Here is a 72,089-nt window from a genome sequence, read left to right as displayed (position 1 = left end):
GAAGAAATTATTCTATCTTTAGTAATTTGGGGTAATTTCTGGGATTTTAATTGTTCTCATATCTTTTTTCCAGAGTGAGTGCAAAGTAGCAAAATTCCGTGATTATGAAGAAAAACTCATTGTTTCTGCCTGGTATAATAAGGTGAGCCGAAGTTCAGCAAATGGTTGGATGAGAACGGTGTTTAAGCAAACTTTTTTTGACCAAGTACAACATAAGAAAATATATTTTATTTTATACCATAAACCAAGACATAGCATGTTTATGTATATGACTGAAACAAAAGTTACCCTGTGTATTGCACTCAGATATTTTGTCATATTCTCCTTTAATGTTGATTCTAATCCACTAACTTGACATTGTGACTCATCAGCCTTTAGCTGATACATATGAAGCACAGGTGTAATAATTCATAAACCTTTTTAAAATTGCCTTATTTGAGCTGAAACATTCAATTTTTCCCCATAAAAGGTTTCTGAAGAAATATGGAGATCTGTGTAATGCAAAATTAAATGCTTCTAGTTACTCAGTATTTATTTTAACATCCTCTAAAGCCTCAGTGTGTCCTTTACTGTATTTATTACTTTGTTTTTTTTATCCAGGGGTTACTCTTCATAATTGTCTCTTTGTCCTACCAAGGAGAAAATAGCATAGTTTGAAATGTGTTTTATTTTGTCATTGGTAGTATCAGTAGGATATTTTCAAGAGTAGCATTTCACGATGTATATGGTTCTTTTGCATTATTCTAGTCAGCCAGAATAGGCTATTATCTACTTTTATCCTTTCTTATTTATACAAAGGCATATCACTTTATAAACTTCCCATGTGTGAATGCTGTGCTCCACCAGAAAGCACTAGTTATTCTTCCTGAAACATGGCTAATGCTTTCATGACACCATGCTATTCATCTGAGCTCTTTCCTTTCTTCTGTTAGGTAAAATATGGCTTAAAGGGCCCTGAAGGAAATTACGTGTGAGGTATTCTCAGAACTTTCTCTCATGAGTCAGTCATCCTAGTTGAGATCAGTGACTGTGTATTATTTATTTGTTCTTCCTTGACCTCTTGATACATAAATCAGTGAAGATATTGTAGCCAAGTAGTCCATGGTTGATTCATTTTTTTCAACCTATATTTGTTGAGCATCTAATAGCCATGTACTGTACTATTACTAGTGATGCTAAGTTCAGTAAAATTGTGTTATGTGGTCTAGTGGGAGAGTAATGACTTCCCTTATAAGAAACTCAACAGCCAAAATATGGCAATTTATCAGGTATCAATATTGAGATAGACTATAGTAAATTTAAACTATACTGGTGGTTCTCAAACATTAACATGCCTCAGAAGACTTGTTAAAACACAAATTTCTAGATGCACTGGCAGAACTTCTGTTTCGGTAGGTCTGGGTAAGGCTCCTAAATTTGTATTTTTAACAAATTCCCAGGGATGCTAATCTTGTTAATCCAGGGATCACCCTTCAAGAACCTTTGACCTAAGCCCTTCTATTGTGACATGTCTGCTCATAGGTGGCAGAGTGATGGCCCAAACACAAAAATTTGTTATAATTAAGTCTACTTCCAGGCCATTATTTTAAGTTACTGTTTTAAATAATTTTAAATTTAGTGGATTAAATAGAGAGACTGGATTTTGTGCCTTCTTACTAGCATTACCATTTCATAGATTAATCAGCTTCTGAACCCTTATTTTCTATAAAAATGAGGAAAGCCTTAGCTTTATAGGTTGGTTTTAAGGATTAAGTGTCTTTATCTGAGAAGCGCCTGGCAAACTCTGTTTAGTCATGTTAAATAAAAAATACATGTATTTTTTTTTCAGAGTCTAGCATTCCAGAAGCTGGGGATGGAATCTAGACTTGTGAGCGGCGGTGGTGCCTGCAATGACACTGGTGCATGCACTCCTGCGCGGTCTTTCTTAGCACAGCAACGGCACATCACCAACACCAGAAGAAATCTCTCTGTTAAAATCCCTGCTACAACATCTGATTAAACTGAAAAAAAAAAAAAAAAAAAAAAAAAACACATAAAATAGAAGTGTCCTTAAAATATTTTGTACCTTTCAACTAACTACTAGATTGAAAAAGAAGTTTATGATGCGGGATATCAGGTATTTTAAAATCAACATGCATCAAATTAATTTTGCCAGTTGACTTCTAAAACAAAGTATAGAATTAGCCATCTCTCTGAGGGAGCACATTTGAATAATTGGAGATGCAATTATACACACATTTCAAACAAACATTTGTCTTTTGAGAGTATTATAATTTCAAATTGGCCTTGTATATTTTAGTTAAATGTTTTCAGTTGTACTAGTAACTTAATTTTCAATAGCTATTCAGTAATACTTAAAACATTATCTGGATTTGTTTAATTTTTTTTGTTTTTTGTTGATTTATATAAAAACAGTCTTGAGGCAGGCACATGGAGAACTATGCAAGGGTGATTTCTTTGACTTAATATATATAAGGCTTTACTTCTGTCTCCTAATTCTTCCATTAAATGTGTACCTCTACCTTGTCATGTCATGGAAGACACAACATTTGGAAGATTTGACAATTGGAATGACTTTGGAATAATAAAATTGATTAATTGGAAATTTTACATATTCTGAAAATCTAATCTCATAGTTCTAATTTGTACCTATGGCAAATAAGGGCTTCTGGATATCATGTTTAAAATGTTAAGCATAAGAAATAAACTGACATTTGTAATAGGTGACTTTCTGATGGAAAGCAAGCAATATATATATATATATACTTTTTGTGAAATGTCTATACTTTTTAAGGTAATTAATGAAGATTTCAGTTATTGCTTTTAAGCATAAAATTATATTTAGCTTCTGCTGAAAAACTGTATCATATAATAATTTTGCTTCATTGAAAAGGGGGATGTTGCAGTGATGAAACAAGTTGGGATCAGTTTGATTTTGTTTACTTATTAAGGAGTTTATCTTGGGCTCAGTTTGTGGTATTCAGTTCGTTTCTGCCCAAAGCTCTTATTTTCAAAGATGTTACTTTTGAACTTTTGGGGTCATTTTTAAAAGTTAGCACTTTTGAATTTTAGTTGTGTTAAATATGTGCTGTCCTATATCATAGCCAGGAGCCATATATGACAATTTAAATTTAATTAATTATAAACTCAGTTTCTTGGTTGCAGCAGCCACATTTCAGATGCTCAATAGCCACATGTGGTTAGTGGGTACCATATTGGACAGGGCAGCTATAGAATATTTCCATCATTGCAGAAAGTTCTATTGGATAGCACCATAATAAATCTTTTTATAGTAACTTGGAAATACTATTTGATATTAGATGTTAGACCACAAAAAGAAGAAAAATGTTAGGACTATTTCAGATACAAAAAGGAACTGAATTGTGACATAATTAGCATCTTACATTCCATACAGTTGAATACCTTATGCTGTGACAACCATAGTTAATCATTTCAGTGCTGTTCAACATACATACCTATCAGCAGTGTGTCTAGACCTGGGGTCAGCAAACTTTCTGTGAGTGGACAAAGAGTAAATATTTTAGTAAATGTCTTAGGCTTTGTGGGCTACATGATCTTTGTTGCGAGTACTCAACTCTGCCGTTATAGAATTAAAGCAGCCATACGCAATATATAAACAAAATGGGCATAGTTGTGTTTCAGTAAAACTTTATTTACAAAGACAGGTGGTAGGCCAGATTTGGCTTGCATGCTGTAGAGCTGTGGTCTAAATTTTATTCATAGACTTTCTTTGCAAATACAGTGTGAGTATTGTTCCATTTACAGTATTATTATTTTTTAGATATCTGGTTTTTAGATTCTTGCCTGGTAACTTTTTACTGAAAATACAAGAATTTCATACTGCATTTGCATCTCTGAGATTAGGGAGCACCTGTCAGGATATTTTGTTCTATCAGGGTTACTTCTGTTGACTACCTCTTAGATTTTGATACAGTTATATTGTTGAATTTCATTTTCATATATTCTTGTAGTGTCCGCTTGCCTGTGACTTCTGGTAAAATAAAATAAGCCTTTGAAAATATTTTAGCATGGTATTTAACATTTTCTAAATATTATGACATTTTGACATATTTTAGTCAGTGAAGACATCTGCCCCTTTGGTGTTTCTACTTTCTTATGTTGAGATTTTACAAGCCCTTCAAGCTCCGTTTTAAAGGAATTTATTGTAAAACATTAACTTTAATAAATTAGTGTTTTCACAGATCAGATCATTATACTTGGAATTTCTAAATCATGCAATTTCTGAATAAGGACATAAGGCTAGATTCATTTTTCTTAATAGAGAAAAAGGAAATTTCTGATTTATCGCTTTTCTAGTTGGTAAGTAGAATTCAAAACGTTTGATATGTAAGTATTTATATAAGACTAATGTAATTCAAAGTTCTGTATTATTGTGATTAATCATACAGAAATTCAGGAACTGATCAGAAGTGAGATTCTTTTCCACATCTGGTTAATGTAGTGAGTTGACACCCTGTGGGTGGTAAAGCATTATAAACATTTCATCTGGAACCATGATTTGTACACATCTGTGTTGTAAGGGAGGCTTGAGTACATACACCAATAAAGAGATATTCAGCATTTGTCTGTTTAATAAGGAATTAAATGTCTTAGTGATTATAAAGTAAAACCACAGACCAATTTGGAAATGATCTTGAATGTTAAGCACTTGCTCTAAGATTAAAATTCCTTTTCTTTTTAAGGTTAAGGGTGTGTACATATGGCAGTGATGTCTATGTTGAGATTAACTTACGTACTGAGAAAAATTTGAAGTTTATTTTTTCAATGAATAAGGCTGTCAAATGATTTAGTATAGATTAATGATGTCTTTTTTAGAAATATTAAAGTGAGTATTCCTCATTATGTCATCATTTCTGATAATTAGAGTGCTAATTTGAATGTTAGATAATGTTTCCACATCTATACCTATTTCTTTCTAGGGGCACACCTGACCCTGGGGCTTGGGGGTGGCTTTTAGGCCACAGTAGTGTCTGCGTTAGGTTTTCTAAATGTGTATTTAATGAGAAATATTCCTATGTAAAAACGTGTGTATATGAATGTATGCATACATTCTTATTGTGCACCTGTACATTGTAAAGAAGTAGTTTGGAAATTTGTAAAACACAAACCATAAAAGAAAATAGTGTGGAGTTATTAAATGATGTAGCACAAATGTAATGTTTAGTTTATAAAAGGTCCTTTCTATTTTCTATGGCAAAGACTTTGACACTTGAAAAATAGAACCAATATTTGATTTATTTTTGTAAGTATTTAGGATATTATTTTAAATAAATGATTGCCCATTATCAATATAATAGTGAAATGATTTAAGTAAATAAACTTTATGCTTCTGTGTCTGTTGATTTTGATGGGTTTTTAGTGGGCATAAATGCATGTTTATTTGCTGCATTAAATAGAGGACTGAAAATATTTAGGTTTGTAAAGAAAAAGTAATTGCATTCTTCTAATTTTGTTTTTCCTTTTAATTTTTTGGGGAATGAAAAGATATATTAAATGATTTGGGAATATGTCTTTTTATGTCTCCATCTTCACCTCTGGAACCTAGATATCTTGCATTAACACAGAATCAAAACATTTCTGGGGCCGGGCATGGTGGCTATGCCTGTAATTCCAGCACTTTGGGAGGCCGAGGCAGGCAGGTCACTTGAGGTCAGGAGTTCGAGACCAGCCTGGCCAACATGGCAAAACCCTGTCTCTACTAAAAATACAAAAACTAGCCAGGTGCAGTGGTGGGCACCTGTAGTCCCAGCTACTTGGGAGGCTGAGGCATGAGAATCGCCTGAACCTGGGAGGAAGAAGTTGCGGTGAGCTGTGATCGTGCCACTGCACTCCAGCCTGGGTGATAGAGTAAGACTCTGTCTCAAAAAAGAAACAAGACATTCCTGGGTAATATAATTTTAGAGACTGCTATTTATCCCTGAATATCCATTCTACCCCTCTTACTTTAGTGATGGAATCCCATATTTAGCTTGTTATATTATTATCCAGGAAAAAAAGAGAAAACCAAAACTGTGCTTCCCAGACTAGGTGGGATACAGCTTTGTTCTAGATATCTAGCTTGAATGTACACAATTCACATTCGTCTGAAGTTCCAGGGGATATGGAATTTTCAAGCTTCTCTCATTGTCTTTGGCTTTTGACAGCTTGTCTATCAGAAGATGATCAGTTGTGGATCTAGGTGTGGACTTCTTCAAATTTATTCTATTTGCAGTTTATTGAGTTTGTATCTGTAGACTAATGCTTTTCATTAAACTTGGGAAATTTTTGGCTATTTCTTGAAACATACTTTCTTCCTCTTTCTATCCTTTTCTCTGGTACTCTCATTATGCACCCGTTTATACTTGGTGTCCCACATGTCTCCAAGGCTCTGCCCATTTTTCTTCATTCTCTTTTGATTCTGTTCCTCAGAATAGATCTCACTGATTTATCTTCAAGTGTATTGATTCTTCCTCTGCCAGCTCAAATGTGCTGCTGAGTTCCTCTAGTGAATTTTTTGTTTCAGTTGTTGTACTTTTCAAATCTAGAATTCTAGTTAGTTGCTGTTTTTTATTTCTAACTCCTTATTGTGATATTCTGTTTGGTGGAAAATCATTTTCATATTTAACTTAATTCTTTATCCAATAATTCTTTAGGCTCATAGAACATACTTAAAGCTTTTGTTTAGTAAATCCAATGCCTGGGCTTCTTCAGGGACTGTTTCCAGTAACTTCTTTTTATCCTGTCTATGAGCCATTGTTTTCTGTTTCTTCACATGATTCATAATTTTTTATTGGAAATTTGGCATTATAAATAATATGTGGAAACTCTGGAAATCAGACCCCGCCCCACGGTTTATTATTGTTACTGTTGTTGCCTTTTGTTTAGAGACTTGAACTAATTCTGTAAAAATTCCATTCTTCGTCATGTGCAGCCACTGAATTCTGTGCTTTTTAAGCAAAGTGTTCAGCTAATTTTGGACAGCGATTTCCTTAAATGTTTTGAAATAAGTCTCTCAGCCTTTCCCAAAGAGCTCTACATGTGTTTTGGGTTATACCTTTAACACTCCAGCAGGTAGTTTACAATTCTATCATAACGTTAGTTTCTTGCTTACACAGACCCTCACAGCCAGAGATGAGAGATTAGAGTCTTTCCAGGTCTTTGCCTGGGCATGCATGTAGCCCTCACATGTGCATGGCCTTCTAGATTTCTAGGCATATGTTAGAGTGTTAAAAGCCCCGGTGGGCATCTCTATTCCCAGTTTATCCTTTTAATCCTCTCAACTCCAACTTGTATTGCTACCTTGGATTACTGTAATGTTGCACAATTGTCACTTTTTTTTTTTTAACAAATGTCCCGTAGTGTGGTTTGCACAGAATCAGTGTTTAGTAAGGTAAAATAAAGACAAGTTCTGAGAATGGGGCTTTTCAAGGAACTGCCAGAGAGGTCATATGATGACAACTTTCTGGGAATGGGGCCTTTGGGGTGCTCTAAACCCATTCTGCTCCCTCCAGTGGCTGCTTGATCACTGGTGTTCACAGCTACCGTAATTGTGAGACTGTTGCTTTTAAGGATACTTGAGAGCTGGGGAGAGGAGAACAGGCATAGGACAAGTTAAAACAGAGCTCCCTGTTTTTACTGAGAGCAGCTCTTCTTTTTTTAAACAAATGCTCAGGTTGTTGTGAGACTTTGTTTAATTTTCAGCATTCTGGAAATGTTGATTTTGATTATTTTTGCTCATGTTCTCAGTGCTTTTATGGAATGGATTTTCGGAGCTCCTTAAATTACCATTTCAGAAGATCTGTCCACAAGTCAGATTTTTGAAAGTAGGAGTGACCTTAGTAACCAGTATTTAAAGCCCACCTTTTCCAGAATGTGAAATTAAGAAATATAGAGGTACACGGCTTGCTGCATAGCTACAGAAAATTTATGGCACACTGCAGCATTGATGTCAACTTGGTTGCTTGCTCTCCCCTACCCCTCACCCCCACTATATGTCCAACAAACATTTCCTGAGCATCTGCTATGCATGAAACAGGTACTGAATGTGTGTAAACAAGACACAGTCACCTCTGAAAAGCTCATTTTAATTGGGAGATTATATGGAAATAGGAAATAAAACCTTTTAAATTAAATTCTCAGGGAATGGAGGAAGGAGCAACTAACCAAGAGTCAAGAAAAATGTCATTGGAGAGCTAACGTTTAGGCTGGGCTTTACAGGATGAATAGCAGTCTGCCAGGTATAATTAAACATTTCTTGCAGAAAAACTAGCTTCTATAAAGACATGAAGATGATGAAGGATCTGGCCTATTTAGGGAAGTAATAGTTCAGTACTTTGGCAGGAGAAGTACTAAGAGACGTAATTCAAAAGGTGAATAGATTTCAGATCACAAAAATTAACCGTATGTCCACCTAAGGAGCATGCTCTTACATATGGCTATGCAGGCCCTACATCAGGGGTGTCCAATCTTTTGGCTTCCCCAGGCCATGTTGGAAGAGAAAAATTGTCTTTGGCCACGCATAAAATAACACTAACACTAACGATAGCCGATGAGCTAAAAAAAAAAAAAAAAAGAAAGAAAAATCTCATGTTTCAAGAAAGTTGTTGAATTTGTGATGGGCCGCATTCAAAGCCATCCTGGGCCGCTTGTGGACAAACTTACTCTACATGGTCCACCTCCAGAGGGCACCATTCACCTAGACTACAAGTGAATGGCAGCCTGGGGTTTTACAACGTAGCAGCCATACTGTAGAATCTGTAATTTATCCTGTAGTCAGCAGGGAGAATATCTTATTTTGTGGACACAGTGAGGAAAAGATCAAATTGCCTGGGGAAAAAAAAGGTCTAGAAATAAGTTCTCCAAATTGTATAACAGCATAACTGGATGCCTCTCTGAAATAACCATACAGCATTACTACTGTAATTGATTATCATGTTACTTTGATCTCATGTTTTCACAAGAAATACAATGCAGGTGTATCTGACAGCATAGGGTTAGTTATGCTGCAGTAGTAATTCTGAAATTTTAGTTTATAATAAAATAGTTTTATTTCTCACATCATATGTTCATCTTGAATAAGCTGTGACTCTGCTTTGTGTCTTTGTCACACTGGACATAGGGTGACAGACCCTTATCTAGAACACTGGTAGTCTCATGGCAGAGAAGAAACATGTTGCACTACTAGCCAGCTTTCAAGCACTTAGAAGTGGCTCGTGGAACTTTTGCTCTTATTCTATTGATCAAAGCCAATCACACAGCCATTCCTGAATTCATGTAGGTGGTTATACATAATCATCCCAAAGGGAGGAGCACCACAAGGAGAGGCACCCCAGAGGGGGACGGTGGACTTTTGACCAGTCATATACTCCACCTCAGCAGGTGTTATTCTATTTTTCAGATTAGGAAATGATTTCAGGAAAGTAAAGTAACCTGTTTAATTCACAAGTAAAAGGTAATAAATGGTAAAAACCAGGAATGGAATTCAGGCCAGCTTAGCTACAAAGATCCGACCTCCAGTTCATCTGATTCCCAGTGCTACCCCGCTGAGTCTTTTAATGTTGTTTTGTGTGCATCAGAGCCCTGTGATGTCTTTGGACTTCAGATGTATTTTGGCAAAGAGAAGCCTCTGTTCTGACCCTAATTGTTATAACCAGCATCATCAGTGACAGAGCCAGTCTCTGAAAGTGACCCTTTGCATTTGACCCCTTCTTCTTGCTTAGCTTAATCCCTTGTCTGTTTCAAAAGAAGAAAAGGTTCTTAGCTTTCCAGAGCAGAACAAATAGTTCGTGGTGAATACACAAAAACTGTGTGACCCAGAAAGTACAAAATCTTCATCCAGGGCATCAGCCTGTTGTTGAGAAACAAGCATTGGGAAATGGGCTAGGTGGCACCACTCCAGAAAGCCATCTGGGACTGAAAGAGTGAGGTAAGACAGGAGCCTGTGCTCCTCCACTGCATTCCTGAAGGATTATAATAGAAGTTAGCATGAGGGCTGTGAAATAAGGTCATGGGGTGAGATGACAAGGACAGAGGGGTAGTGGCGGAGATCTGACTTCTGGTGATAGGTCCCACCTAGCACCAACCCACAATGAATCCACTGATTTTGTTCATTGATTCACTATTAAACATTACCATGTTGCAGGCACTGTTCTTAATACTGTGGACTCAGAATTGAACAAGATAGATACTGCTCTTGCCCTCAGGGAGTGTAGTGTATTAGTTAACTACCGCTGTGTGAAAATGCACCTCAAACCTGAGTGGCTTAAAACAGTAACCATTTATTTAACTCACAAATCACAGGTTGGAAATTTAGGCTGGCTCAGGCAGTTCTTGTCTGGGCTCACTCATGCAAGTGCATTCAACTTCCAGATTTGCTTGGATCCAACTCATCTCAGGTCCTTATGCACAGCTCTGGAGGCTGGCCAGCTATCAGCTAGGGCAATGTGATGGCAATGATGAAGCCACATCTTTCTTATCCTGCAGCAGAGTAAAGTGGACTTGTTTAAATGGTGGCAGGAGAGTCCTAGAAGAGCATGCAGAAGCACACACAGTCTCTTCAGCCCTGGGGTCAGCCAGGAAAGTAATTTCACCACCAGGCCAGCCCCAAGTAAAGGAGACTGTAAGTAGATGCTAGCTCGTGAGGAGAGAAGTTGTAAAGTCACATTTCAAGGGGTGTAGACACAAGGAAGGGAGTTATTGTAGCCTCTTTTTACAGATAAATATAACTCTCAGCCAGACTTAAGTTCCATGAAAAATACAAGAGTGGAGAGACTTCTGTTTCATGCTGTGACAGTAACTGGACTGGACTAGCCCTTCTACCACAAGAAAGACCAGAGAATTGGACAAGGTAAATAAACTTCTCCAGATATTGGAAAGCTGAAAATGCAGGACTGCTTCCCAACAGAGACGACCAAATGAAGTGAGCTCTACAATATCTGGCTTCCTCCCTGGAGGGATTTACTAGACTCCATTCCAAGAAGCAGGGAAACAATCAGAACACCGTAGTCTTGGTAAGATGAGAAAATAGATTGGAGCTTAGGGTGACTGACATGGCTAGAATTTGTAGAATAGAGAATGGTGGAAGCAACAGCAAGAAAGAGCTCCAGAAATCTTGAAAGAGATCAGCTGAATACCAACCTCTGCGTGTGTAGAGCAAGATTCCATGAGGTTGGACAAAGGACATCTACTAGAGAGAAAACACCTACCAGAGAGCTATAAGCTTAACGATTGCCATAGCTTTTTAAAAATTATTTTGTATTATTTTACTTTAAGGTCTGGGATACTTGTGCAGAACATGCAGGTTTGTTACATAGGTACACATGTGCCATGGTGGTTTGCTGCACCTATCAACCAGTCATCTAGGTTTTAAGCCCTGCATGCATTAGGTATTTGTCCTAATGTTCTCCCTCCCCTTGCCCTGCAAGCCCCGACAAGCCTCAGTGTGTGATGTTCCTCTCCCTGTGTCCATGTGTTCTCATTGTTCAACTCCCACTTATGAGCGAGAACATGCAGTGTTTGGTTTTCTGTTCCTGTGTTAGTTTGCTGAAAATGATGGTTTCCAGCTTCATCCATGTCCCTGCAAAGGACATGAACTCATTCTATTTTATGGCTGCATAGTATTCCATGGTGTACATGTGCCACATTTTCTTTATCCAGTCTATCATTGATGGGCATTTGGGTTGGTTCCAAGTCTTTGCTATTGTAAATAGTGCTGCAGTAAACATGCATGTGCATGTGTCTTTATAGTAGAATGATTTATAATCCTTTGGGTATTTACCTAGGAATGGGATTGCTGGGTCAAATGGTATTTCTGGCTCTAGATCCTTGAGGAATCTCCACTCTGTCTTCCACAATGGTGGAATTTACACTCCCACCAACAGTGTAAAAGTGTTCCTATTTCTCCACATCCTCACCAGCATCTGTTGTTTCCTGACTTTTTAATGATTGTCATTCTAACTGGTGTGAGATAGTATCTCATTGTGGTTTTGATTTGCATTCCCCTAATGATCAGAGATGATGAGCGTTTTTTCATATGTTTGTTGGCCACATAAATGTCTTCTTTTGAGAAGTGTCTGTTCATATTCTTTGCCCACTTTTTGATGGTTTTTTTTTTTTTTATTTTACACGTTGTACAAAAATTAACTCAAGATGGATTAAAGACTTAAATGTAAAACCTGAAACCATAAAAACCCTAGAAGAAAACCTAGGCAGTACCATTCAGGACATAGGCATGGGCAAAGACTTCATGACTAAAACAACAAAAGGAATTGCAACAAAAGCTAAAATTGACAAATAGGATCTAATTAAACTAAAGAGCTTCTGCACAGCAAAAGAAACTATCATCAGAATGAAAAGGCAACCTACAGAATGGGAGAAAATTTTTGCAATCTATCCATCTGACAAAGGTCTAATATCCAGAATCTACAAGGAACTTAAACAAATTTACAAGATTACCCTAGCTTTTACAGGGTTGGAATTAGCTATATTCATTGAGAGTGGATATACCTCACTGAATATCTCAGGCAGTCAGTAGAGACTCCAAAAGTATCACTCTTTAGGAGCCCTGGAATGAAGGCTACATTAGACCTACTCTAACAAAGCTTTAAAATGAGCTTCCAAAGGATTAAGGTGTCCTACAAGTAAATTAACTGCCTATTAAAATAAAACTTAATACTCTGTAAAGGAAGGCAATGAAAACACTCAACAATGAAAAACTTACATAATAATTACTAGACATAAAGATGTGGGAATATGTGACCTGTAACAAGGAGAAAAACTCAGTTAAGAGGCACAGACACAAACAAAAGACAAGGACTTTTAAATGAATAGTATAAGTATATTCAAAGATCTAAAGAAAAATAACAGAGAAATAGAAACTCTTTTTAAAAAGATGCATTGATACTTCTAGAAAAATAAAATATATGAAATAAAAAAATTAATGGGTGGGCTTAAGGACAAACAACACTGCAGAGGAAACTAAGAGTGAACTTAGTTGAACTTAAAGACAGAAACTTGAACAGAAACTATCCAAACTAAATCACAGAGAGAAGAAACGCTGAAAAATATTAACAGAACCTCAGTGGCCAGTAATTCAACATCAAGGGGGCCTCATATGTATGACTGAAATCCCAGAAATATGGGAGCAGGGAGTGGGTTAAGAAAAAGTATTTAAGGAAATAATGGCCACAATTTATCCAAATTTTCTAAAAACAATAAACTCATAAATACAAGAAGTTTAATTAAGATAAACACCAAGTAAACAATACCAAGATACATTATTACCAAATTGCTGACAAGGAATGATGAAGAAAAAAATCTTAAAAACAGCTGTAAGACAAAAGACTCCTAATAAATAGGGGAACAAGGATGTAAGTGATTGTGGCCCTTTCATCAGAAGCAACATAAGCCAGGAAACAAATGACATCTTCAAAGTGCTATAAGAAAAAAAAAACCCTGTTAATTTATAGTTCTATATATGGTGAAATTTTTATTCAAAAATGAATGCAAAATTAAGACATTCTGTGATGGAAGAAAAAGAGAGGAGGAGGGAGAAAATCTGGGGAGAATTCAAGGCACAATATATGGTGGTGGTTTTCAAGAATAAGTGAGATGGAGAGGAGTCAGCCTGGAGGACTTCGTCAACATACATCCCTCCCCCAAAGATGGTTATGCAGTGATGGCAGTGGAGAAAGACGTTGTGAAGCCATGTGTATTTCAGAAATGTTTCCTTTGGTTTTCATAACCCAGTGGGGACCACTAATGTCAGTTGATTTTTATGTTTACAATCCCCCATTTCTCACTTTCATCAGCACTGGAATGAGCTCTGAAATGGGATGGTTCTGTATCTCCCTTTGTTAACCACTATCTGATTCATTGTATATGCTCAGTAAGTGTTTGTTGAATTGACTTAAAAAGAATATTAATGTGAGGCTTGGTACCAAAAACGCAGCTCCATTTTCTCTTTCCAAGTAGAAGAAGAAATTCATAAGGTTTGGTTTTTCCACACTTAGGGAGATACCACCAGCATGTGGGGGTATTGAGGAAAGCAATGCAATTTTACCAAGTGAGAAAACATTATTAGCTGTGTTATAGGATGCTATCATACATTCAAACCTAATCAGAATAAAAGGAAGGAGCGTCTTCCACTGCAGATGTACTTGGAACTGTACTTTCAGATAGTTAATGGCAGAAACACCCATGTATATGTGTGATAGAGTAAAAATAAAAACATGGCAAGGAATCCTTCATAGTGAGTGTCACAGCCCAGCAAAGCAGGATCCAGTGTTTGCCACATTTATAGACCTGTCCTCTTCTTGCTGTTCACAGCACTGACCCTGAGCCACAGCAAGATCCTGAGGTGTCCTGTGAGTCATGTATCCACTCCTTCATTCAACACAGAAAGAGAAATAACACTCATTGGGGTCTCACTGTGGGCTGGATATTATATTTGTAACAGGATATCAAAATGGGGTTCTTCATCTCTCAGTTTCACATGGAGTCCCAGTTACTGCAAATAGCCCATGCCAAGTGCTATTAAACCCACAGCTGTAAAGTAGGGCACTTGAAATCCTGTGTGAGACTTGCCACAGGGGCCTCAGATAACTGTTTTTGTCACCCTTATAGCCCATTGCCTACATTGAGGACTAATGGAAGAGGTAGAGAGACTTCTGTAGTAAGGAGTGACAAAGACTCAGCTCCTCTAAACCCTCTGGGCATTGACCTTGGCATCTGTCCATGTTGGGCCTAATGGCCCAGTTGCAGCAAGTCAGTTTAGAGGCAACCCCTGACCCCTTGATATCTGATCCAAATATTCATCCCCCACCCTTGGTACCTGATCACTCGGGTTTGCCTTCAGCAAGAATCCTGTCCAGTGGATTTAGCCAGAATCTGTCCTTACCGCCCCTATTTCCTCTTAGATTTTCCATCCCCAACCCAGCTTCTTGGCTATAAATACCCACTTGTCATCCATACCGTATTTGGAATTGAGCCTTGTTCTATACTGAAATCTCCTTTCCCCTATTGCAATAGTTCCTGACTAAAATTTGTTTTTACTGCTTTAAATGCAGTTCAGCTCTGGTTTTCATTGACAGGCAGATCCTCCTGACCTCCCACTCATCTCCCACGAAGCAGGAGAGGCACATGGTTTACCCTCACCAGGTGAGAGGCTTCAAGCCAAAAGGGAGTTACCTGTGCTCTGTATTTCTCTGGGGAGGCAAGAATCAGTGGCAAACAGATGCCTGAAAATTCCTCTAGGCAAGAGGTTGGGTGAGGCTCCAGTGGTAGCTAAGGAGTGGGGGCTCTGTTGGAGAAGACTGCACTGCTTCTCACACTGAGACAAGGGTGTGGGACTCCACGTGGGCCCCGTGGCGCAGCCAGTGTGGGGCTGTCTTGGATCCCAACAAGAGGAGTCCTGGAGGGATAACGTGTCCTGAAGAGGAGCTGCACTGGCAGATGCCCCAGAGTGGGAGAACAATGTTAAGCCAAGGAAAAAACACTGTCTACATCAAAGGCGCTGCATATGAAGGGCCCTGGTGGGATGGGGTGGGTGGTGTGTGAGGTAGGAATGCCCATGAAGGAGGGAGCACTGGACCAGAGAGAAGGGCTGGCAAACCCCTGCCCACCCAGCCTGGAAACCGTCCAGTTCTAAAACTGAGTTGAAGGAAGCTAAATCAGTGACTGCATGGAGTTATATGTTGCGGGAAGTCAGGGACCCCGAATGGAGGGACCGGCTGAAGCCATGGCAGAAGAACATAAATTGTGAAGATTTCATGGACACTTTATTACTTCCCCAATCAATACCCTTGTGATTTCTTATGCCATCTTTAATCTCTTAATTCCATCATCTTCGTAAGATGAGGAGGATGTATGTCACCTCAGGACCCTGTGATGATGCATTAACTGCACAAATTGTTTATAGAGCATGTGTGTTTGAACAATATGAAATCTGGGCACCTTGAAAAAAGAACAAGATAACAGCAATATTCAGGAAACGAGAGAGATAACCTTAAACTCTGACTGCCAGTGAGCCAGGTGGAACAGAGCCATATTTCTCTTCTTTCAAAAGCCAATGGAAGAAATATTGCTGAATTCTTTTTCTCAGCAAGGAACATCCCTGAGAAAGAGAATACGCCTCTGAGGGTAGGCCTTTAAAATGGCTGCTTCGGGGGGCAGCCATCTTTTATGGTCTGGTCAGGCTGTAGGGATGAAATAAGCCCCAGTCTCCCATAGCACTCCTAGGCTTATTAGGACGAGGAAATTCCTGCCTAATAAATTTTTGGTCAGACAGTTGTCTGCTCTCAAACCCTGTCTCCTGATAAGATGTTATCAATGACAATGCATGCCTGAAACTTCATTAGCAATTTTAATTTCACCCCGGTCCTGTGGTCCTGTGATTTCACTCTGCCTCCATCTGCCTTGTGATATTCTATTACCTTGTGAAGCACGTGATCTCTGTGACCCACATGCTATTCATACACTCCCTCCCCTTTTGAAATTACTAATAAAAACTTGCTGGTTTTGCAGCTTGTGGGGCATCATGAAACCTGCCGACATGTGATGTCTCCCCCGGACACCCAGCTTTAAAATTTATCTCTTTTGTTATCTATCCCTTTATTTCTCAGACCGGCCAACACTTAAGGAAAATAGAAAAGAACCTACGTGAAATATCGGGGGTGAATTTCACCCGATATCTGGCTGAATTTCCCCCGATAGTTATATAAATTGTGTATTTATTGGACTGCAAATTGTAAGGACCAAAATGACACAGGAAGGAGTGTGAGGACAGGAATGTTTGTCATATCAGAAATGTAATGAGCCTTGCCTGAAATTTAATTCAGAGGCAAAACAGACATAGTTTACAGATTGTGGTGGCAGGGTGGGGTGGAAATAAAGCCACTTTTGTCTTGCACTCTAATGAGCCTTATTCCCCTTCATTCTGTTACACAGACAGAATTTCATGTTTTCATATTTATCCTTATTACCACATAGTGAGGTACTGTTTTAGAGGAAGAAATTGGAGGCTTGAAGGTTTAAATGTCTTGCTCAAAGTCACAGTAAGGGGCTGTGGAGTGACAAATCAAGATAACCCTGGACACTCATACAGAACACCCTCTTTCCTTTTGGTGGCTTAGAAAAAACTTGGCTCAGCAGGCTTGACTGAGCTCAAGGGGTGTACAGCTTGACACTAGGGGTGTCCAAAGTTTCCGCATTCTAACAAAGTTGCTTCTTCACCCAGGAAGCTGTCCTTGCTACTTAGTCACCTAGTCAGCCCTGCCTCCTGTCTATAAATACGTAGGGCACTGTATTAGTCCATTTTCATGCTGCTGATAAAGACATTCCTAGGAATGTGCAATTTACAAAAAGAAAGAGGTTTAATGGACTCACAGTTCCAAGTGGCTGGGGAGGTCTCACAATCGTGGCAGAAGGTGAAAGGCACATCTCACATGGCAGCAGACAAGAGAAGAGAGCTTGTGCAGGGTAACTCCCCTTTATAAAATAATCAGATCTTGTGAGAACTCACTATCACAAGAATAGCACGGGAAAGACCCACCCCCATAATTCAATTATCTCACATTCAGTCCCTCCCACAACACGTAGAAATTATGGGAGCTACAATTCAAGATGAGATTTGGGTGGGGACACAGCCAAACCATATCATTCTGCCCTAGTCCCTCCAAAATCTCACATCCTCATATTTCAAAACCAATCATGCCTTCCCAACAGTCCTTCAAAGTCTTAACTCATTTCAGCATTAACTCAAAAGTCCACGGTCAAAAGTCTCATCTAAGACAAGGCAAGTCCCTTCTGCCTATGAGCCTGTAAAATGAAAAGCAAGTTAGTTACTTCCTAGATACAATGCAGCTACAGGCATTGAGGAAATACCAATGTTCCAAATGGGAGAAATTGGCCAAAACAAAGTGGCCATAGGCCCCATGCCAGTCCAAAATCCAACAGAGCAGTCAAATCTTAAAGCTCCAAAATGATCTCCCTTGAATACATGTCTCACATCCAGGTCATACTAATGAAAGAGGTGGGTTCCCATGGTCTTGGGCAGCTCCACCCCTGTGGCTTTGCAGGGGATAGCCTCCCTCTTGGCTGCTTTCACAGGTTGGCATTGAGTGTCTGCAGTTTTTCCAGGCACATGGTGCAAGCTATCAGTGGATCTACCATTCTGGGGTCTGGAGGACAGTGGCCCTCTTCTCACAGCTCCACTAGCCAGTGCCCCAGTGGAGACTCTTTGTGGGGACTTCAACCCCACATTTCTCTTCCACACTGCCCTAGCAGAGGTTCTCCATGAGCATTCCATTTCTGCAGCAAACTTCTGCCTGGGCATCCAGGTATTTCCATACATCCTCTGAAATCTAGGCAGAGGTTTCCAAACCTCAGTTCTTGATTTCTATGCACCCACAGGCTCAACTCCATGTGGAAGCTGCCAAGATTTGGGGCCTGCACCCTCTGAAGCCATGGCCTGAGCTGCACCTTGACCCCTTTCAATCATGGCTGGAGCAGCTGGAATTCAGGGCACCAAGTTCCTAGGCTGCACACAGCAGAGGGACCCTGGGCCCAGCCCACGAAACTGTCTTTTCTTCCTAGGCCTCCAGGCCTGTGATGGGAGGGACTGCTGTGAAGACCTCTGACAGTCCCAAGAGACATTTTCCCAGTTGTCAGCTCCTTGTTACTTATGCAAATTTCTGCAGTCAATTGAATTTCTCCTCAGAAAATGGGATTTTCATTTCTGTCACGTTGTCAGACTGGAAATTTTCCAAACTTTTATGCTCTGCTTCCCTTATAAAACTGAATGCCTGTAACAGCACTCAAGTCACATCTTGAATGCTTTGCTGCTTAGAAATTTCTTCCGTCAGATATCCTAAATCATCCCTCTCAAGTTCAAAGTTCCACAAATCTCTATGGCAGGGGAAAAATGCTGCCAGTCTCATTGCTAAAACATAACAAGAGTCACCTTTGTTCCAGTTCCAAACAAGTTCCTCATCTCCATCTGAGACCACCTCAGACTGGATTTCATTGTCCATATCATTATCAGCATTTTGGTCAAAGCCATTCAACAAGTCTCCAGAAGGTTTCAAACTGTCCCACATTTTCCTGTCTTCTGAGCCCTCCAAACTGTTTCCACATCTGCCTGTTACCTAGTTCAAAATTTACTTCCACATTTTCGGGTATTTTTTTCAGCAGCACCCCACTCTACTGGTACCAATTTACTGTATTAGTCCATTTTCATACTGCTGACAAAGACATTCCTGAGAATGGGCAATTTACAAAAGAAGAGGTTTAATGGACCTACACAGTTCTAAAGGGCTGGGGAAGCCTCACAATCGTAGTGGAAGGTGAAGGGCACATCTCACATGGCAGCAGGCAAGAGAAGAGAATTTGTGCAGGGGAACTCCCCTTTATAAACCCATCAGATCTCTTGAGACTTATTCACTATCATTAGAGTAGCATGAGAAAGACGTGCCCCCATGATTCAATTACCTCCCACCAGGTCCCTCCCACAACACACAGGATTTGTGGGAGCTAAAATTCAAGATGAGGTTTGGATGGGGACACAGCCAAACCATATTAGGCACTGTGAGGTCAGTCCTCCTCCTGGACCTCTCCTGGGTGCATGCAGCCCCACTATGCCTGACCCAAGCACACTTCCCTAACAACTCAGGGTATCCTGTGTGTCCTGTTCCTCCTCTGCTATAAGTCCCTCAACCTCCAACCTGGTTTTAAATTTACATTGCAGCATGTATGTGTCTGCATCTCTTTGTAGGAGAGTGGTGGAGAGAAGATCCACAGCCTGGGTACCTCTTGGTAAATCCATTCTTCATCCACGATACCACAGATCATGTTATATTGCTTGCACACCATGTGTCATCAGACCCCCTGATACAACAGAAGGGGGTCAGGGGCCCTGGAGCTCCCAAAATAGATGGGGGAAAAGGAGAATTACAAAAGTGCATATAGAACAGAATCTTTGTGTGGGACAGGAAGTGCTTGGGCAAAACGGGGGCTCATATTTTAGAGCCTCTCCATGGGCTTTGAGAAAAAAGAGATATTTTATATGGCCAGAAAATTCAGTTACTCACAGTCATCTATTCCACAAGGTTTCTGGTTAATGGTGCTCACATCCTATTTGGCCCTGGGTTCCATTGCATTTATCAGGTCAGGATGAGTTCCCAGTGTTTTTACACTTATTCCCCCAAGTAACAGGTGTGTACTGCCCATCTAGAATCACAGAAAATGCACAGCAGAGTATAAATGGAACTCAGAGATGACTTCAACAAAGTCCTTCATTTTACAAATGAGGAAACTGAGACACATCATGTATTTTGGCCAGTGTCCATTTGAGTCTCTTACTTGGGTGATCTGATTGGGGAAAAATGGAAGTCCTGGATGTTTGAGAAGTTCAAGTTCAGGGCCTGATTTGATTGGTTTTATTCTCAGAATACCACTTGGCCTGTTTTCTAGAGATGCAAATTTCTGGTGGGTTACCAAAAAAAAAAAATGGACATAGGTGGGGTTCTCACTTCTTTCTTTTACTAGGGAAGAAACAAAACTTCCTCCCACACATTAAAAACCCAACCATGCCTTCCAGACATACTCTTTTCTTGGCTCCCCAGCTAGCTTAGTAGCAGTCAAACATTCCTCCCATCCTTTTCTGTTTCCCTTTCTCACAGGGTCAATTTAATTGACTTTTCTCTGAATCCCAAACAGCAGGAAGAAAGAGCCCCGTGACTTCATGGCCCATTTTGTTTTAAGCTATTTAAATTATTTAGGTCTAACTACTTTCTATGGTTTGGGTGTTTGTCCTCTCCAAAACTTATTTTGAAACTTGGTCCCCAATGTTACAGTGTTGGAACGTGGGGCCTAATGAAAGGTGATTGGGTTGTGAGAGCACAGCCCTCGTGAATGGATGGATGTCGTTGTTATGGGAGTGGGTTCACTATTGTGAGAGTGGGCTGATATAAAGTGAGCCTGGCACCTCCCGCTGTCTTTTGCATGCACCTGCTTGTCCTTATGCTTTTCTGCCATGTGATGACACAGTATGGAAGCCCTCACCAGAAGCTGCCACCATGCCCTTGGACATGCCAGCCTGTAGAAATGTGACACAAACAAACTCCTTTTCTTTATAAATATCCAGTCTCAGGTATTCTGTTATAGCAACAGAAAACAGACTAAGGCACCACCTTAGGAAAAAGGATCTTTTTATAAGGCTTAGCCCAGGTTCCCAGGGAGTTTATTTGTTTGCACTGGTATTGGGGTCAAAACTTCGTGTACTATCAGTGTTACCTGGCCTTCTATTTCATAATCCTTATCTTCCTTCAGCAGCCACACCTAGAAAGAGTGAGCAAGATTTTGGCATTTCTGTTTTCCTGCTATAAAATACCAAGGTCGGCTGGGCACAGTGGCTCATGCCTGTAATGCCAGCACTTTGGGAGGCCGAGGCGGGTGGATCACCTGAGTCTGGAGTTCTAGACCAGCCTGGCCAAAATGGTGAAACCCCATCTCTACTAAAAATATAAAAATTAGCGAGGCATGGTGGCATGCGCCTATAATCCCAGCTACTAGGGAAACTGAGGCAGGTGAATCACTGGAACCCAGGAAGAGGATCACACCACTGAACTCCAGCCTGGGCAACGGAGCAAGACACCATCTCAAAACAACAACAACAACAACAACAAAACAAAAACAAAAACAAAAACAAAACAAAAAAACAGGGCCCAGGGAGTTTAGGCTGGTAATAGCCACAAAAAGCTTACAGTCTAGTTGCAAGAAAAGATCACACCCACCATCGTTAAAGCCAGTGTGAAACAACATGGGAATAAGTGTCTGATGGAGGATTAAAGGCAAGAAGGTATTGTTAAGGATGAAAAATATTTCCACATTTGTTCCTGAAACCTGTTTCCCAGGTTGGTTAATTGTGGTCATATTCCACTTGGCCTTGGGTGTGTGCTTATGGTAAACCACAGAAACTGTTTGAATGACACTTGCTTTCCCTGTCTCTAAATGGGGAATAAAACCTGCCCTGCTGACTTCTCAGATGATCAGTCTGAGACAGAAACAAGATAAAGCATGCACAGTGCTACCAAACTGGGGAGCCTTCATAGCTCACTTCTGTGGCTGCTCCTAGGGCCCACTTTTAACTCTTATCAACTATTTTGCACCACTTTGACTTGAGCTTCTCAACAGGCCAGAAGCAAATACATACCTCACAAAGGAAGCAGGAAGGAGGCACACTACAGATAGAACTTTTATGATGTGCTTTATGGTTTACAAACCACTTAAACTCACCATTTCTTTTGATTCTTACAAAAGCTTTCTTTATGGAAGGAATCATTATCCTCTTTTCATCTCCTACATAAAAAGGTAAATTATTTAGCACATAAATGATTTTCCCAAGGCTAATTTGGACGAGACAGTAGAGCTGGGATTTGGATCTAGTTTTCTCTGAGTCAAATTCCTCTGATCTTTCTTGAAAGTCACTTTCGTTTTGTCCCAACACATCTGAGCAGGCACCAGTGGCTTCAGAACACATGCCATGTCTTCTTACTTTCCTTGCCCCTTTCTTTCTTAACAACATTACACCCGAGGAACAGCGCAGAGGCAGTGACTGACTGGGGAAATGGTGATGCCCATTCTAAACTTCAGGCTCAGCTTCTCATTGTTTGGGGGCCTGAAGGTAAATTTTTGCATAAGGGAAGTGAAGAAAATAAACAGCTCAGTCCTGGCCAACTGTTCTCCGAGGCATGCCCGCTTTCCTGTAAGACAAAATCAAAAGACAGGTTATCTTCTCAGGTGGCATTTGTGCCTAGCAGAGATTGTTATCCTCAATCATATCCCCAAAAAACTGGAGCAGAGGAAGGGCCTGTAGGCCCCAGGGTGTTATGGCCAGCAGCTTATTTAAGTCTGACAACCACTTGGGTTCATCAATGCATAGAAAGCAGAAGTCCAGGAACACGAAGTCAAATGCCATCAGGGGTCCGGCAGGTGAGCTTCCAGAATGAAGTTGCAGGGTGTAGGACCATAGAAGCAGAAAGCGTGGGCTGAGCTAGAAAGGGGATGTTTAGCCTGAGAGCTTTAAAAAAATCATTTAACAAACATGACAAAAAAAGACAACAAAAACAACCAAATATGTTAACTTTTTTAATCCTTAAAAAAATTGTTGAAAATATAAGGAATTAAATGTCAGAGCAGAGTTCCTAAGGTATAAGTCATCTTTTCCCTGTGCCACTTTTCCTCCTTAATCATGGGGGACCTACTGGCATGGGTGGCCCTCTATATTGTGACTGCTTTGGCCTTCCTCCTTCAATGGTTCTTGTTATGCACAGTGGACCTTTCCCTTTGCAGGCATTTGTTCTAATGTGTGGCCCGAGGCTGGGTCCTGGTCTCCACAGCTGACACCTAGCACTGCCCTGACCTCGTCCCACTCCCTGTTATGTGTGGGTGAACTGGAGGCAGAAGGACAGAGATTCAATTCAGCTTCTCCCACCTCGTAGCCACATGATTGGGGCGAATTAAACAACCTCTCTAGGCATCAGTGAAAATGTACGTGTGCATATTAGTGAAAATGAATATGTGTTTAAGATGAGAACTTGATATATTGTGTGAGCTACATGCTGAATCCAAATAGGCTAAATAATTTAATAATTTATACCTCAAAACAAAGCATTTTAAAATGTCACCTAGGTAATAATAAGCATAGCTGTACAATTGCTTATTATTAACTTGATCTGGTTAATTCTCAAAAACCAGGAGAATACAATTTAAAAGATGACCTTTAAAGAAAACCTTTTGGGTGGTAGCATTTCTCAAACAGCTTTCTGTATATTACAATTCTTTACTGTGATACTTTCCATAACATGCCTTTTATTCTGAAATAATTTCAAATGTACAAAAAACTTGCAGAGATAAGACAAAGAACTTGGCTCTCCTAAGTTGTTTGGGAGTAAACTGCCTACATTACCCATGAAATCTTCAGTATGTATTTTCTAAAAAGAAGGACATTCTCCAACATAATCAAAATGCAACCATCCAAGCCAGGAAATTAACACTGCTGCATGACCAACATCTTCTCCTGAGGTCCCGTTCAGGGTTACCAGTTGTCCCAATGTCCTTCATTAGAAAAGGGTCCAGTACAGCCAGTACGGGATCATGGATTGCATTTAGCTGTCATGTCACCTTAGTTCTTCAGTCTGGAATAAGTCCTCACTCTTTATACAACTTTCATGGCTTTGGCCTTTTTAAAGATTACAGACCAGTTGTTTTGTAAATGCCTCTCATGCTTCCTCATGATTGGATTCAGGCTGTGGAGTTTTCCATTTTGGGTAGGAATATCACCAAAGTGATATTGTATTCTTCTCATTTTATCCTATCAAGTGCTATACAATTTCTTGATTAAGGTGGTGTCTACCAAGTTCTCTTGTAAAATTATTCTTTTTCTCTGTAACTAATAAGTACTTTGAGACTATGTCAACAAACCATTCTCATTAAACTGTGATCCACTCTTTTCCATTGCTATTTGTTGACCATATTATTAATTGCTGATGGCTACCAAATCGCGATTTTTAAAATTCTGTCATTCCTTCCATATTTATTAGTTAACACTCTGCTAAGGGAAATGCTTGCTCCCTTCCCCATTTATTTATTCACTCATTTATTCATATCAGTTAGATGCATGGGATTCCTGTTTTTATTCAAAGGGTTATAATCTGTTACTATCATTACTTGTTCTGATGCTCAAAATATTCCAGATTTGACCATTAGATGCTCATTCAAGCTGATATTTCCTCACTTTTGGCACAACAATCTATTCCAGGTTTATAATACTTTCCCTTCCCCAGCCCTGGAATCAGCCATTTTTTCCCAAAAGTCCTGGTTTCTTTTAGTGGATAATAATACGTAGAAATCAAGATCTGGGCATTAGGCATGCTCATTGCTCTCCAGATGTTGTTGCCCCTAGCTCATGTCAGTGGGCAGAGCTAGGGAATATATGTATGTATATAATGTGGGTATATGTCCAAAAGGGTGTGTGTGTATATATATATATATATATTAGATATATATATATTATATATATCTAATATATATATATACAAAATATATATATACCCATATTTACATCTACATTTCTACATTTATTGATTCACCTATTGAAAATCTGAGTTCATTGTAGATTACATCGGATTCCAATCCAACACCACAAAGTTCGATTTTCTCCCTTTCTTTATTTGCAACTTCCTCTCATTATCCTTAATATATTTACTTATTGGATCAGTAACCCTTGTATATAACTTACCTCTCATCACTGCCACAGCCACCCTGTGCAGACTCCACCTTATACCATTTGTGCTCTGAGATCAGCTCTTGGCTTCCACCACCCCCTCCCCTATGTGAATGTCCTCCTCACCCCACTTGGGCTACATCACCCCACACAAGTCACTACCACCGTCTCTATTGTGTGCATTTTTAGTAGCCTACTTTCTCCCTTAGTACCTATTCACAGCAATAATTTAAAAAAGCATGAAAAAGAAAATTACAAAGATCCATCCTGTTTGATGGATCAAACAGGAAGAATTTAAATGAGGAAAAGTAAATATAAATTTGCAATAAAACTTTGAAACCTGTCCTGATTATGCATACTTTAGAAGCTGTTACATCTTCTAAAGTGAGGACTTCGGAAGAGTCCTCTATACCAAGAGTAAAGGTACAGCAAGGAAAAGCAACTGCACGCCAAAAAATGGGCATGTGATGAAAAAAACAGACAGTTGTGTTGATGTTTTGTCAACCCTTTGGATTCTTCAGATTTCTATCTCTTGATCCATTTACATAGTCCTCATCCCATCATATCTTCTTTGGGACATCCCAGATAAATTGCTTGCCTTCTATAAATTTCATTCTTCTCAGTCAGAAAGAGAGATGGTAAGAACACAGCAGCCTCAATTTTCCCCTCTCCTTGGATCCACATCATTTGCAATGCGATGTCATAGCTCTTCCCATCAAAAATTGTAGTAGTATCCCCTCCCCTTAAACTGGGGCTGGCCTTATGATTGGCATTGGAAAACATAATGCAATGGAAGTGATGGTGTGTCAGTTCCCAGTCTGGACCTTAAGAGGTCTGTGTGCTTCCATTCTCCCTCTTTTGACCTTATCACCACCATGTGACTAAGCCAGGGCAGCTTGCTGGAGGATGAGGGATAACGTGAGAAGGGCCCCACTGTCCCAGCTGAAGATATCCTAGATCAGCCATCAGCCGGTTGACCACTGGCCAAGATCAGAGAGATCCAGGGGGCCGAGCCAAGATTGGCAGAGCCACATATCTGACTTATATACTTGTGAGCAATAATTCATGCTTACTGTTTTAAGCTGCAGAGTTTTGGACGGTTTGTTATGTAGCAATATGCTAATTGATGCCTATGTTATGAAATTAGTGAATCTTAGAGAGGCCTTTAAATGGGGAAGTAAGCTACATTCTAGTCGTACTAGAGAGAAAACTAGACTAGAAGTATAAAATCTTGAGTTTTAGATCCAGTTCTGCAAATTCCTTGAGCAGATCTTGGATAAGAAAGAACTCTCTCTTATTTTTAGTTATCTTAAATTAAAAGGAGATACCTATCCATTTCCTGCCTAACTATTAATAACTGGGCTGTTGTAACGATTAAATTAGACAATTTTCTTGCAAATGAAGTCTCTAAGAGGGTGCAATACAACTCTCAATAGCAAAGCAGCAGTGAGTCACCGTGTATAGTTTTTAAAAAGACTACTGCTAATTCAGATAAGATAATTTTTTTTTAAACAGGAGACATGAAGGAACTATGAGAAACAGGCTTCTGTGATGTGAAGAAAAGGTATCCAGGCATCACTTAGCCCAGAGGATTCTTTTTCCTTTTAAAGCCATGGACTTCTAATAAGATTCCTCTCATCACAGTTGCAGCTGGCATTAGATGAAGCATTTTTGTGGAATGCAGAGGTCACATTTCTAGCATTTCCACATGGATGTTGTGCAAGAGCCAAAGAACAGGAATAATTAATTATAATAACTGGAACATAACAGCTGAAACTTGGTGCTATAATACAAAATTTGAAACTATTGTAGACAGGAAGACTGGAAGATAGTCCTACATCTTATATCAGCTTTCATATTCAAAGTGAATTGTCCAGCGTGAGTGGAGGTGACAGAATTAGATGAAGAAAGACAAAGACAGCATCGATCATCAGAATCAGCCCAGAGACACCTAAGGCAGCACAGCACAGGGCGAGAGCATGGGCTTTGGAGTCACACCAACATGGGTCATTCCGTTTCTGCCCTTTCTGAGCCTCAGTGTCATTCTCAGCAAAATGATCTTGTCTTGGAACATCAATATATATTTTAAATTAACAATAAGCAAACTATCGTGCATTCCACAGTGTGGGTCTGTGTAGTATTCAGTTATTTTCAGTAGATAGTGTTAGCAAGAACACCCACTTTAGTTTTTGATTAATCTGGTTGACATTGATCCTACCTCTGCCAGATGAGTTTTATGACTTTAGTTTCTATACTTGGTTAAGTCTCAGTTTCCTCATCACTAAAGTGGTTATAGTAATATAAACTTTATATGATTACACTAGAACATATGCACCATGGGAGCAGTTTTGTTTTGTTTTGGTTTCTGTTTCACTCATTCATTGTCATATCACCAGGGCTGAATGCTTGACACATAATAGATGCTCAATAAATATTGATGGAATTAAAGAATTGTGAAATTATTTGAAAGAATCTATGCAACATATCTAACTCAAAACCTGGAACATACTAAGAAGTTTTGTTATTGATTTTTCAATGTCGTAAGTTAAAAATATATTTTTGGACCTGGCTATCTTAAAAACAGGAGAAAAAAGACAGTTTTCACTGCCTCTTCTTTCTTAATTTTCAAGTTACATATTATATAAATGTATTAATTAGATTTTAAAAAATGAATTAAAATTTACAAAGACCAAAGAACCTTTTCAAGGGAGTACTCAGAGAGTAGAATCCAATCAAGTTAAGCCACTGACTGATGTCCATGTGGCAAATAAGTTTCTCCTTCCCCTTGTCCCTCTCTATCTCCTTATTATAGATCAGCTCTGTTTCTGTGTGAGTGGGCAGCCCTTAAAAAGAACTGAGGACATTTTAACATTTAGTAAGGATGGCAGCACCCGACCAGGTGCGGTGGCTCACACCTGTAATCCCAGCACTTTGGCTTTGGGAGGCCGAGGCGGGTGGATCACCTGAGGTCAGGAGTTCGAGACCAGCCTGGCCAACATGGTGAAACCTCGTCTCTACTAAAAATACAAAAAATTAGCCTGGCGTGGTGGTGCATGCCTGTAATCCCAGCTACTAGGGAGGCTGAGGCAGGAGAATCGCTTGAACCTGGGAGGCGGAGGTTGCAGTGAGCTGAGATCACGGCATTGCATTCCAGCCTTGTGCAATAAGAGTGAAACTTCGTATCAAAAAAAGAAAAAAAATGGCAGCACCTAATCCTCTTTGTGAGCTGGTGGTGGAGTCTGGGTCTCTGTCACCAGTTTTCCAGAGGACAGAACACAGGAAAGCCGAAATCTCTAGCAGAGACAATGGAGGGCTTAGGAAGTAAGGGCAGGCTGAAGCAATGCCCAGCCCTGGAAATCCCAGGGCTGCCCCCTATAGCAAGATGGAGTGAGTCGCACTTGCCAGGCTGTCTGGAGACATTCCAATGAAAACAAGGGAAAACAGGAGAGAGCAGGGGAGGGCTGGGAGAGGGGCCCTGAACTCCCACACACCTGTTTACTACAACTTACCTATTGAGAAAGGCATAAAGGCTTCTCTTTTCTTAAACTGTCCATTCTCCAGAAAATGGTCCGGATTGAACGTGTCAGGGGTGGCCCATTCTGTGGGGTCCCTGTGCAGCGCTGTCAAATTGGTCAGGATCATGGTCCCCTAGAGAAGGCGGCAGAGACTCAGGCAAGGCTTGACCCATGAAAAAGCACACCTATGCAGAGGGGTGGTCGTCCTCAGGCGTCCATGCCGGGGGCCTGAACATACTGCCCCACCCTCCCCAATTGTGGTACACAGTCTCCTGTGTCCCCCAACCCAGGACCCTCCTCTTTGTCTGGGACAGCTTACAAATTAGATTGGATTTCCCTGCTGGGAATTTTAACAAGGATGTCTGGCTACTCTTGACTGCAGGATCGAGCTTCCTTACAGGGACAGGTCAGTTTCGGTAGGTCTTGGAAGGAGGGGACATGAATGCACTGATGAGAGAATAATCCAACAGTCAGTCTGCACTGTACCAAAACCAGCCCAGCTGCTCAGTGAAGCTATAGTGATGGCAGCTCTACAAAGGTAAAAGACATGTCATTCATCTTGTTTTCGCCATTCTCTTTCCTCCGATGTCTAGTACATGGCACCCCACTCCCCACGGTAGGTTTAGTAATAGAATCAGGTAGACCCATGCAAGGAGCCCCTGTCCATCCAGGTACATACTAAGAAACACAGGAGTTCCCAGAGGGCACTTTTCCTTTACTCTGTCTTTATCCAACCCATCAGCGAGACTGGTCAATTTTACTTTCACCTCCATTCCATGTCCACCATGCCCACTTAGTCCAGACTTCTTCCTGGCTTGCCTGGACCCCTGTTATAGTTTCCTAACTATGCCCCAAATCCTGTCACTCCTTTCAATCTGCTTCACACTCTGGAAGAGAGTGAGCTTCTAGCATGATTTAGTCATGTCACTCCCCACCTCTACAGCCCCCATTGCTCATACCTAGGACTTGACACACTTCAATAGTTACCCATTGCTCTCAGGGCAAAGACTCATCACCTGGTCCTGGTCTGGGCCACTCTCCCCCTCTGCCTGCACTCCCACTACAGGGCTCTTCTTTCAGTTTCTCAAACATGCTGTGTTCCTACTTATTCCAACACCCTTTTTAAATGCTATTCCTCTTGCCAAGAATGTTCTTTCTCCCCACTTTGTCATCAAGCTAACTAATCCTCAGCTCAAACGTCACTTCCTTTTGGAAGCCTTCCCTGACCACTCCTGCTAGTCTGTGTTTTTATAGACCACAGTGAGTTTTTTCCTTTGGGCAGTTATCATGTTTCTAAATATGTACTTGCACGATTAATTTTCTCAGGGTTGTTTTGCCAGACCTGAGCATTTCAGGTATGTAGTGTTTGTTGAATTCATTCAAATATTAACATATTAATATAATATTACTTCAAGGAATTAATGTCAATGATTTTCAATATTAGTAATAACTTTTTTTTTTATACAGAATCTCACTCGGTCACTGAGGCTGGAGTGCAGTGTGTCAGCTCACTGCAACCTCTGTCTCCTGGTTTCAAGCAAGTCTCTTGCCTCAGACTCCCAAGTAGCTGGGATTAGAGGTGCCCACCACCATGCCTGGCTAGTTTTCATATTTTTAGAAGAGACAGTTTTCACCATGTTGGCCAGACTGATCTCGAACTCCTGACCTCAGGTGATCTACCTGCCTCAGCCTCCCAAAGTGCTGAGATTACAAGTGTGAGCCACCATGCCCGGCCAATAACTGCTATTTTAAGCACTTTCTGTACTAAGTACTAGGTTAAATGCCCTGCATGCATGATCTCATTTTACCTCCATGTGGATCTTGTAAAGTAGGTTTAAATGCATTTTTCAGCTCTATCTATTCTTCAGATGAAGAAATTGAAGCTTTGAGAGGTAAAATAATGGGCCCAGAGTCAAACAGTGGGAGGAGGCAGAGCCACGATTTGAATTAGGCCTATTTGACATCAAACTCATAGCTCGTAGACTGTGTAACACACGGTTATTTCAATTTGTCAGTTCCCAAGATGATTTTTAAAGCTGACAAAAATCAGCAGCAGAAGTCAAGCTGGTTTCCTTGAGTTAAATAAATTGCTAGAAAAATGCAAACAGCATCTGGGGAATTTAGACCTCAGCCTTTATCCACTAGATGGTTAATCAGTAAGGAAATAGTAAATGTAACAGCTGCTTTTCCTGGCTCTGCAGGGACAGTAAGCAAGTAGTGCCCAATGGGTAAGCTCTTCTGATTCTACTTCTTGAGATTTTCCCCAGGTATGACACACTCAGAGGTACTTAGACAGACTGGAATCGATCCACAGAGGCTGACCAAAGTGGTTAGAAAGCAAGGAAAGGAACTGAAAATGTGCAATGTGGGGAGAGGGCACTAGAGGGCACAGGATAGTTGTCTGCAGAGATCCTAAGAGTGGCGAGTGGAGTGACATCTGTTTGTCGCAGAAACAGAAAATGAAATACTGCATGTTCTTACTTATAACAGGAGGTAAACATTGGATAGACATCGACATAAAGATAGGAACAATAGACACTGGGGATTACTGGAAGAGAGAGGGGGGCAAGGGTTGAAAAACTACCAATTGGATACTATGCCAGTCACCTGGGTAATGGTTCAATCATACTCCAAACTTCAGCATCGTGCAATGTACCCTTGTAACGAGCCTACACATGTACTCCCTGAATCTAAAACAAAAGTTGAAAGAAAAAGAAAGAGTCCCACTTGTGAGCACAGGGAATTTAACTTACACCAGTTGAAAAAATAGTAGGGAGATGCTTTTAAAGTCAAAGTAAAGCAACTCCTGTGAAGGGAGCATGGTATCTCACAAAGAAACAGAACAGATCTGCTTCTAGATCCCAACTCTTCATAGTTGATAGATCTCATGCAAACCCATTTTTTCTGAGCCTTGATTTCGCAATCCATAACATGGAAATAACAAGCTTCTTCTGAGTAAACTTACTGTGAGAATTGAATAAGACATTTTGAAAGAGACCACATTGTCCACAACCCATAATCATTGCTTAATACATGTTCGCTCCTTTCTTTCCCTTCCCAGTAATGAATATTGCACACGCTTAGATTGGCTTCCTTATAAGATAATAAATTATACATCTGTTGGAAGCGGTAGCTCACACCTGTAATCCCAGCACTTTGGGAGGCTGAGGTGCGTGGATCACGAGGTCAAGAGATCGAGACCATCCTGGCCAACCAACATGGTGAAACCCCGTCTCTACTAAAAATACAAAAATTAGCTGGGCACAGTGGCGCATGCTTGTAGACCCAGCTACTTGGAAGAAACAGAGCGAGACTCCATCTCAAATAAATAAGTAAATACATTAATTAATAAATTATACATCACGGGACTATAAGAAATAACTGGAAAAATACCTGCGGGGATATTATGTTAAAAACACCAGCATTAATGTGATGTTGTCCTAGGTGGTCTTAAATGTCCTTTCACATTTTAGCATTCTAGAACCCCAGGATCATGAAGCAGAATTTCCCAAAGTTTGGCAGATCCCTAGTCTGGTGAGATGTTCTACCAAAACAGAGAAAAGTGTTCTGTGATAAAGTCTGACCTAGAACTGCTGCCTGCTGCGTGCCCACAGACTCACGATGCACATTAGCATAGTAAAAACACTGAGAGGCCCCACAGGAAAGAAAAGTTAGTCTTTATCTAAACATATTTAGCGCGGGAATCCTTCCTGCTCCCCTCCCCACAATATCTATTTATCTAGTTGAAGACTACACATGGAGAAAATCTAGTATTATATCAGGTATAAGATATCTTTTTCTTCCATTTAAATGATTTCTTAGGAGAAGAATAAATGTCACTTCTCAAGTTCAGTTTCTATCCCATCTAAAAGATGGGCTTGAAGATCTGCTTAATTACCTTGGGCAGGTGGTACCCAGCCAAAGTGGTATCAACTGTCACTTCCCTGGGAACGTTCAGGGGGACGATGTTCCCCATTCTCTGCACCTCATGGATGACAGCGTTGGTGTAGGGCATGGACTCCCGGGCGGCTGTGCTTGGCTGCTGCCCCTGGCCAATCACTCTGTCAATCTCAGCTTGTACTTTTTCTGGTAAAGAGGGAAGCGTTCTATTATTTTTTAAACTTTTATGCTTTATTATAAAGAGATATGAGTGGTCTCCAAGATGTCATCTGTTGTATTTCAATTAGTGACCAGGTTGCAAGAAATAAAATCGTTCTTAACCTTTTGAAAGGCTTATTCAGAAAACTACCACCTCTGTAAATCTCCTTGAGCCTGGTTAGGCTATGGGATGGAATGACCAGGATTAACATGGCTAAACTTCATCACTTCAGACCCCAGCAGACTTGGTGTCTGGTGAAGACCTACTTTCTGGTATACAAATGGCATTTTCTCAGTGTGTCCTTACATAGTAGAAGGAGTGAGGTAGCTCTCTGGAGTCTCTTTTATAACAGTACTACTCCCATTCCTGAAGGCTAATCACCTCCCAAAGGCCCCACCTCATAATATCATCACACTGGTAATGAGGTTTCAACATATAAATTTGGGCTGGGCTATGCCCAAATATTCAACCCATAGCAGATCTACAGACTCTAATTTCTCAGGTAGACATATAAGAGTGGAAAGTGGGCCCTGAGGTAAGACCCATCAGGTTGCAAACTCTTGCTCTACAACATTGATGCTGTAAGTTACTTACACTCTTTAAACCTCAGTTTCCTTATTTGATTAGTGAGGATAAATCTACCTTCGTCTTAAGGATGTTTTGAGATTTACCTGAACTGATGTTTTGAGATTTACGTGAACTGATGTTTTGAGATTTGTGTGACCAGATAGGACTGCTCCCAGTTTCTTTCACTGGTTGAGTGCTCACCTAGCCAAAGAGAGAAACTATAGCAGTCTTATCTCTTTTCTCTTTTTCTAGGGTAATAGAGATTTTAGCTGGAGACCTGACTGCCCAGCTAAAGAATATATTTTCCTCACGCTTGTAATCCCAGCACTTTGGGAGGCCGAGGCAGGCGGATCACGAGATCAGGAGATAGAGACCATCCTGGCTAACACGGTGAAATCTCATCTCTACTAAAAATACAAAAAATTAGCCGGGTGTGGGGGTGGGCACCTGTAGTCCCAGCTACTCGGGAGGCCAAGGCAGGAGAATGGTGTGAACCCGGGAGGCAGAGCTTGCAGTGAGCCGAGATGGTGCCACTGCACACCACCCTGGGCGACAGAGCGAGAAAAAACAATGTATTTTCCAGGTCCTATTGTAACTAAGTGTGACCATATTACTAAATTCTGGCTAAGAGAATGTAAGCAGAAGTGATGTTTAATCCTTGGAACAAGTTCTTAAAGAAAGGATATGCGCTTCCTTCCCCCTTTCGCTTCCTACTGGTGCAAAGCCTGTTGGTGAGAGCCGTCTTACAGAGTGCTGACAAGGGCATCATTCTAATCACAACAGAGCAGCAAGTTGGAAGGAGTTGGGAACCCTAACGGCTTTGCAAAGCCTAGTTTGGATTTTCTTTTTACCTGAAAGTGAAATAAATTATCATTTTTGAAAAACATCTTCTTTGGGGGTAAAATACCCATAACATAAAATTTACTATGTTAGCATTTTTAAATGAACAGCTCAGTAGTATTAAATATTTCACATTGTTGGGCAATCACTCTCCAGAACTTTTTCATCTTGCAGAACTAAAGCTCTATATCCCCTCCCTCAGCCTCTGGCCACCACCGTTCTACTTTTTGTCTCTAGGAATTTCACTATTCTTGATGACTCATGTAAGTGGAATCATACAGTGCTTGTGTGTTTGTTACTAGCCTTTTTAATCGAGCATGACCCTGGATGCATATACCTAAATATACATATAAAGCATACGTTATGCAGCTACAGATGAAAAAAATAAAGTTCTATAAACAAACTTACCTTAGTACGTGGGAAGCACTCTGATCTTTTCTATTTTTATCTTAAGAAAAAAATGTTGGTCTTGATCCACTAAATTGATTTTATGCCTCATTAATAAACAGTTACCCACAATTTGAAAAACTGTATTGTTAAGAGTTCCCAGCCCCATATGTTCAAACTTTTCTGGAAGCTGGAGGAAGAAAAATGATGAGAACATCATTCTTGAGTGGACTACAGTCTGTGGGGAAGCTATATATAGATGATACATGATAAGCCTAGTAATAAAGGCACATTACATCATCTCTGGAGGGAGAAAATGCTAATAATTTCCTAGGGGAGTGCAGAAACATCTTAGAGAGGTAGTACTTGAACAGATTCTTCAAGAAGAGCTAGGAGTTTACTATGTAGGAAAACTGGGCAAGTAGAGGGAAAAGCATATATCACGACATAGAGGCATAAATATAGACTGCAAAGAAAGTGACGTGTCACTTAGTGAGGCCACTACCATGGAGGGTAGGTGGGGCCAAGGCTAGACAGGCAGAAGGGGCATATCGGAGGGTAATATATACCAGACTAAAGTGCTTGAACATTATTCAGGAGGAAATGGGAAGGCATCACTTAAAAGAAGGGAAGGACACAACTAGACTTTCACATCAGAAAGTAACTGTTTCCTGGAACTATCTCAATGTCGACTGACTTCATTGATTTCCCTCTTGCCTCTGAGCTTCTTGAGGACAGGGATTCTCTCTTACGTTTGTATTACCTGGCCCCATCACAATTCAGACAGAAAATGTGAAGAATGTGCAGTTTCCAAGTCCTCATCACTCATGACTGTTCTGCCTCTCTTTTCATCCTACAATGCTATCTTCTGGCCCCAACTTCAGGCAGCATGTACCAGGAGGCACTATTCTGTCCTGGTCCAGGCTCCCTCACTGACATGCTCACCTTGGATTTCTGGGTAGAGGGCCATATAAAGCAGAGCCCATCGCAGAGTTGTGGAAGTTGTCTCGGTTCCAGCAAAGAAGAGGTCCAGGGTGCTGCAGATGAGGTTTTCTTCATGGAAACTTGAAGTAGGATTGCCTGTGTGCTAGAAAACACAATGTTTAATGTTATTTATTGGTTTATTCAGAGGATTCCTGATTGCCGTAACACACAGGGGCTTCACCCTAGGAGGACATTTGGAAGAAAAGGTCCCCAAAAGAAACAATTTTCCCTTTGGCCTCTTCAGAAGGCAGACTCTTATTACAGCAATATCATTAGCACTGTCCTGCCCCAAGTGCTGGACATCTTTGGATGGATGAAAATCAAGACAATTATTTTCTTATGCCTGTAATTTGGGGGAAGCTTTTAGTACAGTGAAAGGAGAATGGGATGTGAATAAGACAGATTTGGCTTCCAATATTAACCACTTCAATTAGCAGCTGTGTGACCTAGGGCAAGTTACTTACCCTCTCTGTTCTAGTTTCCTGTTTTATACACTGGAAATAGGAGTGCACACCCCTTAAGAGGGCATTATGAATTATATGAATGCAAGGACGCAGAGCAAATACTCAACAAATGTTTGTACTGATAATAGAAAAGGCAAATGGAATTTCTCTTACAAACAACAATTCTCACATCTCTTCATTCTTCTTTTCCTTTCCAATTTGAACCTCACTGATTCTACCAACCATTCCTCATGATACTCTGTCATCTTTACCATCATCTTCTGGAAACTTCAATTTGTCCAATGTTGCTCTTGATGTTAATGGTCCCTTCCTTACCTGTACAACATATAGTGAGTCTCCTCCTCTGAAGAGAAAATAATACTTCTATGAATGTCATACCAATAAGGTGAAATAAGAGGGAAAGAAATCTACCATTCTTTCCACTCCAGAAGTAGGACCCAATTCCTGATGTTTAAAGATGACAGTATTGATGCAGTGATATGTGTTAACCAGAGGGGTAACTGTGTTAAAGGTCATGCATTCAATTTGGTTTCCTCCTCACCTCTGGCATATAATGTTGGAAAGTGAAAGGTACAAAACAGAAGGAAAGGCAAAGCCCAACACAGGCCTTAATAAAGTTGGCCTTTAAACTTTGGCATCCAACTCAGCTTTACTTGTGTTCCCTACGGGGGCTGAGAAAAGGGTAGGTCATTGGGTCCAGGCCCAACTAATGATAGAACAGAGCTTTGAGGATTAACTGCTATGTTCCCCCTTTGTGTATACCTCCAAATAACAGTAGAGCGTAGGGGATGGGGGATGAAAGGGCCGTATTTGGGCATTCACAGGACCTCAAACCAAATGTCATTAACCCTTGTCTTTATGCCTAATTGCATCATCAATCCTGAGTTAATGCTACCCTACATTTTCTGAAATATTGCCCCTATTTTTACTCCTATAGCAGGCTGAGTAATGACCCACAAAGATATCCATCCACATCCTAATGTCTGGAACCTAAAGATGTTACTTTATAGGGAAAAAGGAACTTTGCAGATGTGGTTAAGGATTTTGAGATGGGCAGATTATCCTGGCACATCCCAGTGGGCCCAGTGTTATCATAATAGTCTTTATTAGAAGGAAAGAAGAGGGTCAAAGTCAGAGAGAAAGAATGACAGGATGGAAGCAGATACCAGAGAGAAGAGAAGATGCTGTGCTTCTGGCTTTGAAGATGAAGGAGGGGACCACAAGCCAAGGGACATAGGCGGCTCCTAGAAGCTGGGAAAGTAATAGAAACAGATTCTGCTCCAGCACCTCCAAAGAGATCCAGCCTAGCCAAAACCTTACCTGTAACCCAGTGAAGCTGATTTCATACTTCTGACATCTAGAACTGTGAGAGAATCAATCTTTGCTATTTTAGGCACCAAGTTTGTGATCATTTTTTACAGCAGCAGTTGGAAACTAATATACCCCTATTTGTGCTCTAAGAACAAAATACAAAATGACTTTGGTTTTCTCACCTTTGACATTTCTTTAAGGTAAGCATCAATAAAGTCTCTTGTTTCTGCAGGATTCCAATCCTTTCTGTGTTTGTCAATCATATGAGAAACAAACAATTTCAGTTTTTTCCAGTTGCTGAAGAGAGTTTGGTGGGGTCCAGGCAGGAATTTCATTATCCATGGAAAGACATTGTAGAGCTAATTGAGAAAAACAAAACAATCATGCAGGTAACATGGTGCCATTTTTTCACTTTTTAGGACAACAGAAACCATCTTCTCTTTCTGTCTCTTTTATTTGCTCACACTTAAACCTTGGTTATCCTTGACCCCTCTTTTCTCTCTCACCCCTCTAGCAAAACAGTTCAGCTCTCTGTCAAAAATATATCCAGCCTTGGACCACTTCTCACCACCCCAAAAGCTTGCCACCAAAAAAAATACTTAAGAGACATCTGGGGACATCTGAGTACTGGTTGAGTGTTTGAAGGCATTAAATAACTATTGTTCATATTTTTCAGGCACAATGGTATTTTATTTTTGTTAAAATGGGTCTTTTTAGAAATATATGCTGAAATATTTATGTATCAAATAATTGAGGTCTGTAATTTGCTCCAAAATAATTCAGGGACAGTGGGAATGTGGTAGTCGGGCATAGATGCAGATACAGTGAAAATGGCCATGTGTTGATAATTGTTAGAGCTCATTGATGAGTACACAGTGATTCATGATTGTATTCTTTTATATATATTTGTAATTTTCAAAAATAAAGTCATTTTTTAAAACCAAGGAAATTTTTAAAAATTTTGATAATGGCATACTGCATAATTCAAGGGCACTCTTTCTACTGAGAACACCAAGAAAAGACGAAAAAGATACATGTGTAAACATTTAAGCACACATACATACAAATCAAGGTAGTGAGGTAGTTTCCAGGATAAGGCTTAGGGGAAGAAGAAAGCCCAGGGGATGAACTCAATACTTGGGGTCAATTTCTCTCCCCGCCCCCCGGCTCCCAGAAATGTCTTCCAAATTCCGAAAAGTGTCTGAGGAACCAAGAAACCAAGCAGAGTTTTTGACAAAGACTCAAAGGCTTAGAGGGACAAAAATTGGAGTGCAGGGCCCACCAAGGGAGAAGTGAGTTTGAACTCCAAACGGCTATACTCTACGGAATTAGAAGATTGATGATATTAAGTGCTGGTGGGCAGGCAAATAATGCAATGAGCTTGGCAATCTTTAAACATCTTTTATCTCCAGATACAGATATAAAAAAAAAATGAGTGGATGTAACCACAAGAACACTTGTACAAGAATGCTCATGGCAGCTTTATTCATAGCATCCAAAACTTGGAAACAAAAGTCCATCAGTACAGAACAGATTGACAAAAAATGGCACATTCATACAATGAAATACTAATCTGCATTAAAAAAGAACAACCAGCACAGATGAATCTCAAAGCAACTTGCTGAGGAAGAAAGCGAATACAGAAGAGAACCTCCGAGGGAGGAGGGAAATGGACGAGTTGGGGAAGGACACAGCGAGGAGAGACTCAAGGGGAACAGCGATATTGTTTTTCTTTTTAAAAAGAACAACATAGGTGGATAGGCGTGTGTCATATAACATGTTGTACTTTACATGCACGTTAGAAATGGTTTTGCATATAAATATTCCATATTATTTAAAAAACTAAAGTCAATAGATTGATTTCAAATAAGTTTGTGTTGAAATCAGTTTTGAAAGGTTATATTTTAGCTTCAAAAATCCACAAAAAACTAAAAGGAAAAACCCATCTGTGTCTGACATTGGCCCCAATTTGCTGAACCAAGATATGGAGAGACAGCTGCCTTACCTGGCATGTCTTTGAAGCCTCCAGGTATGTGACTTCATCCAGTAACTTCAGCAGCTGCTGAAACTGACTATCCTGGTACTCAAAGCGTTCTCCAAAGGTAATGGAGCAAATGATATTGGAAACTGCATTGTTGATCTTGAAGTGAGGGTCAAAAGGCTGTCCTGAAGGTGGAGGAAGGGCAAGATGGATCCTTCTGATGGATTTGTCTCCATTTCCTACTGAGGGTCTACTTTACATGGCATAAGACATACCTAGTGCAGAACCATATATGAGGCTCTGGCCACATGACCTTACACTGCATCTGACATACAACAAGTATTCAGTCAGCTCCAGGGAAGTCAAACTGTGGACCAGGGCTTAAATTCAGTAATGTGTTTAGTGCCCATCTTTGTGTATTTACTTCTAAAACTCTTTGAGGACGGAGTTGTTCACTGTTCTATCTTCCATTCCTAGCACAGTGCTGGGCATAGAACAAGCACTTACTCACTTAGTAAGTATCTGTCCAGTGAACAAATGGGCCACAGTCTCTCACATCTGTCATATGCAATGCTCACCGTTCTCCTCTTTTATTGCTTCAGTCAGGTGTTGGGCCTCCTCCTGAATGCGTTCCTCTAAGCTCTTCTTTCCTAAACCAAAGTTCCTTAGTGCTGTCAGAGTGAACCTTCTTTGCTCCTTCCATACCTGGCCACTTGACATAATCAATCCTGGGAAAAAGAAAGTCAACATTACGGTATTCTGATTCCATAATGTGAATATCCAGCAAATGATATGGGGATGTGTATCAGATGAAGGACAGGAGAAGATCATTAAGGCACTTGAAAACTGCCCAGAGAAATAATCCCAAAGCGATGGATATAATGGCTAATATTACTGATTGCTTGCAATGGCAGGCACTTTAATATGTATTTTGTTATGCATTATATAATTTAGTACTCATAGAAACTCTCTGGGATAGGTATAATTATTACCACCCCCACCCACACATTTTCTAATGAAAAAACTGAGGAACAAGAGATAAAGGATAAAATACACTTTACAGGGTCTCACAGTAAGCAACTAAACAGGTATTCAATTTCAGGTCTGCCTTATTCCAAAGCCCATGCTTTGATTATTAGTTACACAAGTAAAGTTAAGTATTTATGTTATGCTAAACACTAGGAATGCACTAATAGATAAGACAACGCCCATACTCTTAAAGAGGCTAAGAAAGGCTTTATAGGAGAGGTCCTATCTAACCTGGACATTAAAAGATGATGTGAGGAATCAAGAGATCAAGGAGGAGTGAAAGTTCCATACAGAAAGAAGAGTACAAGCAAAGAAAAAAAAATTTTGGTGTGTTTGACAGACCATCATTTGTTTTATAACACAGGTAATGCCACACTCCTTTCAATTTCTTCAATTCCAGAGCACTCCTCAACACCTTTTAATATCTGACTATGGCCTTCTTACCCACTGAATTGGTCCTCCTTGTTGTCATATCCAGGGATACCTTTTGACCTCGTCTTACTTGCAGCAGCAGCAGACACTTCTTTCTTGAAATACTGCCTTCCAGTGGTGCTCAGGATACCACTGTCGCCAGATTTTCTTTCTAATTCTCTTCCAGCAACTTCCTATATATTTTGCTGTTCATCTTCTATTAAATCTTGAAATGGTGGAGTTCTTCAGGAACTTTTTCTTCATCTAAAACCTCTTATTTTTCTCACCCTATACTCTGTTTCTGGGAAATCTTATCAACTCCTAAAATTTTAAATAACATCTATTGATAGTGACCATCTATTTCTGTCCCTGAGCTCCAGAAGCATATATGCAACACTGCCTGCTTGACTTTGCTGACTTAAAGGTATTTTGAATTCAGCATATCCATGATTGAACTCACAATTTTCTCCGTACGACTTTTCACCCATGCCCAACTAAACCAAATACCTTGTACTCTTCTAAGTGTTCCTTCTTTCCATCATCTACCCATTTGAGTGTCACCTCAAAACCTCCTTCTCCCTGCACCTATGTCATCATGTCTTAAGAGGTGTACTTCCTGGATATCTCAAATCCAGGTCTTCACCGATACTAGCTTGGTCTAACCTACTGTTATTTCCCTACTGCTATTGGACCTCCCTAGCCTGAGCTACCACTGTCTGTAACCTAAAATGCTACAAAAGTCCCTTGCTCCTTTTCTTCTATTCTCTGAATGGCAGCCTAAATAAAACCTAAAACTATACAGTGTAAATATAATTCCCTTCTCTACTTAAAGCCATTCAAGAGCTTCCATTAATGTTAGGATAACAACTAATATCCTTAACAGGAACCTGCAGGAACTATTTCTAGCCAAGCTCAGTAGCTTCATCTCCCTTTAATTATCTCCTTTTAATCCCCATGCTTGTCATGTTGGCCACCTTTCGTTTCTTCAAGTTCCCCGTCCTTTTCACTTCAGGGACTTTTCATATTCTATTCTGTCTGCCAGGTTGCTTCACCAGTTTATTAAATGAATATTTGTTTATTTTTTCTGCATCCCAGGACTGCATTAATAAGTACATCCTAAACTTGACTTCGTAACACTGTAGGTTTCTAACTATTATAGTTAACTGATATTACTTTTCTTTCTGCATAGAATATAAACTACATAGGATATGGATTTTATCTATTCTTCTCACTGTTACATCACTCATGCCTAGTACTGTGCTTCGCAAGGCAGATAATACAGTGAATGGATATAGAATTAACTGATGAAATATTTCTAAGAAATGAGAAGCACCTTGTAGGGTAAAGAAAGAGAGATCAGACTGTTACTGTGTCTATGTAGAAAGGGAAGACACAAGAAATTCCGTTTTGACCTGTACCCTGAACAATTGCTTTGCCCTGAGATGCTGTTAATTTGTAACTTTGCCCCAACCTCTTTGCCCCAATCTCTTTGACCCAACCTTGCACTCACAAAAACATATGTTGTATGGAATCAATGTTTAAGGGATCTAGGGCTGTGCAGGATGTGCCTTGTTAACAAAATGTTTACAAGCAATATGCTTGGTAAAAGTCATCGCCATTCTCTAGTCTCGATAAACCAGGGGCACAACGCACTGCGGAAAGCCGCAGGGACCTCTGCCCTGGAAGGTCGGGTATTGTCCAAGGTTTCTCCCCATGTGATAGTCTGAAATATGGCCTCCTGGGATGGGATAGACCTGACCGTCCCTCAGCCGGACACCCGTGAAGGGTCTGTGCTGAGGTGGATTAGTAAAAGAGGAAAGCCTCTTGCAGTTGAGATAGAGGAAGGCCACTGTCTCTTGCCTGCCCCTGGGAACAGAATGTTTCGGTATAAAACTCGATTGTACGTTTGTTCAATTCTGAGATAGGAGAAAAACCACCCTATGGCGGGAGGCGAGACATGTTGGCAGCAATGATGCTCTGTTATTCTTTACTCCACTGAGATGTTTGGGTGGAGAAAAGCATAAATCTGGCCTACGTGCACATCCAGGCATAGTACCTTCCCTTGAACTTATTTGTGACACAGATTCCTTTGCTCATGTTTTCTTGCTGACCTTCTCCTCACTATCACCCTACTCCCCTGCCGCATTCTTCTTGCTGAGATACTGAAAATAGTAATTAATAAATACTGAGGGAACTCAGAGACTGGTACCGGTGCAGGTCTTTGGTATGCTGAGCGCCAGTCCCCTGGGCCTACTTTTCTTTCTCTATACCTTGACTCTGTGTCTTATTTCTTTTCTCAGTCTCTCGTCCCACCTGATGAGAAATACTCACAGGTGTGGAAGGGCTGGCCCCCTTCAAACCTAAAAGTGGTGCTTTAATAGAATAGTAGATTTGAGATTTTCATTTCAATTTTTAAATGTTTCAGTATATTTAATGGTAATTTTAAGTGTTCATGCCAATCTGTTCTATCATAGACCAGAAGGCTTAAGATCCTCTGTGTGGCACAACCTTAATGAAAGAGAATAAGGAAATAGAGACAGGAAGAAGCAGCAGCAGAAGAAGGAAGATCTACATCCATTTTCCTAAGGAGAGAGGGTTGGAAGAGGAAAACAGAGAGAACATGTCCCTCTGCTATAAATGGGTAATGTGGTTACTTCATTATAAAAGCATCCAGAGTAGGTTTGCGCAGGGCATGTGGCTTCTCCCAAATCCCAGTGAGGGATGATCTTATCAAATCTTCTGAGGGAGTGACTTCAATCAGGAAATGTGAATAGCCAGCTTCCTTTAGTGGCAGGAAGTTTATTATGGGGCTGGTTTCTAGGAGTGTTGGAAAATTACAGTCATCAAGGTGCCTTTAACAGACTACAGGACTATCAACATCAAACACTCACCTTTCGTTGGCCAAGAAACTTACCATTTTTCTTAAAGATATGTTCTCGTATAGGGGTCACGGGGCGGTTCCCAAAGTTTTGGTCCATGCCGATAAGGGCTTCTTTGATTAAGGGCAAGCCAGTAATAAGAACTGCAGATATGTCACCAAGCTCCAAGCTAAAAAGGTTCCCATATTTCTTCACAAACTGAAAAATAGTTAAATAGTAACAGTTGAATACGCACATGTCCATGTGTTCGGAAATGGAGGATGTGTGTAGCTCGAGGGGCTCATATTGAGAGGATTGTGTGTGTCTGTGTGTTTGTGTGTGTGTGTGAGTGTACATTGGTCTCACGGGAATGCTTTTATTTCCTTTTCTCCTTCTCTCAACAAGGTTCAGATTCAATTCACTTCAGAATGTGAATGTTTCTTTATAAAATATCTATTTATGTATTCAACCAACATGAATTGAGTGAGCATCTATCATGTGTCCCTAGGGCAAGGCACGAGGATAAAACTGCAATAAAATAAATAAGTTCTGGCCAAGTGCTGTGGCTCATGCCTGTAATCCCAACACTTTGGGAGGCCGAGGTAGGCAAGTTGCTTGAGCCCAGGAGTTCGAGACCAGTCTGGGCAACATAGTGAGACCCTGTCTTTACAAAAAAAAAAAAAAAAATTAGCTGGGTATGGTGGTACATGCCTGTGGTCCCAGCTACTCAGGAGGCTGAGGTGGGAAGGTCACTTGAGCCTGAGAGGTTGAGCCTGCAGTGAGCCATGATCATGCCATGGCACTCCAACTTGGGTGACAGAGTGAAAGCCTGTCTCAATATATAGACATAGTAAACAAGATTTCTATCCCCAAGCATCCTAGAGTCTAGTGAATAGAGAGAATTCAGCACATCTGAATTCTCATCTGAACACTAATCATGTCTCAGTCACTTAAGAAGGCTGAGACATGATTAGTGTTGGCTGAGACATGATTAGTGTTAATTTGGTGTACCAAGCATGGACTTCTTAGTAAATCATAACTATCCATTTAACCAAATGAGAATACCCGCTTCCTAGACTGGGCATAGATAATAGAAACATATGCTAGATAATGCAAGGTGCATTTTAGGGCAGGGGCCAGGCATGGAGGAAAGCCCTCAAGCTCTGGAGTTACGTGACTATCTGGGCTATACAGTTCAATCATTTTGGGCCCTTGTGGAAGTTGCTTTATTTTTTGAGCCTCAACTTCCCAGCTATAAAAGGGAGAAAATTATTCCTCCCTCTTAGGGTTCTGTGAGGAAGAATGAGAGCAGCAATGTGAAAGGCACTTTGTTTTCTTGTTCCAGGCGCACAGCCACCCAGTGAGTCTCCAAGGAATGAAAGAGCTCTGTGTGCAAAGGGCCGTGGATGCATTCCTATGGTGGCAAAGGGGACAGGAACCCACTGGTTTGTGGGAAGAAGGCACTCATGGTCACAGGCAGCCATTGCTAAGCACCTTTCATATTTTATTTCATTAATCTCACAACCACCCTACAGTGGTAATAGTTCTTATCTTTCAAGAGGGAAAATGAGTCATAGCTGAAATAACATAGCAAAGGTGACAAAGCTATTGACTGGTTCAGGGAATTTCCCAGGCATTATGTAAGACTTGAGGACAAAGATGTGAACCCAAGATGGCTCCAGAACCTGAGTGACAGAGTTTAGTGGGAGTGACAGAGTGAAAGTAAGAATGAGTGAGAGTGAGAGAGTTGGGGTGGGAGAGAGAGAGAATGGGAGTGTGTATGTTCATGAATATGCACAAGCGTGCAAATATCCGCAAATGTAGGTTGGAGGAGAGTGTACGGTCATGAATCAAAATCCTTCCTAATGTATCTCTTCAACAAAGGGTCCCAGGTAGACCCTGCCCCTGCCTTTTTTCTGCCTGGCTTGTGTCTAGCTGCAGGCAGTGGTAACAATCTGAAGGGCTTCATTTCCTTTAGGTGTTTGTGGCCTCTTCTCCACAATCCAGATGCCTTTGCACTTACACTCCACCATGTTCCTCTTATAGTCTTGTTCCTAATGGTCCCCATCAGAGCAAATACAATGGATTCAGTCTTATCCCACCACCTTGCTCCCACATTAAAGACCAAGCCTGAACTCAGTCCTTGTATTCTTTTGGCCCAGAGTCCTCCATCAATCTTTATCTCCTACACAGTATGTCCTGCCTTGCTAGGAAAAGCAGAGCTGAGATTCAATCTCAAGTCAGTTTCCTCCTAAAGTAAGCATCTTTGCTTCTAAGAAATGGCAGTACTGGGACCATACACATCAAGCAATTTTTTTAATGTACCCTTGCTGAATTCCTGAATGAACTTCTTAGGCCTGACAAGAAGGATTTCTTGACTAATTTAGAACACTAAATAAGGATGTTTTTGGAAGAGCTGAAAAATCTCAGGTTAAGTTAAATGACTTCTAACTAGCAAAGTATACAGCCTAGAATCTCAACGTGTACTTGGGAGGGATTCAGAACTCCATTACTATTTACTGAAATAAACTTCCTAAGAATTTTATCTCCACCAACTCTCTGCCACTGCATATTTTGAATTAAACAGAACTAGATAAAAAACGTGTATGGTATTATCAACTGTTTAAACACGGGGTGGGAGCCCTGGGATGAGGATGGCGATGTCTAACAATCCTCACGTGCACCCTGTCAGTCATTTTATCCATTTCTTTAGAAAGATTAAATGACCCAGAGGGCCTCTGAGAAGACTTTGTAAGGCAGGGCACACTTTTCAATTGTATGTCATTAAATGAGCCACAAAAAAAAAAAAACCTCAACAGAATAAAACACAAGGAGATAAAAATAAGATGCTTTGAAAGGCAAAAACGGTCTTAAAATCAGAAATGAAAATAGAAAAAGAAAACTGAAACAGAATCTATAAAAGTCAAACAAACGCAATAGGAGACAGGAAATGTAATGCTAGGAATAAAAATTCCAAATGTAGCATAATTATTTAAAAAAGGGTGGAAAAAATTAATGTTTACAGTAAAGAGGAAGAAGTAAAGGATTAGTGGGAGAAGAGATTGAACTATTGAACCATGGCTACCATGAGCTATAAAGTTGACAGAGATTCCACCGAATCTAAGTTTTTAAATTTAATAACCAACAGAACAAAGACATGAAAAGAGGAAAAGAAAAGCAGGAAAAGAGTCGACTAATTCACACTCCTGCCAGCAGTAGGTCAGAGGGTCTGTTCCCCTGAGCTCTGCCTCTGTGAGTGTGTGTGAGAGCGAGAGAGAGAGAGAGATCCTAAGAGGCACAAAAATGCATGCTCTTTCTATATTTCCTGAGGTTTAACATCTTTCTCTCAGTCTGGATGCTGTATTTTTAAAGTCGTATGTTTATGTCTTTCAAACATTTCTGTATCAAGGTATTCAACTTTTTTTCTCATTGGTACGTGGAATTTCTAATAAGAAGTTGGAAATATAATTTTATTTTCATTTACATACAAATCTGGAAAGATATCCACCAAGGTCCTACAGAGGTACTGCTGAGTGTATGCGTGTGCGTGTGTGTGCACATGCACACCTGTGCACGCATGCACAGTGGTGGCAGGATAGGCACAAAGACAGGTAAGATTCTCTCTCTTCGTAAACTGTATTTTAATATGCTCTCTCGCTGTGTATGTATTGTTGCCTTTATAGTCAAAAAGCTTTTTTGTCCAATAAAGAAAAAAAATAAACAAGGAAATGGGAAGTAAAGCTTTAAAACAGTGGTTCTTTACTTTTTTAGGTTATAGAATCCTTTGAAAATATAATGTACATGATAGACCTGATCTCCAGTAAATACATACACAGCTATACACATAAACAGCTTTGTATGCAGTTTCAGGAGTTATCAGTCCTCTGGGGCCCATGAACTCCTTCTAAGAATAATGGTCTCACAGGTAGTTCTTGGGGCTGCGCTGGTTTCTGAGAACAGGCTGTGGAGATCAAATTCATGTTCAATTTAACAGGCTTTTATGAGATGCTTAAGAGTTGCCAGGTACCTTCTGGCGCTGGTATATTATACATCGAGGTAATACAAAGATCAATATGATATGATGTTTTCCTAAAGTGTCAAAGTCTCTTGAGAGAGACTGTGCAGAAAAAAATTGGAATGCATAGCAGATAACGTATGTTATTATGCTGATAGAGAGGGACATAAAGCTATCACAAGAAGAGATGATTTTCCACCACAGATATAAGAAAAATATCTTTTTAAAGAGTAGATGGTATCTGAGCCAGATCTTAAATGAAAGTCAGGATGCCACCAAAAAACAGACAAACAAAAACCAACAACCCCCAAACCACAATGATAATAAAAATCATGTAGTAAGAAATCAAAGGCATTCTAAGTTGTGGGAACATCATATACAAATGTAAAGGGGAAATGCAGAAGGTGTTTGGGAGCAAGAGAGCTACCTTGTCTTACTGAAGCATAGGGTTCATTATTTAAAGAGCACTGACCATGTGGCAGGTCAAAGCCAGGTGCTGGGGAGTGCAACAAGTCCTTCACTTCAAGAAGCTAACAATCTAATGGAACATATAGATAAATAATCACTTCTCATTATTGTCATTCTTTACAATAAAATATTTGATGGGAGGAAGTTAAGAACCACATAAGAGGACCAGGGTTGAGGAAGGCTCCTAGGAAAAGTATCTTCTCAGTTGATAAGGGAGATGGGAGACAAGGCTGATAAGGTAATCTGAGCTAGGCTGAGGAGAGTCTTAATATCAGGAGAGTCTTAATTTGGATCTTGTTTGGTTTTCAATCAGAATTCTAAGATGTTTAAGTAGGAGAGGTGATGTAAGGGAGTGCTTAAGAGTTTGGATTTTGAAGTTATATAAACTTATTTGAATACAGGTTCTGCTTCTTAGTTTCTGTGTGATTTGGGAGAAAGTTATTTAACTTTTCTCTATCTTAGTTTCCAAGTCTATAAAATGCGGGGTGTTATTAGCTGCCATGTTTAGTATTGTTGTGATAAGTAATTATCATACTAAAACTAATAATAAAATTATTATGGCTCAGACCATTTTCCCCTATTAAAAATCTTCTGTCCCTTTACTCCATTTAGCCACTTGCCAAAAATCAAAATTTCCTTTAAAATTTAGCCCAATTTCTTCCAACATTCTACAAAAGGTTATCCCCAGGGTTTCCATTCAGTGATCCAATCTCCTTATATCTGATTTGGTTACCAAGAGTGTACACTATACATTTAGTCATATACAGCCTTGTATTTTGCCTGGCATATGATAAGCACTTAATAAATGTCTGTTGAATGAATAAACATGTGAGCTCATCAATTTTCCTCTAATCATGTCATGAAAAGTCAGGCAACATAAAGTAGATAACGGGTATATGAAGGGAGACCCCCTGAAACTATTGTTATGGAATAAAAGATGAAATGCTCCTGATTATTGTAAATGCAAAATTGCATGCAGGATTGTGTAAAGACAATGCCACGTTGGGCTGCCAGAACGAGCCAACAGTGCGTGACGTGCTTCCCCCTGCAGAGAGCCTATAAATGGACATGCAGTCAGGGAGGTTTCACATCACCAAGATTCCTATCCCGGAAAAGCAGATGTTCATAGCTCTGGGAATGGAATGCAACTCTTGTGGAGAGCCTATAAATGGACGCATGAGGGGCGCCTGTTCATATGGGTAAGGTAGGGTTATAAACGCCCTTATCTTGCCACAGGGCTCTTCTAGGTCTCTTTAGAGTTAAGGCATACTCCCTTCTGAGAATTTTTTGTCTAACCGGTTGTCTAGCTTCACATCTTGTTTCTACTGATTGTTTGCAACCAGCTTTTGCTGCAACTGTTACTGCTGATTAATATCTTGCTAATCATAGGTTATGGAAAGACTGTGTTTCTGTTTTAAGGCTCTATTAGAAATTGCTGATGCACACACTATATTGTAAATTCTTATCTCTGTATACTGTACTTCTGCATACCGATGTTATGTTAAAGAATTACTTCATCCCCCTGTGACCATCTCACCTTATAATCAAACGACCCTAAATCCCTCACTAACCTACCCCTGCCCTCACTAAACTTAATAATAAATGCTGGTATATCCAGCGCATTGGCGGCATCTCAGGTCCAGAAGGCGGTGACCCCCCTGGACCCAGCTTTCACTATCTTGTGTGTGTCTTTTATTTCGCGACCTGCCGATCCACCTGGGAACAAAGAAAGAGCCCTGTTGCATTGCAGGCTGCTGGCCAGATCCCACAATAGGTATACAAATCGAATAGTCTTGGGTTCAAATCCTTATTTGTTATTATTTAGCTGAATACCTTGAGCAGTTCACTGTTTGTTCTCAGTCAGTTTGCTCCATGGTAAAATGGAAGCACCACCAGATCATACCTAACTTGTGTGCCCATCATGACGATGAAATGAAAACTAACATAAAAATCCTTATGTAAGATCTATTAGTTAGTAGTTAATGTTTCCCAATTGCAAGAATGTACATTTAATTATAACTAAATTTCATAATTTAACTCCATTTGTTTTACACCCAGAAATATAAAAATGCAAACCGATATAAAATAAAAATAAACAATGACAGTGTGATAAGAAAATCACAGGGCCAAGGATGAGATCCCAGTCTCAGTTTTGTCACTGGCTAGTTTTGTGACATTAGGCAAGTCATTTAACCCCTCTAGAAACACCTATCTTAGGAATACAACAAAGGTGCAGATCAAGCTTCTTATTCCAGATAAGGTTGAAAAAAGGCATTCCATTTTACTTCTATTAATCGTGACACCAATTAACACAGACACAAATATCTTCAAGAAAAGTCTACTCTCTCTAGCCAAAGGACCAGGAAAAGGAAAGCCCAACAGGACAGAAACCATTTAGCCTTTTTACTTCTTTGTTGTGGAGGCAAATACCATGAAAAACATTTGACCCTTCCCAACTCTGAAAGGTCCTACAGCACTAGAGTACATGGATGGTACCTTGTCTTTCACCCTACTTTGCAATAATGAGGTAGTACCCTTCTCTGCTGAGTCTATGAGCTGAATTGTGACTTCTATTCCTAAGCTGAAGTAAAGAAACTCCCTGCAAGAGTCAGAGGGCAAATGAGGCTTTTCAGCCTTCTTCTACAGTAATAAGGAGGTGCACTTCCCCTCGGAGGAGATATGGGCAGATCTCTGACTCTCTTCCCTCTGTAGTAAAGAATAAGCTACTATACCAGAGGGATCCCTGTCTTCTGTTCCATCTTCCTTTTCCCCAGCTTGCACTGATGAGAATGTGAGATGGGCTCCTGTGGGAGTGGGTAATACAAAGTGGAGTAGACCAGAATAGCACTGCAGGGGCTTTATAACCTGCATTGATATTTGAACTGCCACCCACAAAAGTGAGCATTCAGAATCTAAATAGGCTATATGCTAAAATAAAAGATCTGTATAGTATCCAGGGTAAGTCTTATAACAAATATATAAAATGTCCAGGATGTAGTCCATAATTACTCACCTTACCAAGAATCAAGAGAACATCAATTGAGTGAGTTACACCAACAGTGAGATGACACAGATGTTAGAAATATAGAATAATTAAATATTTAAAAGCAGCTGTCATGAAGCTTTTCCAATAACTATGAATAGTCTCGAAACAAACAAAAAATTAGGAAATTTTAACAAAGAAATAAAAGATAAAGAAGAACCAAGTGAAAATTTTAGAACTGAAAATACAATAGAATAAATTTTAAAACTCAGCAAAATAGCTCAATAGCGGAATGGTAATGATAGAAGAATCTGTGAATTTGAAGACAGCTCAGAAGAACATATTCAAACTAAACAACACAGAGAAACTACATTGGAAACAACAAAAACAGAGTTTCAGGAACTTGTGGCACAACAAGAGATCTAACATTTGTGCCATCAGTATCCAACAGTCCAAGAAAGAGAGGAAAAAGAATGTGTAGTGGAAAAATAGTTGAAAGAGTGGCTGAAGCTCCCCCAAACTGGCAAAAGACAAATCTATAGTTTTAGAAACTCAAACAGGACAAACCCAAAGAAAGTAGCACCAAGATCTATCATAATTAAACCTCTGAAAATTAAACAAAAACAAAAACAAAGAAAATTTCTTGAAGGAAGGCAGTGAGAAAAATTTCATTACATATGGGGGATAACAATTCAGATGACAGTAGATTTCTTAACAGAAACCACAGAGGCCAAAAAGAAGAAGCATAACCTTTTAAAATGTTGAATGAAAGAAATTGTCAACCTAGAATCCTATGTCCAGTGCAAATATACTTCAGAAATGAAGGTGAAATAAAAACATGCTTAGATGAAGGAAAGCTAAGAGAATTTCTTGCCAGCACACCTGCACTAAAAGAATAACTAAAGATAGTTCTTCAGATCTGAAAGGATATGACAAGCTTGTAACATCAGAAATGAAAAAAGATAAATGAAAAGTGTAAATAAATGAGTAAATACAATAGACTATTATTCTCTTGAGTTTTCAAATTGCATTTAACATTTAAAAGCAAAATTATAATATTATCTGATGTAGTTCTCAACATATATAGAGATAACACTTACGACAATTATGAAGTAGGGAGGGTAAAGGAACCTAAATGGTTGCAAGATATCTATATTTCACTTGAGGTAGTAAAATTTTTACACTAATAGACTGCAATCAGCTACATCTTCATATTGTAATCCTTAGGGCAATCACTTGTAAAACATAATACAAAGAGAGCTGCTAAAAAACACCTCAGATAAATAAGAATAAAATTATTTTTAATATGTTCAAGTAATTCACAGGAAGATAGGAAAAGGAAAACAGAGGCATAAAAAACAGGAAAAACAAAATAAATAATAAAATGGTAGACAAATCTTAATATGTCAATAATTACATTAAATATAAATAGTCTACATTCACCAATTAAAAGACAGAGATTGCCAGAATGGAAAAAAAAGACCCAAGTATATGCTGTCTTCAAGAAACTAATTTCAAGTATAATGATACAAGAAGGTGAAAAGTTAAAGGATAGAAATGCATATACCATGCACATACTAATCAGAAAAAAAAGTTGTGGCTATATTATATCAGATAAAGTACAGTTTAGGCAAATAAAATTATGAAGAATTAAGAGGGACATTACAGGATAAAAGGATCGATTCACTAAGAAGACATGATAATCTTAAATGTGTATGTGCAAAACAACAGAGTTTCTAAATACATGAAGGAAAAACTACTAGAACTGAATGGAGAAATAGATACTCTCAATTGTCCTTCGAAACTTCAACATTCTTCTTTCAGTAATTGATAGAATAAGTAGATAAGAAGTCAACAAGGATATAGGCGAACCAAACAATATCATTACCCAGTAAAATCAAATTGATATTGATATCAATTACTTCACCCAACAATAATTTATATCAATTATCCCACCCAACAATAGTCAAATACATATTTTTTCCAGCCTCCATGGCACATTTATCAAGATAGACTATATCTTGTGTCATTTAATCAACCTTAACATATTTAAAAGAACTGAAATTGTACAAAGTATGATGTTTGACCACAATGGAGTCAAACTGGAAATAATTAACAGAATGTTAACAACAAAATCTCCACATACTTGGAAATTAAACAATATATTAATTAAACAAGGGCACAGGTTTGGGGGCTTAGCTTTAACATTCTGTGGCTAATTCTGTCACTTAATATGACCAATTGGGTATTTCTCCCATAAAGTGATAAAACTTTGTCTATCAATATTTGAGTACAATATTCAGCCATGTGTTTAAAGTACTGCAGGCATGTGCAGGAAAAGGGGAACTAATATTTGTTATGTACCAACTATATGTCAATATTGACCATTCACTATTTTATCTAATCTTCATAATCACTTGTCACACTGTTGTCTCTCAGCAAGTTACCTGTGCTGGCTGGCAGGAAAACCAGTACTGGTTTCTTGAGATAGGGTTTGATGTCTGAGAGAACTTGAAAGAATTTGGTCACCAGAGTCGGGGAGCCCTGATAGGAGATTATTGTATAGAGGTGGAAAGAAGCTGCATCAAGAAGGGTCCCAGGTGGTTCAGTCAGGAGTCTGAACACCATTTGGCAAAAATTTAAGCAGAGGAAGAACACTTAAAAATTATTACTTAGTGAGAGTGCACTGCGAGGAAAGGAGGCTGAAGGTGGAGGGCTCAGTTAGTGTAGTGGGAATAACTCAGTTGAGAAATGATCAAGGTTGAGGTAGTATTATCACCACTTTATATATGGGAAATGAAGTTTCTCAGAAAGAAAGTGTAGCATTTTTAAGGACAATCATATAAAAGAGGGCAAGGTAATCACATTATAAATAAGGTGTTCCAGTAATGTTTAACATGACAACATGCAAATAGTAAACATTTAATAATATTCCATCCCTAGAAAGTGCAGGTGGAATCATGCCAGTTAATGGGTTAGGAAATGAAACTCAAAATGAGTTTTACCAGGTTACCAGCGTTAGCCACACCTCTTCCTGCCCTTCATGCCCCACCCCACCCACGTTGCCGGAACGTCCCTTGTGCTGCAGAACAGGGTTAGGGTCAGGACACGCCAGGCACCTTCTCCCGCTCCTACCAGCTGAACCTCCAGGTGCGACTGCTCAAAGTCCACAAGGAAGAAGTTGCCAAGGAAGGGCAGGCGCCAGGGCCCCGGCGGGTAGTTCTTTGGGCGCCGTCTTTTGAGAAAGTCAACAGCGAGCAGAAAGGCTACAGTGCCCAGTAGGAGAGTCCGAGGATGGACCACTGCCCAGAGGGCAGCCGCCAGAGAGCCCATCGCCGCGAGCATGGCTCAGACGTCCTCCTGCTCTTCTGCGGTCCAAGCAGGCGGCGGTCCCAGCAGGCGACGGTCCCCGCCCCGCCTCGCTCCCAGCCGTGCCCCGCCTCCCAGTCCCGCCCCTTCGCAGCACCCCGCGAAGATGCCAGGCGCTGGATTCCCGGGAGGACACGCACCGGTCTCAGAAAAGGCCAGGCTAGGAGCAGTTTCTTTTCTATTTAGAAAGCTCATGGGTTTACTGAGAGCGCCACAGACATTTGAGCCTCTGTTCAGTTCAATCACCGTCTCTCCCATGATTGGAACCGTGCGTGGTAAACAGTGATGACAACAGCAGTACCTAACATTTCTTGGGCTCTTACTATATGCCGGGCAGCACATCCGCCTCTTTACATAGATTATTATTTCATTTTGACAAAATTTTGAAGGAGAAGCTCTCGGTAGTCTCATCTTGCAGTTGAGGAAACAGAAAAGTTAAGTACTAAGTATGTGGTGAACAAATAAATCCACCCTTCTGAAACACATCTAAACGAGGTCCTGTATTTGAAAGTGTTTGGAAGATTAAAAGGCACTACACCAAAGCTGCTAGCACTGAGCGGCATCCACAATAAGTGCTTAATTAACATTTGTTGAAGGAATGTTTTAGTTCTGATCCTTGCTGGTTTGCTCTATAAGGCTCCTCCCCAAAGCCCCAAGACTGTGGGACCACCAGGTTCCAGCCTTTCATACCATCTGGTGAGTGCCTGATTGGGTTTCACAAATGGTGAGACTCAAAACATGAAACATAGCTCGGGAATATATGGTACACACTCATGTACTCAACATAGAGTCACATATTCTGCTTACAATATTTTATTTTATTTTATTTTATTTCTTTATTTATTTTTGAGACAGAGTCTTGCTCTGTCACCTGTGCTGGAGTTCAGTGGCACCATCTCAGCTCACTGCAACCTTCACCTCCCGGGTTCAAGCGATTCTTCTGCTTCAGCCTCCCATGTAGCTGGGACTACAGGCACATGCCACCATGCCCGGCTAATTTTTGTATTTTTGGTAGAGAAGGGGTTTTGCCGTGTTGGTCAGGCTGGTCTCAATCTCCTGACCATAGGTGAGCTGCCCACCTCGGCCACCTAAAGTGCTAGGATTACAGGTGTGAGCAAGAAATGAAATGACAATTGAAGTCTCTTGTTCTCTTTCTAAGGTCCAGAGAGAAATACTAGTCAGAGCTTAGCTTGTATCCTTCTAGTCCACATTTTCCTGTTTTACTACAGCTGTTATGCATCCATACAGTATTTCTAATATTTATATATGATATTTTTACACGAATTATTCTACAACTCAATATTATGTGTTTGAGGTTTATCCTGACTGATATATGTGGCTCTAATTCATTTAATTTAATAGATGGATAGTATTCTATTACTATACCCCAATTTATTTGCTCATTCGCATATCAATGGACATCAGGTTTGTTGTATCTCTCCTTCCTTTTTATTTTTTGCATTAAAGAATGATGCAGGGGAATGACTTCCATAATGGCAGCATGAGAAACCCCACGGAACCTCTTCCTAGTAAAAAACTGTGATTGCTAAAAATTATTTATAAAACTAAAATAATTTAAGTCCCTGAAAATTGTTCTAAAGGCATACAGTAAATAAATAAATTTTATTTAAGAAGAATCTACTAAACCGTAGTAAACACAGTAAGAGTCTGTGGCATTTGAGCCATAACTCACTCTTTCTCCTGGTCCCCAGATCAATGTGACAGAAACCCCATTCTAGACAGTTATATCCAAGAATACTTTCCTTAGCTCCCAAATGAAGGCTACAGTATCTCCCTGAGAGGGAAAAACTGCCAGCATTTCTCATAGCCAGCCCCCAAAATTTCATGTTGCAGAAGCTCTATTCTAGGCAAGACTGGCTAAGAGGTCTAGGGATAGCCTCCTCCATCCAGCCCTGACTTGTAAGGCAGAAACAATACCTACCCCAGGCCATAATTGCCCTCATCCCAGCTTTCTCATGAGATAGAGGTTCCACACCGGGAGAGGTTAGCCACAAACACCAGAGATGAATGCCTGAAACAATAGAGATTTTGGCGGTAAGCAATTAAGAGGAGGCTGGTAATTCTACGAGAACAAGAGGCTAAACCATAGGCTAACTAGAAGTTTACCAGAGTCAGTCAGCACAAGAGTTAGCCAGGAAGAACCTTCCTGGGACCAGAACAAGTCTCAGGGTCTGGCCTCAAAGACTGTTCCTGAGAAGAAGCCCAAATTTAATTGCATCAAATTGTGAAGTAATGTATACCCCAAGGCATTGTTGAAAACACTAGAGAAATCAGCTGGAAGACAGCAGAGACTGTATAATACCAACAGGGGCAGACAGTCTTAAATACAGAACAGAGAAAAAGATAGTCAAAGACAGCCCTGCTAAAACCAATGTCGTTGTATTGTGACTGTGTGCACACCCAAGTTCATGCCCTCAGGTAAGTGACATCAGAGGCTTTACACTGTGGGGAAAATATGTTTCACTAAATTAGTCAGTCCTGTCAAGTCAGCAAACAAATGAAAGTACGAACAAAAAGAATTGGGAGAGAAGAGCAGATCATTAGCCATAATTGCCATAATATATTATCTAAAATGTACAGTTTTCACCAAAACATGATAGACATGCAAAGAAGCAGGAAAGTGTGACCCAGCATAGGAAAGAAAGTAGGCAACTGAAACTGCCTGTGAGAGAGCCAGATGTCAAACGTAGCAAGCTTTTTTAATAAGTAAAGCAACTTAATTATAAATATGTCAAAAGAACTAAAGAAAATCATGGTGAAGAAAGTAAAGGAAGGTATGAGACAATGTCTCAACAGATAGAGGATATCAGTAATGAGACAGAAATTATAAAAGAAGTGGAATTTTGAATTGAAAATTGCAATAACTGAAATTTTAAAAATCACTATAGGGGATCAACAGTAGATGTAAAGTAGAAGAGGAAAGAATCAGTGAACTGGAAGATAGCTTGATAGAGATTATGCAATGTAGAAAACAGAGACATAATAAAAGAATAAACAATCTCAGAGAAATGTGGGACGTCACTAAACACACCAGCATATATGTAATCAGAATACCATAGAATACACTGGCAAGAAAAGAGCAGAAACATATTTGAAGAAATAATAGCTGTAAAATTTCCAAAATTTGATGAAAAACATTAATCTATGTATCCAAAAATTTCAGTGAGCTCCAAGTAGGATAAATGCAAAGGAATCCACACTCAAATACATCGTAGTAAAAATACTGAAAGACAAAGAGGAAATCCTGCAACAGCATGAGAAAAATAGTGCATCCAATAAGCTGGAACTCCAAAAAGATTAACAGCCGACTTGTAATTAGAGAAAATGGAGACCAAAAGGCAGTAGGATGATATATTCAAAGTGCTAAAAGAAAAGAAAAAAACTCGAAACCTGTTAGCCCACTTGAATTGTGTCCACCTGTTGGTTACTGTGAATACTGCTGCTACAAATGAGGGTGTGTAAATATCTCTGAGATTCTGCTTTCAATTCTTTTGGGTGTGTTCCCAGAGACAGAGTTGCTGGATCATATGGTAGCTCTATTTCTTAATATTTGTAGGAACTACCATGCTGTTTTTCATAGTGATTACACCATTTTGCATTCCTAGAAGCTGTGCCCAAGATTTTCAATATCTCCACCACTTCATCTGTATTTGTTATCTTCTGTTATACTATTCATCTTAATATGTGTAAAGTAGCATCTTATTGTGATTTTGATCTTAATTTCCCTAATAATTAGTGATGCTAAGTATATTTTCATGTTCTGGTTGTTCATTTGCATATCTTCTTTGGAAAAATGTGTATTCAGGTTCTTTGCCAATTTTTAGTTGGGCTGTTTAATTTTTTACTGTTTAATTATGGGAGTTATTTATGTATTCTGTATATTAATCTTATCAAATATATGATCTGTGAATGTTTTCTCCCTAAAAAAAAGTGTCAGCCAAGAATCTTATATGAAGCAGATGGTTTATTTTTTTAAAAAAAATGAAGGGAAAAATAGCTCTCTCCAGATTAAAAAAATTCAACAAATGAGAGAATTTATTGCTAGCAGACTTTAAGAAATACTTAAGAAAGTCCTTAGATTGAAAGCAAATGACCCTAGGCAGTAATTAGACACTACGTGGAAACACAAATTGCAAAGTTCATTATGCAATTATAAAAGATGGCATAAATGCATATTTCTTCTCCTTTCTCCTTTTAACTGCTATACAAAGTATTTGTAAATATGTCTGGTTTCCAGTCCAGTGTGAATGGAGCTTGGAAGTCATCACTCCTATCTTCGCAACAAGAAAAAACCTGAACAAACAGAAAGTTAACAACTCTTCTTCGATTGATCAGAAAAGTAAGATAACAGGGCAAACTCTTACTCCTAAAATTAGAGACACACAGTCCGGGTAAATGAAAACAATCACAGGTTAATGGATCAGAGCCTAGGGAGCAGAAACCACCAGTAACACAGTAGGAAAATTGAAATTTTATATTTAAGCTGTAATTGACAAATTGCTAGATGCTCAGTGTGAATAAGATTCAGAGTTTAGAAATTCTGGGGATTCTTGTCTTAAAGGGACCTCATATTATCATTAGTTTTTCCTCTGGGAGCCCAACCAAGTTCTCAGCATTGAATTAACCAATCCCCCAAATCATTGAGTTGATATTTAAAAAAGAAAGAAGAAAAAAGCTTGATATTGTGTACATGTTTGTTTTTTTTTTTTTTATTAAAGCACACACATGGAAAAATACAAGTGAAACTGAGTAGAACATATATAACATATTGGCTTAGTATTACTAGTGAGCAGAATAACAGTGAGAAATTATCAGATTATTCCCTTTATTGGTCCTTATGCCACCCACATTTCTGAATAAACCAATAACCCATTAATCAATCATTACTTGTGATTACAACTAAGAAGTGATATTTTCAGCATTAAAAACTGTTGAAAACCTGTTTATCCAAAAAAGTGAACTCTATAAATATTAACATAAAATTTAGCTAGAATACTTCTAGGTATTAAATTATATACCAAAAATTTAAAGGATATTTGAGATAAAAAAGTAAGGCATATTTCCCAAGCAACAATGATAATTTCTTATTTTGCAAATTTCTTATTTCGCAAATTTCTTATCTCAGAAATCAGGATAATTTGAGATTTAAAAATTTCTATTAGTGATCTTACATCTTCTTCCACAACATAGATACATTGTTTGACAACTAGAAGCCGTAAATGTTTTTTGAATGCTTTGAGGATTTAGTTTAAACATTAATTGATGTGGCGTATTATTTTTACTAAGTAGTAACTTGATCATCATAACTTTTATGTTTGCTTAGGATTTATTTTTTATTATATAAAAGTTGAAGGTATTTCTGTCATAACTGTAAGCAAACTTAACCTAAGTGTGTGAAGAATATTCCGAGGTACTCTGTATATTTTTAATGTCCTGAAAATCTGAAGGCTAATCTATACAGGTATGTTTTAGGATATTCCATAGGAAAAAAATCATTACTTTTACTATCAACCTTTTAGATTTCATGAAAATTTTATTGAGGAGTAATAATACATGCTATAAGCATTGACAAAACTCTGAAAGTTTTTTTCTATAAGATATAAAATACTCAATATCTAAATTGAGTCAGCCATAGGAGATTCAATTTAGAGTGTTTTGTGTTTTATATTCATCTAATAATGTTCAAATTGCAACTATAACATTTTAATATTTGTCAACATGCTTTTATAAAAGTAAATTCTAAGCTTCTAAGCTTCAAAAGAGTGAAGAAGAAGTAAAAAGCAAAAATTGAGGGAGTTTTTTACTAGTAGACATGCCTTACAAGAACTAGTAAAAGAAGTTCTTTAGAAAGAAGGAAACATATTTAGGCCAGAAACTGAGATATACATACAGAAAGGAAGAATACCAGAGAAGAGAGAAATGAAATAAGATAAATATTTTATTTTCTTCTTCTTCTTTTTTTTTTTTTTTTGACAGAGTTTTGCTCTGTTGCCCAGGCTGAAGTGCAGTGGTGCAATTATGGCTCACTGCAGCCTCTGCCTTCCAGGTTCAAGCAATTCTTGTGCCTCAGCTCCCTGAGTAGCTGGGATTACAAGCACATGCCATCATGCTTGGCTAATTTTTGTATTTTTAGTAAAGACAGGGTTTCACCATGTTGGCCCAGCTGGTCTCGAACTCCTGACCTCTAGTGATCTGCTCTCTTCATCCTCCCAAAGTATTTTTCTTATTCTTAATTGATTTAACAGATAAGTTTGCTCCAAGTAAAAGTAACAGCCATGTATTCAGTGATTATAGCTTATTGATAAGTGAAATGAATGATGCAATGTTACAAAGAATGCATGGAATAAATTAGAAAAATTCTGTTATAAGGTACTTGCACTACCCAGAAAGCAGTATAGTATTATTTGAAATGATTTCAATCAGTTGGAAATGTCTAGTACCAACTCTAAGGCAACCTTAAACAAGTTTAATAAAAGGAATACAATTGATATGCTAAGAAAGGAAAGAAAGTAGAATCATATAAAATGCTCAATTAAAATGACACAAGCCTAAAAATGAGTGTAAGAAAAGAAACAAAAAGAAGAGCAATGAGTAGAAAACAGGTAAGAATAGGGTGGATATTAACCCAACTACATCAATAATCATTTTAAGTGTCAATAATCTAAATACACCAATTAAGAGATATAGTCTATCAGAGTGGATTAAAAAATATCCCTTTCAGGTTGTTTGTTGTTACTGTATAGAAACACAGCTGATTTTTGCATGTTGATTTTGTATCTTAAAACTTTGCTGAATTTGCTTATTAGTTCTAACAGTTTTTTGGGGGGTGGAGTGTGGAATCTTCAGGGTTTTCTACATATAAGATGATGTCATCTGTGAACAGAGATAATTTACTTCAGCGTTAAAAAGAATAGACTTAACTAAGGAGATAAAAGATTTGTGCACTGAAAACTGCAAGACATTGCTAAAAGAAATTAAAACAGACACAAATAAATGGAAAGACATCCCATGTTCATAGATCGAAAGACTTAATATTGTTAAAATATCCATATTACCCAAATTAATTTTCAGATTTAATGTCATCGATATCAAAATCCTCTTGACATTTCCTTTTCTTGCAGGAGAAATTAAAAAATATTCTAAAATTTATATGTAACTACAAAAGACCCTGAAAAAGTGAAACAATCTTGAGAAACAAAAATAAAGCTGCAGGCATGAAACTTTCCTAATTCCAAAACATTACAAAGCTACAGTAACCAAATAAATCTGATACTGGCATAAAGACGACCTAGAGACCAAAGAAACAGAATAGACAGCCCAGAAACAAATCCATGCATATATGAGCAAATGGTCTTCAACAAGGATATCAATACTACATAATGGGGAAAGGACAATCTCTTCAACATGGTGCGGCAAAACTGTATAACCACGTGTAAAAGAATGAAATTGAACCCTTATTATATAACATAGACAAAAATAAACACAAAATGGATTAAAAACCTGAACATATGACCTGAAACCATAGAGCTCGTAGAAGAAAACGTAGGGGAAAGACTTCATAACATTGGTCTTGGCAATGATTTGGATATAACATCAAAAGCAGAGGCAACAAAAGCAAAAATATACAAGTGAGAATACATCAAACTAAAGCTTCTTCACAACAAGCAAACAATCAGTGGAGTGAAAATATTTGCAAATCATGTATCTGATAGGGGGTTGATATAAAAAATATATAAGAAATTCCTACAAATTGATAGCAAAAAATCCCCAAATAATCTGATTTTAAATGGGCAAATGACTCGAATAGATATTTTACTAAGGAAGACACACAAGTGGGTGAACAGGTATATGAAAGGATGCTCAATATCACTAATCGTCACGGAAATGCAAATCACACTCATGATGAGGTATCACTTCATACATGTTAAGATAACTATTATCAAAATGTCAAAAGATAATATGAGTTGGCTAGGATGTGGAGAAAATAGAATCCTTGTGCACTGTTGGTGGGAATGCAAACTGGTACAACCATTATGAAATATGGAGGTTCTTTTAAAAATTAAAAATACGATTACCATATGACCCAGCAATCCCACATCTGGTTATATATCCAAAGGAAATGAAATGACTGTGTTGAAGAGATAACTGCTTGCTATATTCATTATCCCATTATTTATAACAGCCAAGATATGGAAACAACCTAAGTGCCTCCTGATAGATGAAGGGATAAAGAAAATGTGCTATTATATATATATACACAGCAGAATATTATTCAGTCTTAAAAAAGGAGGACATCCTGCCACTTCCAACAACATGGACGAATGTGGAGGACATCATGCTAAATGAAATAAGCCAGCTACAGAAAGGCAAATACTGTATGATTTCAATTTTATGTGGAATCCAAAAAAGTCAAACTCATTGAAACAGAGTGAAAGGGAGGTTTACTAGGGATTGCAGGTGGGGAAAGTTGAGATGTTGGTTAAAGGGTACACACCTGCAGTTATAAGACATATAAGTTTGGAGACCTAATGTACGGAATGGTGACTATAGTTAACAGTGCATTTTATACTTGAAATTTGGTAAGAGAGTAGATCTTAAGTATTCTCACCACACACATGCACGTGCATGTAACTATATGAGGTGACGAATATGATAAGCAGCTTGATATCGGTAATCACTTCATAATGTATACCTATATCAAAGCATCACATTGTTCACCTTGAATATATACAGATTTTATTTACCAATTATATTTCAATAAAGCAGAAAAACATAAGAGATCACCCAAAAGAAAAGAAAAGAGAAATACTTAGGTATATATCTAGCAAAATGTGTAAAAATATATATGAAGTAAACTACAAAACTCTGATGAAAGAAATCATAGGAGGTGTAAATAAGTGAAGAGATATTCCACGTACATGGGTAGAAAGACTCAGTATCATCAGGATGTCAGTCTGATATCATCTTTTCAGCATGGAAAAATTTTACTTCTTCTGCGTGATAGAGTTTTGCTCTTGTCACCCAGGCTGAAGTGCAATGGCACAATCTTGGCTCACTGCAACCTCCTTCTCCCAGGTTCAAGTGATTCTCCTGCCTCAGCCTCCTGAGTAGCTGGGATTACTGGTGCCTGCCACCATGCCTGGCTAATTTTTTTGTATTTTTAGTACAAAAAAATGTTTGGCCAGGCTGGTCTTGAACTCCTGACCTCAGGTGATCCACCCGCCTCAACCTCCCAAAGTGCTGGATTACAGGCATGAGCCACTGCGTCCGGCCCAGAATATACTCTCTTACACTTGAGATGTGAATATTAATCCTCCACTTACCTATTTGCCAAATGTCATAATGGCACTTTTTACAGTAACTATTTCACTAAATTCTTAGAACACACTTCAGATGTAGGTGCTATTGTCTTAATTTTTAGGAAACTGAAGTTTGTGTATTTGAAATCATTTGTTCAAGTTTAAAATGCCAGTGAGTGGCAAAGCAAAAAATCATACCCATCTCTGCTTGAGAGCAGAATTTGTGTTGTTTTCCTAAACTTTAAAATCAGGAGTGAATTCCTTTACCCTGCATCACACATGAACACCTCTGCTTAGTGTCCCAAAACTCCATAATCATGCCACCCTTCCTCTCCAGTCTAGCCCTCTGATTGAATCATCAATTATTTTGAAACATGCACTTTAGCCCCAGTGACTCCACCCTTTCACCTGAATAAATATTTTTACCTTTAAACACATGCACCTTGGACTTCCTTGGGGTGCTGTCTCTAGTCCTTCTATTAATCTAAATCCCGTTCATCTTCAATTTAGGTCCTACTTCCTCCAGGACATTAGGTATTTTTGTACCTTGCTCTATGTTGATTATTTACTTTTGTTTTTTTCCCCTGCTGTCTCTGCCTAGAATAAATATTGAAATTCTGCACAAATATCAAGGGCCAGGTCAAAGGCTCACTGTCCCAGGACATGGGATCAGATATTCCCTGATGGAGGGATAGCCGGAACCAGTTTTCAAAGGAATTGTTAACTGGCCGGTGAGGTGTCAAGCAGATTACATACTAACTTTAGGAATAAATCTTCAGTTATTATGATCACATATCATAAATACAAATTGATTTCTACTCAGAGTAACTCAGGTTACTTATTGGTTTATAAAAAGCAATGAGAGTACTGAATATTAGCTCAGGCAAAGGGTAAGCTGCTGTAGCAATGATCCCAAATGCATGTGATTCAAACAGGATTAAAATTTATCTCCAACAGAACATTCCGGAGATTGGCAGCTGGTCCAGCCACCAGACAGGTGGTTCTGTTCCACGAACCCTCCAGAGCTCCAGTTTCTTTCCATCTTGTTACCTCTCCATTTCCTATGATGGAGTCTTTATCCCCAAATGCATATCTGGTTCAACAGCACAACAGCCATATTCTAGTCTATTGGAAGAAAAACGTTAAAATGGCAAGCATCTATTTTTTGAAAGCCATGATCTGAAAATTGTCTTCATCACTTACACTCATATCCCATTGTCCAGAATCTGGTAATAATGGCTATGGCTAGTTGGCAAGGGAGACTGGCAAATGTAGTTTCTAGCTAGCAGCCATGTGTCTATTAAAACCCAAGGCATTCTATTACTAAAAGAAAAAAAAAAGGAAAATCGATATTTAAGGAAGTAATTAGCGTTAGCCATAGGCTGTGTGCCAAGCTCATTGGGAACTAACTTAAACACAGTTAGGAATCTTCTTCTTTGTGTTAAATCTGCTTAGTGTTCTGTAATTTTCTTGTTCTATATGACCTTGGATATTGATCTCTTTCTCTAGGTTTGGGGAGCTCTTTGTTATTATCCCTTTGAATAAACTTTCTACCCCTATCTCTTTCTCTATCTCATCTTTCAGGCCAATAACTCTTAGATTTGCCCTTTTCATGCTATTTTCTAGATTCCTAGGCATGCTTTATTGTGTTTTATTCTTCATTCTTTTGTTTCTTCTGATGTGTATTGTCAAATACCCCATCTTTGAGGTCACTAATTCTTTCTTCTGCTTGATCAAATCTGCTATTAAAAGACTGTGAAGTATTCTTCAGTATGTGAATTACATTTTTCAGCTCCAGAATTTCTGCTTGATTCTTTTTAACTATCTCAGTCTTTTTGTTACATTTATCTGATGCAATTCTGAATTCCTTCTCTGTGTTATCTTGAATTTCTTTGAGTTTCCTCAAAAGAACTATTTTGAATTCTCTGTGTAAAATGTCACATATGTTCGTTTCTCTAGGATTGGTCCCTGGTGCCTATTTAGTTCATTTGGTGAAGGCATGTTTTCCTGGATTGTCTTCATATTTGTGGATGGTTATCTGTCTCTGGACATTGAATGAAGGGGGCCAGCCCCTCCACACCTGTGGGTATTTCTCGTCAGGTGGGACGAGAGACTGAGAAAAGAAATAAGACACAGAGTCAAAGTATAGAGAAAGAACAGTGGGCCCAGGGGACCGGCACTCAGAATGCGGAGGACCTGCTGGGGCACTGGTCTCTGAGTTCCCTCAGTATTTATTAATTACTATTTTCACTATCTCAGCAAGAGGAATGTGGCAGGGGAGCAGGGTGATAGTGGGGAGAAGGTCAGCAAGAAAACATGTGAGCAAAGAAATCTGTGTCACAAGTAAGTTCAAGGGAGGGTACTTTGCCTGGATGTGCACATAGGCCAGATTTATGCTTCTCTCCACCCTCACATCTCAGTGGAGTAAAGAGTAACAAAGCAGCATTGCTGCCAACATGTCTCACTTCCCGCCATAGGGTGGTTTTTCTCCTATCTCAGAATTGAACAAATGTACAATCCGGTTTTATAGCGAGACATTCCGTTCCCAGGGACAGGCAGGAGTCCCTGCCTCAACTCAAATTCCTATCTCAACTGCAAGAGGCTTTCCTCTTTTACTAATCCTCCCCAGCACATACCCTTCACAGGCGTCGGGCTGGGGGACGGTCAGGTCTGTCCCATCCCAGGAGGCCATATTTCAGACTATCACATGGGGAGAAACCTTGGACAATACCCAGCTTTCCAGGGCAGAGGTCCCTGCGGCTTTCTGCAGCGCATTGTACCCCTGGTTTATCGAGACTAGAGAATGGTGATGACTTTTACCAAGCATACTACTTGTACAGATTTTGTTAACAAAGCACATCCTGCACAGCCCTAGATCCCTTAAACCTTGATTCCATACAACGCATGTTTTTGCAAGCGCAAGGTTGGGGCAAAGAGGTTGGGGTAAAGTTACAGATTAATGCATCTCAGGGCAAAGCAATTGTTTGGGGTATGGGTCAAAATGGAATTTCTTATGTCTTCCATTTTTACATAGACACAGTAACAGTCTGATCTCTCTTTCTTTTCCCTACAATTGAATGATTAGGTATTTATTGTGGTCTTCACAGTCTTGGCTTGTTTGTATCCGTTCTTCTTGGGAAGAATTTCCAGGTATCTGAAAAAACTTAGATGTTGTGATCTTAGCTGTATCTACATTAGGGGGCACCCCAAGCCCAGTAACACTGTGGTTCTTGCAGGCTCCTAGAGGTAATGCCTTGATGGTCTTAGACAAGATCTGGAAGAATTTTCAGGCTTACAAGTAAAAGACTTGTTCTCTGCTCTTAGTTTCTCTCAAACAAATAGTCTCTCTCTCTCTGTTCCAAGCTGCCTGAGTTGGGGGTGAAGTGACAAAAACACCCCTGTGGCCGCCACCACTAGGATTGCACTGGTTCAGACCTAATCCAGCCCAGCACTGGATCTGACCTAAGATCTGCTATAACCACTCCCTGGCTACCACCTATGTTTACGCAAGGCTCTGGGACTGTAGATGGCAAAGCCAGCGAGGCTTGTGTTCTTCCTTCAGGGGTCAAGTTCCTCTAAGCCCGGGGCAGGTCCAGAGGTACTGTTCAGGAGCCAGGGACTAGAGTCAAAAGCCTTAGAAGTCTACCTGATGTTCTACTGCACTGCACCTGAGCTGGAACTAAAACCACAAGACATAGCTCTTCCCATTTTTCCCTCCTATTTTCAAAGGCAGAAGAGCCTTATCCCATGGCCACTGCCACCACAGGCCCATGGAGAGTACTGCCAGGCTACCACCAATGTTTCCTTAAGGCCTGAGGGCTTTTCAGTCAGCTTGTGGTGAATGCTGCCTGGCCTGGGACTCACCTTTTAGGGCAGTGGGTTCCCTCCTGGCCCAAGGAAGGTCCAGAAGTGCCATCCAAGAGCCAAGGCCTGGAATCACAGACTCCCAAGAGCTCACTTTGTGTTCTACCGCCCTGTGGCAGAGCTGGAACTTAAGGTGCCAAAGTGCCCTTTATTTTTCTCTCACTTTTCTCAAGAAGAAGGAGTTTCTTCCCATAGCCACCACCGCTGGGAATTTGCTAAGTCTCTCCTAAAGCCAGCAAGTCTCAGAGTCTCACCTAAGGCCCACGATTTACTACCTGGGTATTGCTGCTGGTTATAAGGGCCCAAGGACTCTTCAGTTAGCAAGTGATGAATCCTGGACTGGATCTTTCCTTTCAAGACAGCAAGTTACCTTCTGATGCAGGGTGTGTCTAGAAATCGCATCTGGTAGCTAAGTCCTGGAAAGGCGGTCTCATGACTCTGACTGGTGCCCTGTCCTACTGTCTTGCATCTTGGATACTGGCCAAACTCTTAAGGGCCATTAAAATAATGGCCATTACTTTTAATGGCAAAAACCGCAATTACTTTTGCACCAAACTAATAGTACAACCTGTAGGGAAAACAGTATGGAGATTTCACAAAGAACTAAAAATAGAACTACCCTTCAATCCAGCAGTCCAACTACTGAGTGCGTACTCACAGGGAAATAAATCATTATATCAAAAAGATACCTGCATTTGTATGTTTACCACTGCACTATTCGTAATAGCAAACATATGAAATCAATATATCTATTGATCTGTTAGTACAATTAGACAAGTGCCCATCAATAGATTAGTAGATAAAGAAAATGTAGTATATATACACCATGGAATACTATTTGCCCATAAAAAATGAAATCATGTCATTTTTAGCAATATGGATGGAACTGGAACTTATTATATTAAGTGAAATAAGCCAGGCACAGAAAGACAAATATATTTCCACTCACATGTGGGAGCTTAAAAAGTTGACCTTATGGAAGTAGAGAGTAGAATGATAGGGTTACCAGAGTCTTGGAATGTGTGTGTTTGGGTAAAAGGGATGAAGGAGAAAGAAAGGTAGCTTAATGGGTACAAATATACAGTTCAGTAGAAGGAATACGTTCTAATGTTGGATAGCAGAGTGAGGTAACTATAGTTAACAACAATGTACTCTGTGGCAGATTGAACTCTAACACACCTTTTCCTGATTTTTGAGCACTTCAAAGTTTGAAGAGAGTGACTTCTGCTGGCCTGGCTTAGGTTATGTGCAGTCATACACTGCAAAATGATGTTTCAGTCAGTGATGGCCTGCCTATATGACAGTGGTCCCATACAATTATAATGGAGCTGAAAAATTCCTATCTCCTAGTGATGTTGTGGCTATTGTAATGGCATAGTGCAACACATTACTCACGCATTTGTGATAATGCTGATGTGAACAGACCTATTGTGCTGTCAGTCATATAAAAGTATAATACAAATAATTATGTACAGTACATAATGCTTGCTAATGATAAACAACTATGTTACTAGTTTATGTACTTACTATACTTTTTAATCATCACTTTAGAGTGTACTCCTTCTACTTATTAAAAAAAAGTTAACTGTAAAATAGTCTCAGGCAGGTCTTTTAGAAGGTATTCCAGAAGAAGCCATTGTTATCATAAGAGGTGCATTGTTGTTGCCCTGAAGATCTTCCAATGGGAGAAGATGTGGAGGTGGAAGACAGTGATATTGATGATTCTGACCCTGTGTAGGCCTAGGCTAATCTGTGTGCTGGTGTCTTAGTTTTTAATAAAAATATTTTAAAAGTTAAAAAAATAAAAAAAATTAAAAAATAGAAAAACACGTATAGAATAATGACGTAAAGAAAGAAAACATTTTTGTACAGCTGCACAATGTGTGTTTTAAGCTGTGCTATTCAATCAAAACTTAAACAAATTTAAAAGTTTATAAAGTAAAAAACTTACATTAAGCTAAGATTAATTTATTATTGAAGGAAAATATTAAATAAATTTAATGTAGCCTAAGTGCACACTAGGCTACACTAAATTTATTTAGTTTCTAAAGCCTACAGTCAAGTATAGTAATGTCCTAGGCCTTCACATTCACTCTCCACTCACACACTGACTCACCCAAAACAACTTTCAGTGTTGGAAGCGCCATTCGTGGTAAGTGTCTTATACAGGTGTAGCTTTTTTTTTTTTTTTTTTCTGTATTTTGTACCACATTTTTTGTGAAACTTATGTTCTGGTTGGAGGCAGCTGATAATAAACCAATAAACCAAAAATTAAAAATCAGATAATTCAGAGAATTATCCAGAAAAATAAAATAAAGCTATGTGAAAGAAAGTGACTGGTGTCTGCTTGAGGTTTGGTGACCTAGGAGGGTCTCCATGAGGAGGAAGAGCAATTTGCCCCTGAATGACAAGAAAGAGCCAGAAAAGAGCAAGTTATAGTTGAGGGGAGGGGGAAGCATTCCATGAAGAAGGACTAGATAGTGTAAAGATTTGCCTAAAAGATTCTTCTTCTAAAATGGGAAGAATCTTGGCATATTCCTGTGGCTGGGGCAGAGTGGGTGAAGGAGAGGGAGGTGTGGGGCAATGCTGGAGGGTTGGAGGATAGACATCAGGTAGGGCAAGGAATGTGTGAGCCAGGATCAGTTTGGTTTATATTTTAAGTTTTATTAGAAGCCATTGAAACTTTTTAATTAACGAGTGACATGATCTGATTTATTTTTTTCCTGCTAAATTTCCATGCCTTCCTTAAAGATTGTGGACTGTAGGTGTAAGAGCAGAAGTAGGAGAGACAGGTTAGGAGATCATTGTAGTGAACAGGTTGGTGGATGGCATTGGCTTAGATTAGCAGTAGCGGGGGAGTGAAGAAAAGCAGACGGAATTCAAGACGCGTTTTTGGGAGTAGAGTTAAAATGAGCTTGTTGATGAGAAGAGAGTAATAAAAAATAATGATAATAATGATAATATCTTTTAAGAACTACTGTGTGCTGGGCACAGAGTAACTCGCTTAAGTGCATAACCATACTCTGAAGTAGGTACTCTTATGCACCCCGTTTTACAAATGAAGAAACTAAAGGTAAAGTATCTAATTTTTAACAACTAAGTAAAAATAGTTAATGTTTCAATTTTGGGTGGTGGTGCTATTTGTTGATATGAGGAAAAAATGAAAGGAGAATAGGTTTAAGTGGAACAATAAAGAATTCTCTTCTGGCCACGATGAATTTGATGTATTTATTAGTTATCCAAGTGGACGTGTCAAGTAGAAAGCTGATTATTCAGGTCTGATGATTTGGGAAGAAGTATTTTTAGGTCACAGGACTAGATGAAATCATCTAGGAAGAATAGAGAGAGAGAATCAAGAGGTACCGAAAGAGTCCTGGATCTGCCAAAGCTTAGAAGTAGAAGAGAGGAGAAGGAGTCAACAAGAGTCCTGAAATAAAGACCAGCCAAATGGAGAAAGAGAGAGGAAACCTTTCATAACTGCTAGCAGGAGGGAGGGCCTGGAAGTACAACTCGTCTTCACTCCTGGTGATTAGCTGATGTTTTTTGGGCACATACATTTCTTGTGAGGAAATACGGATGGAGAGAGAGGAATATGTGGTTGGGACAATGCAGAGATTAGCACAAGTGGTCAGAATTAGACAGGCTACAGGGCTACAGGTAAACAAGTCCAGGAAAGTATGGTCTGTAGTTGAAGTTTAGCAAGGAAACAGTCAATTTTAGCAAGTTCTGATGAGTATATGCCATGATTTTGGGTTTAGCAAGATAACTGAGTTCAAGAGCTTTCAAAAGTATTGCAGAAAATATCTCAAGCAGTTTTTTTTTTTGTTTGTTTGTTTTTTTTTCCACAAAGGGTTGTAGGGAAAGAAGGGAAAGTCTGACATCATCAAGGATGTAAGAGAAAAGATCTTCGAAAAGAAGGGATTGGTCAGTGTGTTGAATTTGTGGTGAAAAAATGGGATAAGAACAGAGAAGTGGTACTTGGAGTTGTCAGTGTGGAAGTCACTGGTGATCTCAGATTATCTCAGTTGAGTGGCTAGAAAGGAAGCTTGATTGTGGTATGCTGAAGAAATGGTAGTTGAAGGGGAGATAGCAACTAAAGGTAATTCCTTCAAAATGTAGCTTCATATATACATATATGCATTTGTATACTTAGTGGCCCCTTTAATGTACAAATTGCTGCTTGCTTGCTAGAGAAATGATCCTAAACCTTGCAATTTTAGTTTAATAAAATATCTTAGCCATTTTTTTAAGTATGTATAGATTTCTATAGTTTAAAAAATGACTACACATAATGTCTCATACAATGAGCATTGGTATTGTGTCT

General features: G+C 39.4%; 2 protein-coding genes across 6 annotated transcripts in view; one reads left to right on the top strand and one right to left on the bottom strand.

The window, feature by feature from the left end:
* Positions 1–7,485, top strand: part of HOOK1 (hook microtubule tethering protein 1) — a 63,420-nt gene extending 55,935 nt beyond the window's left edge. For all 4 annotated transcript variants that reach the window (XM_058430663.1, XM_032136832.2, XM_058430664.1 and 1 more), the window contains exons 21-22: positions 74–142; positions 1,829–7,485. In XM_058430663.1, the coding sequence (XP_058286646.1) occupies positions 74–142; positions 1,829–1,999 (240 nt within the window). In that variant the 3' untranslated portion in view covers positions 2,000–7,485. The remainder of the gene's footprint in view (positions 1–73; positions 143–1,828) is intronic.
* A 14,780-nt stretch (positions 7,486–22,265) lies between these two features.
* LOC116457699 (cytochrome P450 2J2) lies at positions 22,266–54,584 on the bottom strand. Of its 2 annotated transcripts, none has more exons than XM_032137054.2 (9): positions 54,348–54,584; positions 43,803–43,965; positions 40,027–40,176; positions 39,473–39,633; positions 37,650–37,826; positions 35,654–35,795; positions 32,714–32,901; positions 28,810–28,948; positions 22,266–22,778 (listed from the first exon to the last, which is right to left on the bottom strand). In XM_032137054.2, the coding sequence occupies exons 1-9, from the start codon at positions 54,555–54,557 to the stop codon at positions 22,600–22,602; spliced, it is 1,509 nt and encodes a 502-aa protein (XP_031992945.1). In that variant the 5' UTR covers positions 54,558–54,584; the 3' UTR covers positions 22,266–22,599. The 2 variants fall into 2 exon arrangements, with proteins under 2 accessions (XP_031992945.1, XP_031992946.1); XM_032137055.2 differs by having other exon boundaries at positions 54,332–54,368.
* Positions 54,585–72,089: the final 17,505 nt, after the last annotated feature.

The sequence above is a fragment of the Hylobates moloch genome, unplaced genomic scaffold (genome assembly GCF_009828535.3).
Source record: "Hylobates moloch isolate HMO894 unplaced genomic scaffold, HMol_V3 SCAFFOLD_18, whole genome shotgun sequence".
Lineage (NCBI taxonomy): Eukaryota > Metazoa > Chordata > Mammalia > Primates > Hylobatidae > Hylobates > Hylobates moloch.
The sequence above is the reverse complement of the archived record's forward strand: the minus strand, read 5'-3'. Positions and strand labels throughout refer to the sequence as shown.

Excerpts from the sequence above, each read along its gene's own strand:
- LOC116457699 (XM_032137054.2), bottom strand. The coding sequence starts at position 54,557 with ATGCTCGCGGCGATGGGCTCTCTGGCGGCTGCCCTCTGGGCAGTGGTC. Across the intron at positions 39,634-40,026 it reads AGCAATAAAAGAGGAGAACG|GACAGCCTTTTGACCCTCAC; the intron begins GTGAGCATTGCA and ends CTCCACCTTCAG. Across the intron at positions 28,949-32,713 it reads CTGGGTACCACCTGCCCAAG|GGGACCATGATCCTGACCAA; the intron begins GTAATTAAGCAG and ends CGCCTTCTCTAG.